This window comes from Sceloporus undulatus, chromosome 6 (assembly GCF_019175285.1).
Source record: "Sceloporus undulatus isolate JIND9_A2432 ecotype Alabama chromosome 6, SceUnd_v1.1, whole genome shotgun sequence".
Lineage (NCBI taxonomy): Eukaryota > Metazoa > Chordata > Lepidosauria > Squamata > Phrynosomatidae > Sceloporus > Sceloporus undulatus.
The window spans coordinates 16,367,173-16,439,261 of NC_056527.1; the positions used below are offsets into that span (position 1 = coordinate 16,367,173).

Below are 72,089 nucleotides of genomic sequence, written 5' to 3' on the forward strand. Positions count from 1 at the left end.
GTTCTGAGCCTTTAAACATCTCTCAGGTGTGATAGAATGGTGTCCCATCACCATTCTACATGGGATTCGATCTCTATATATGAAATAGGGGGAAAGGTTCCATTTTGCTCTTTGCCCCAGATAGCAACATATCTTTAGGATGGCCTTGTGTACTCATTACTATTGAAATGAGAGGTAATGGACATCTATTTCTGCTTGGAAGTGGTGTAGCCTCACTTCTCCTGTAATTTCTGGAAGGCTGGGGGGGGGGGGGGACTAGTGTTGGTGGGTTCCTAGTTTTCTTTCCCACCAGTGATCTAAATGCAATTGTTAGTTCCAACTACAGTAGACCCACTGAATCTAACTTTGTGTTAAGTCTTCTGTTACCATGATCCCATTGATGCACTAGGTCTATTCAAGCTGGGAACAAGAATTGGATTTAAACCGAAGTTCTGACTTGAGATCACCTGCTTTGTATATGCATATACATTTCTTCCTAATTTGTCAAGCACTTGGGAGACACCAGAGCTTGAAAAATTACCGCTTTGTGGCCCACAACATCTAGATTCTTTGATCCAGAGGCCATGCTGATTACATGTTTCTGAGAGAGATATTCCAAAAATGTAACTGTTCTAAGCTCTAGAGACAACCTATTTATCACAAGTATGTTCAACCCAAGCATTTCCCTAAGTAAAGACATTTGCACAACCAAGCACGTTTGAAAAAGAGCTATCATTAACTTTTGTGGAGTACTTACTCAGGAAGAAATTGTGCTTCAGGTGTATTTACTAACTCAAGAATTTACCAGGTTGATGCAAAGAAACTGTGACAGGGTGAACTTTGAAATCTGGCTGCTCCTGCTGTTAAGTCTTGATAATTCGCCAACCTGTAACTGCTGAGCCAGCACTATGGAAAGAAACTTAGATTCAAAACAGTTGGATCTACAGGCAGGCTACATCCATACTTCCTCTGCAGCTTTGGCTGTTCAGCACCTTGGGTTTGAAAGTCTTTGAAGGCCAAAGATGCATATTTATGAAGTGACAGATTCAGAAGACATGGCCTGCCCTTGGAAATCTCTTTGATGACCAGCTAAAAGGAACATCTGATACAACAGCAAGGAGTGACATATGCTTTCCCCTTGGATTAAACGGGATGTACACTAATATGCTTAGACTAGAAGAACAGTGAAGAAGCCAGCATAGTATAGTGGTGTGAGTGTTGGACTAGGAGTCTAGAGATCAGGGTTTGAACTTGGGCAGGTCACACTCTCTCAGCCACAGAGGAAGGCAAAGACAAATGTTGTCTGAACTAACCTTGCCAAGAAAACCCATGATAGGGTCGCCATAAATCAGAAATGACTTGAAGCCACAAAACACACACACACAGAGAGAGAGAGAGAGAGAAAGAGAGAAAAAAAAGAAGAAGAAGAATAGTATAAGCTTAGGGGATATCATTCATATGACATCAGAGTGACAAATATATCCTTTGTGTATTCCTTCATATTCATTTTTTTAAAAAAATCAAGATTTTTTTCTGTCAAATTTATGAAGAAATTTGAATAACTGATTAAGTTCCTATCTAAAACAATCTGAACAAAATTCTCAACCATCTGTAGTGGTTAAAATTCAATAGGTACAACTATTTTGACTATCAAGGGAATCATTGTATACCTATCTGTCATAGAGAGTGTTAATGCAAAGGAGCCTAAAAGAAATAAAAAGAAGTAACAGCCCTAATTCAGCACTAGCAACATGGCTGAAAACTTGGCTGATATTCAAAGAATAAGTCCAACAATAAATGTGTTTATTTATGTAATATATTTTACTCTACTCTTTGTCTATAAAGGCTCCTAACTTACACAAGTCAGAAATGATGGAGACAGCTTATCATCTTAGTCTATTTGGTGGCCATTTTATACCACACAAAACAAATAGGAATACTTCTTCACATGCAAATATGGGTGATGTCTCCCATGGATGTCCCCCCTTTAAAAAAAATTCATCATGCTGTTTCGTACCGTTGTCTAGCTTGGCCCTGTTGCCCTGCAGCAACTAACTGCTGAGACTAACAGCAATATAGCCCACTGGGAATAGATTCTGCTATGCAACAGTAAACACAATGTGATCTGTAGCATTTCCACCTGGAAGGCTAGCAAGTAAATAATAAATAATGCTAGTCATGTAGGCTTTGCTCCCCTCCCTGCAGCTAACTTTTCCCCTATGCGTATATGGGATTTTTCAAGGAACAGAGCAGCCCTGTGGATGTCTTGACCCAGATATCATCTCGAGCTTTTCACTGGGGTATATGGTTCATGGGGTTCTTTTAGTATTGCTGATTTAATTCATCCAAAGTAACCAATAAAATGTCAAAAGCCAGCTGATTAAGAATGTGGTAAACTGCAATTCTGATACTTTAAAAAAAATCTCACTTTATATTATACTGCATAACATATGATATATTACATATTAAGAATTCATATTTTAACCAACCAAGTGTCAACAATGCATTCTTTGTTAAATTAAAGTTAAAAGCTTTCATTTTGTTGTTCTGCGCCTTCATGTTGTTTCTGACTTATGACAACCCTAAGACGAAGATATCATGGAGTTTTCTTGGCAAGATTTGTCAGAGGAGGTTTGGCATTGTCTTCTCCTGAGGCTGAGATGATGTGACTTGTCAAGGTGACCCAGTGGGTTTCTAGGCTGAGCTGAGATTGAAATCCTGGTCTCCAGAGTCATAATCCAACACTCAAACCACTACGGCACACCTGACTCTCATACAAATAAGAATTAAAAAACAATTTAATGTTCATAATGCAAACTAGAGGTGAGAAAATGTGACCCTGAACCTCATTTGTGCAGCCCCTGATACCCATTGCAAGCCCTCCAAAGCTCCCTGAGCTTTAAAAAAATACACCCTTTTTGGCATGATTGTGGACTTAGATGGGTTACAGACCGCCCATTTGGGACGGCCTGCACCCGCCCCTTTCCCCGGAGTATCGGGGCCTCAGCTGCCAGACTGGCAGCCTCCGAGGCCCCGATCCGCCGCTTTGCAGGCTGCAGGGAAGCGGCAAAAGGCTGCTTCCCGGCAGCCTGGAAAGGGGTGTCCTTGGGGCTTCAAGCCCCAAGAACACCCCGTGGTGGCAGGGAGGAGGAGAAAGGGGCTGCTTGGCCCCTTTCTCCCTTGCGTTGCTGGGCGCAGCCGTCTGAAGGCTGTGCCCAGTGACGCAAAGCAGGAAGGAGCTCCGAAACGGAGCTCCTTCCGGGGTTGCGCAAAGAGCGCACTATGAGCCGTGGTGCGGCCTCAATACGTCACAACTACTCCGCCTCGTTTGGAGGCGGCACGGCCGTCACGTATTGATGGCGGCGGCCATGTGGAACGGCCATCACCATTTTGTGCGCACAGAGTGCGTACTAGGGTTAGGGGGTGCAGAAGCACCGCCCTGTCCTAACCCTAGTACGCGCTCTGTGCGTACTTTAATGGTGGTCTGTAACCCACCAAAGTCTCCTCAAAATAAAGCCCAAAGACTTCCTCAGAAGTAAAAAAATTCATAAAAATACCCTAACATGCTCCATGACCTCCAATCCCTCTTTTTTGCATCTATATATTGACTAAAATGGTGACAGAAAGTTGCATCATTTTGGTTACCATTTTGTCCAATGAGTTGTTTTTTGTATGTGGATGGATGGGATTGGTTTGAAGAGGAGTGGGCAAAATTGGGTTCCAGCTGCTGTGCCATTTTCCACTGCTGTAAAGTATCCTTGGACTTATTTAGAACAGGGATAGGCAAGCAGGATCTACTGGACCCATTTCTGAATATTTTAGAGGTGATCGGCAAGTGGAGAATTGAACCCTGGTCTCCAGAGCCATGGTCCAAGATTGAAACTACTATCCCCAAAATGGAAAACCATCACCACAACAAATACTGACTGCAGGATTCTGAGATTTGCAGTCCAAAAAGTATATGTTCCATATTCTGCATTGTACTGTATCTTGCTTTCCTCACCTATACAACCTTTGGAGTTCTAACAGAGCTTGTCTTCCAAATCACAATGTCAGAAAGTAGATGTTCATGAGTCTGAGAAAACAGCTACTCTTGAATCATCCAGCCTTTAATCCATGTTTGGTTTCATTTGTGATTGCTACACCCATTCTGCTTGAATGCATTCACTATAGACAAACTTGATGGCTCACCACATTCAAACTCATGAACTTAGCTAAATTCATTGAATGTTTGGGCATGTAATATGGGTTGCATTGACAATATCAGGTCTGTCACTCCAGGGAGGAGCTCAGGTGTCATCAGTGATGCACAGCTATATGAAAGGAACAGAAAATTTACAAGCATGTTGACATGAAGACAGTGAAAGCTTTGTTGCCAAGTGTAGCATGCAGGGTTCAATGTGGCGATTTAGCCATTTATTTATTGAGATGCACTTCTTGGGGTTGCCATATGTCAGAAATGACTTGAAGGCACACAACAACAACCTTCTTCTAATAAAGACAATCAGTATAGTATAGTGGTTTGAGTGCTAGACTAGGACTCTGGAGAACAGGATTTGAATCCCCACTTGCCCATGGAAATCCAGTGGGTGGCCTTGGATAAGTCACATAATCTCAGCCTCAGGGGAAGGCAATGGCAGTCCTCTGAACAAATCTTGCTAAGAAAATTCCCATGACAGATTCATCCTAGGGATGTTATAAATGAGAAACAATTTGAAGGCACACAACAACAAGAAACTTCTTCTAAGAGTGAACTTAGGTGGTGAGTGCCAACAACAATGGAGCTACAATGGAGCTACTGCAGTTATGCTTGGTACATTATATGCCAGTGGGGGGATTGACTCCTTTCTTGTTTAAATCTGAACATTAAAGAAGCTATCAAAGAGGCTGATTCTTTGTTGTTGTTAGGTGCTTTCAAGCCACCTTTGACGTATGGTGATCCTATCATAGGAGTTTCTTGGCAATATTTATTCAGAGGAGGGTTGTCATTGCCTTCCTCTGAGGTTGGGAGAGTATGACTTGCCCAACCAGTGGGTATCCATGGCAGAGCAGGAGATTGACACTCCTCTGCTTTTCTCCTCTCTTAGAATTTTGTATACGAAGTGGCTGCTTCCTTCTTCTTAGTGGCAGGACTAGCCATGAGAACAGCCATGTGATTTCTTATTTCTTTGAAGTAGCATGATCGAACAGTGACCATTTTCAGACATTTGGAGTCTTGCAACAAGATAATGAATAAGCTTAATCTTTATACAAGAGTGGTCTCAGGTAAACACAGCTCCATGGAGGCTGTACTTTATTGTATTCTCAGCATAACATTCAATCCTGCCTTCCTTCTCATAGTGCCAAACCCAAGCACACAGCTTTTCAGTGGTAACATTTACCTCCCAAGGATTTAAACAACCACAGTGGCCATTTACAATTGTGTCCCCAGGCCCTATGAGCAGTGTGCACGATCGCTTCATTATCACCCAAGCTGGGCAGGCTAAAATTGCATTTGTGACATGATCCTTTTGGCATAGAATGGTTCTAATAATCCGTAATTTTCCACTTCATCTTCCTGTCATACTTACTTACAGCTAAGGATGAGGAGATTTTTTAAAAAGGGGGATAGGAAGTGAAGAGCAGTGGAAAAAAAAGGAGACAGAAGAGAGAGCAAAAGGTCAATTTGTAGCAATGTTTCTACACGTTCTTGGCCGTGAAATAGGTAATGGAGCTTTGAAAGATTAAGTAGAGAATTGTTCCAGGCTGAACCTTTGGAACTGGCTGTTTTAAAGTTTCTGTTTTTTGGGTTTGTTTTTTTAGATGGAGTATTACACCTAAATCAGGTGGCTTAATCCAGATACTATATGTTGGATGCAGGATGCTGCTCAAGGTAAAATATAGGAGTGGCTGACCCTACCATTTTGCAGAATAAGGATGCCTCCTCCAAGGTCAGATGCAGGCGGCACTGGACAGGGAGAAGAAGCAGCTTTCTTTTGGAGAGGAAAGTTGTGTATGTCATGCAGTCTTACTCTAAAGAGGAGCAGTGGAGGATACTATCCCATAGTTGCAGTTGTCATGTGCCTTCCAGTCATTACCAACTTATGATGACTCTAAGAACATCCTATCATGGGGTTTCCTTGGCAAGATTTGGCATGTAGAGAGATCTTGTAGCACATTTGAGACTAACTGAAAGAAAGATGCATCTGAGGAAATAGAATGAAGTCTACGAAAACTCATGCTGCCAATTTCTTTCTTTCAATTAGTTTCAAAGGTGCTGCAAGATCTCTCTACGTACTGATTCCACAGACTAACATGGGTATAGTTTTGAATTCTTGGCAAGATCTGTTCAGAGGAGGTTGACATTGCCATCCTCTGAGCCTGAGAGAGTGTGACTTGCTCAAGATCACCCAGTGGTTTTCATGGCCAAGCTGAGATTCGAACCACTATGCCACGCTGGCTCTGCTGTCACCCGTGTAGAAATACAACTCAGCTGCCACTTCTCTCAGCTGTTCATGTGAAATTGTGGGCAGTGGATGTCACTTCTTCCTTTGGGACAGCCGTGCCCAGTGGGACTTTTTTCCTTTCTGCTGTCACTGCCATCCACAATAAGCCCTTTTTTAAAATTTAAAACAGCTCTCTAACCTTCCCCAGTTGCTCAGCCCTGAACAAAAGGATACTTCTGAACTGAAGTCTAAGTTTGTTGTTGTGTGCCTTCAAGACGTTTTTGACTTATGGCGACTCAAAGGCAAACCTATCATCGAGTTTTCTTGGCAAGTTTCTCCAGAAAGGTTTTTCCATTGCCATCCTCTGAGGCTGAGAGTGTATGACTTGCCCAAGGTCACCTGTGGCTTTACATGGCAGAGCAGGAATTCAAATTCTGGTCTCCAGAGTCCTAGCCCAATGCTCAAACCACTATACCACATTGGCTCTCAGTGTTGCCCTTTAAAACCAACCCAGCTGTTCTGTCTCCCCCCCCCCCCCCTTAATAGATTGTATGTGTGCTTATGTGTGAAGAACAACAGATGGAAGAAGCACTAGGAACATTTCCTTGGAAGTATCTATTTTCTTACAGCACTGGTTTATCACCTCCCAACTCACCATAGGCCCCAAGGCAACGCACAAGTGATAAAAACTTTAAAAACATTAAATACATAACTAAAAACCAATTAAAAACCCTTAGCGGGCTAAAACACACTCCAGAAATAATCCAGTTTGAGACTGCTTGAACTGCCCTGGCTCAGTGCTAGGGAATTCTGGGAACTGTAGTTTACTGTGGCACCAGAGCTGTCTCACAAAAAAGGCTAAATGCCTCTTACAAAGCTACAGTTCCAAGAATTTCCCAACACTGAGCCATGGTGGTTCAAGTGGTCTCAAACTGGATTATCTATGCAGTGTGTTTTGGCCCCAAAGCTCTTCCATAAAAACAGTTCTAAAACCAATTAAAACAGATTAAAAACAACAAGAAAGACCAAAAGCTATGCAAAATAGTATGGCTTTCACTCCACACTGGAAACTCAGAAAGGATGGAGTCAGCCAAGAGAGTTCCACCATGTGGGTGCTGCTACCTTAAATACCCTAAACATGAGAGCATAGGTGGGTGTTATAAATTTTAAGATTCTGATTTCAATTAGTATTATGTTCCCACCCTGAGTCTTCAAAGAGAGCTGATTATTAACCGGATGAAATACGTAGGGGCCAAAGATGAATGTTGTTCCAGTGTAGCTGAACATGTTTGAACCAAATCACCTCTGATCCAATGGCATTCGTCTGCATATTCATAATTGACTCCAGTGACACAATGTAATAGGATAATTTCAAACTTAAGAAACAGAATGGTGAGACACAGAGTTTTGCAGACCTTAGAACATTTAGCAAGCAGTTCAGCACACCATGTACCGACAAAATCTGCAATACATGGACAAAATGGAGAAGTGTCTTCTCAGTGATGACATTTGCCCATCGAAACTGTCAGGAGAGGGTATGGTTGGGTGCTGCAATCACAGAATGTAGCAAAGACTTCTTCCTGCCCCAAATAAAAGGACTGTATTTTGACTCTGGATAAAAAAGCAACTCTTGCTGTTCATTCACTCATGACAGCAAAAGGAAGATGACAAATTGCAATATGGCTCTCTGAAGGAGCAGAACATGGAAAAATATTATTATTTTTTGGACCACTGATTCCAGAATCCCCTGGTCAGTATGACTAGTCATGCTGGCTGGGGGATTCTAGGATCACTAGTCCAAAAAAGTAACATTTCCAAGCTATGCAAGGGAGAGATATTCCAAAATCTCAAGCACTAATGGAGGATTTGCTAGAGTCAAACTTTATATCCTCTACTCTCTAGCTGTTAATTTTCATGTCTGCCAGATCTCTGTTTGCTTTTCCATTCCCATATTCTGCCTACATCACTCGAATTTACAGCCATTTTCTCTTCTCTTCCCCACTTTTCCTCCAGTAGGCCATAATGGACAAAGTAAATACTTTTACATGTTTTACAAAGAAGACGAAGGAGTTTATTGCATGTAATTTTCATACCGGCCTGAGCCTGGGATGGGATCGGTCTGGAACAGGTTAAAACTGATTTTACCGCATGCAAAATTGCTGCTGCTGTGCCGCCCAACCATCACCAGTCCTCCAGAAGTGCTCTGGTGACTGATTTTGGTAAACTCCCAAGCTACCCTTTTTTCTTTTACTAGAATCTGTGGATGGGTAGATGTGGGACAGGCGGTTGTTCAGTTTCTGCCTTGCTAATTGATTACTCTGCTTAGCCACTTTTCCATCCTATATGTCCCATTTTTTTTTTAAAAAAAATACTTTTGTTTTTAAACTATTCAGTAGCCTATGGCAATAAGATACTTCTTCTCTTATTTCTTTTTGAAAATTTATCATTAAAATTACCAAAAGAGAAATTGAGTTCCAAGAGAGACAACCAATCAACCAGTTTAACATACTATGGATTATTCCCCTTAAAAGGAATAATATGATAAAAGGTGAAGGACTGGTCTCATTACACCTGATCCTGAAAATCCATCAGATGGATAGCAAATTAAGGGTGAGGGCACCCTGGTTGGTTCCTTTGTAAAGCTTTTTTGGACTACACTTCCAGAATCCATCAAGCTATATGGCAAGTGTTCATATTGACTCACAGGTATGGGAGTTGCAATGCAAAAATATTTTCTCCAAGTTCTGTGCTTGACATAGTGACCATAGCTGGGTAGAAAAATGGCCTCCATTGGACAAGGGCTAGCATACTCTCTTCCTATTTTAGGGGGAGTTAGGGCCTATACAGATTGGGAGAAAGAGGTGGACAGAGGCCGCCCCTTTCTCCCCCGGATCGTGGCTGCCCAACCAAATGGCACGGCTGAGAAAAAGGAGCCATGAAATGCGGCTCATTTCTCCAATGCTGCCAAGGCACCATAAGCATCCTGGAGCAGTGCTGTGATGTCCCTCTTGCACATGCCATTTGGATGCAGTGCACAAGCTACATCATCATCATGCATACCATGTAAATGGTGGTGTGTCAGGATGGCGCCTGTAGTGCATGGTAGGGCTTGGGAGCATTTGGATGCTCCGCTCTCCTGAGCCCTACTTTCGGCCCCAGGCTGGTGCAAAGTGCTGCTCTGTACTGGGCCTTAGTTTACAAAATGCAACCACATCTTGATTTCGATCCTACAAATATTAATCAAAACTCTGCATCAGAAGATGCACATGCATCACATAGCTATGTCACTGTAGCCTTGCCTCCTAGTGCTAGACCTGCAAAATAACCTTGTGAGAAGCAACCCCACTCTCCAACACAGCCATTTCCATGTTGTGGGCAATCAGAGAAGGAAGAGGGATGCATCCAGTTATTTTCCTGTAGCTGGATCTACTCTAATAGGCATCCAACTTATGGCAACACTAAGGTAAATCAATCATGAGGTTTCTTTGGCAAGATTTGTTCAGAGGGGGTTTGCTTCCTCTGAGACTGAGATTTTGATTTTGCTATGTGGCAACTATTGCCATTACATTCAGAAATATGTAGTAATTGTACAATTTATGAGTAACATTAGTGCAAAAATATTGCTAAGGATTCTGTATGGTGTAGTATGGGAGGAAGTCAATGGAGAGGGGTGACACCATGCGTTACCACATTGGGTGATGCCAACCTTAGTGATGCCAACCTTAGTGGTGCATCCAGCTACAGGATAATAGCTGGATGTATCTCCACTCATTCACTGCTCTCCAATCACATGGCAATGTCCATGTTTGAAGAATGATGATGTACTGTTTACAAGGTAAGTTTGGCAGGATTTGGGTCACTGCATGATCAGAACAGAATTTCGATCTCTGCAACAACCAAAAAAGTGAGTTGTGATAATGTTAAATATGTAACTTTTGCCATCATAATTCAGCTACAAGAGTCCAGCTGTCAACTTTAACAAGAATGAGAAAACAAACACCCATCTGTTTCTTACCAGGACCACAACCTCAAAACGGGCAACACTAGCCCCCTAATTGTAGAAGAGGATTCATTAACACCTTTAAGCCTCTCTGATGTTATGTTCCAAGTGACAAATAAGAAAATTATGCTTCAACAGCACACATCATTAAAAAAAAAGATCTGAACTGCACTCTGACAAGCATTTTCTGTTTGCATAAATAAAGGGTAAATGAACAAAAACAATGTCACTTTTTTGTTTATTTAAAGAAGGCTCTTATTGTAAGGAGAGGCAATTTCTCACATGAGGCCATGGTGAAAACACATCAGCCAGAACACCAAATTAAATTTGAATGTTATCATTTCTGAGGCCAATAGCATTTGCATATGATTTACACTACAGGGCAGTTGCCAAGTCTCAGTTGGTGGGCGCATTGCCCTGCTTTATTCTTTGATATTCTTATTGTGTCATTGTCCACAGAAATTGAGGTTGTCCCTCTGGAATCAAGAAATCATGAGCTGAAACAAAACCCACAGTGGTGCATATCCAAAGATGTTAGTCACACTGAAGTCCAAATGACATTAATGCAGAATGAATTAATTGCAACAATCATGTCCCATTGAATTCAGCAGCAGTTGAGCACACCTAACGTTCTCTGGATTTGAGCCAATAGAATTAAATAACTCCCGCCAAGGTTTTGGTTGTTACTTCCCAATTTTTATATGAACCCACTGAGACTTGAGAGCTTCCAGCTTTTGCCTCTTTGGCTCAGCAGTAGCTCAGATCTCCTCCTGATACCTTGCCTTCCTTCCTACCTTCTTATGAATACTGCACAGTCCCTTCTATATCAAAGCCCTTGGACACAGATCAGCAAAGTGTCAAGTGTGGGTCACATGTGGCCCTTTAAGCCTGGTTATGACCCATGAAGCCCTACATGGTTTAGGTACAGACTCTCTGGAAGACTGTGGCAGGTTACAGACCGCTGAGAAGTGGCGGTCTGGCTCCGCCTCCTCTTGCAGCGTCCAGGAGCCGCAGCCTTTAAACTGAGCGGCTCCCGGACGCTGCAGACAAGGAGCGTGGAAATCGCGCTCCTTCTCAGGCCCTGGAAGGGACGCCATGAGGCGCTAGTTGTGCACTTGCGGCGTCATTTCTGGGGTGCGATGTGTGGACGCGGTGCGTCCGCTACGTCAAGATGGCGGCGGCCGTGTGGAACGTCCGTCGCCATTTTGTGCGCACGGAGCGTGTACTAGTGTTAGGGGGGTGCAGAAGCACCACCCCTTCCTAACCCTAGTATGCGCTCGTCACGTACTATATGGCGGTTTGTAACCCACCTGTATCTCTATATGAGCCTACCCAAGCTTTGGGAACTTGGAGGGAGGTTTTTCTCTTGGTTCTACCACTATCAAAACTACATATGGAAAAAACTTGGGGAGAAAACTTTCTTGGTGGCTGCTCTGCCTGGATCATTCATGGAATCTGGATTGCTCAGGGTATATTTGGGTAATACTAAATATTACAAAAATACTCTCTTTTCATCAATGAAAAGCCAGAGGGTTAGAGGGTAGGCCTTCCATGCTTGAAAAGTTCCCCCCTCCTTTTCTTATGATTGCCAGAATTATTTCATAAGGTTGGGAAAAATGGCCCGGTACAGACTGCCCAAGAGCGGTGCTCTGGGGCCAATTTTAGGGCTCGTGAGTGCATAGCGTCTGCACGCTCTCAAGCCCTACTGCACACCGCTGGTGCCATCATGATGTGGCCCCGTCCACATGGGGGCTGGTATGATGGCGTGAGCATGCCACAGTGCCCAAACAGTACTGGCCGGAAGTGAAACAGTTGGGGTGCACAAGTGCACCAAACCCACCCCTTCCAGGAAGCTGCATTGTTGCCACGCATTTTGATTGCTGCGGCAATGATGCGGGGCAAAAACAGGCTGCATGGAACCGCTCTTCTGTCAAGCCCCATAATTTGAAAAACATATTCTAATCATGGTAAACAAACAAACAAACCCACCACTATGTTTCTCAAGTGACAGGAAACCTTGAGGAGGAGAAACCTGGACTGATGGGAATTTTTGCAGTTCAGGGCTTATTAAAATCACACAGGGAGTTTTTTTTGGGGGGGGGGGCACAGAAAAAAAATTTGTGCAGGAAACAGCATTTTCTGCCAACCCCCAAAGGTGTGAATTTTGCATAAAAGTTCTGCAGTATTTTCTATGCTGGAAAGAGATTTTCTACACAGCAAAAGCTAATCACAGTAATAGTGGTTTTGTGCAAATCATCACTGAAAGCTGCAATTTTTAAAACCTTTTTTGTAGTGATAAGACAATACTAACATTGTGCATTGCTTCTTTAAGAATAATAATAGTGAAGATGTACATCCCTACTCTATAGCCAGCAAGCCCGATGAAATTTAAAAAAACCCCAAACATATCCAAGCTTTGAGTGATTCAGAAGGTCAAATACTGCACCCTTCACCCCTGGCCATCTCTTCTTTTGGGAACCTGGCAGGTTTTCCAACTGCCTTTCATTCTTGACTTTTGCCACAAGACCTCCCTGTCTTGTTTCAGTTAATTTTAAACATCACACCCTTCCCAGAGATGAATAACCCTGGGTCAACCACACACAGATGGATGTACACACACTGGCCCAACCCAGCCCATACAGTATAAATTACAGAACATAACTGGTCATAAAAAGCCATTCCACTCTTCCCCATTTCTATCTCACTGAATGACTCCAATGGCCTACAAATAAGAACAATAAAGAACATAATAAGTTCCTCGTTCTAACTTGGACAGCCTTGTTTGTGAGATTTATAGAGAGATCTTAAGTTACTGTGCTTTCCTTTCAAGTCTGTCTGTCATGCAATTTCCAGCAATACACCAGTCCAGAAAATACATGTCCAGGTAAAAGGAAAGATAAGGCAGTGGTAGTATTAATCAGCTGGGATATCAAAGATGGTTTGCTTTCAACAAGCTTTGACAGGCATCGCATAAGTAACTACAGTACATGTCTCATAAAATCACTCTCATGAAACCGAGACTGTGAAGTTGGGAAGACCAGTTAGAGGAGACAGTAAATAACAGCTATCCTTGTTTACAAGACAGATTTTCAAAGAGTTTTCTGTGTGTTCAGGATTGTTGTATGTAAGGATTTGGAAAGTTACTTTTGAAAACTTATTCCATCATCTGGTTGGAGAGGCCTGGAGAACCCAAAACTCTGCTTTTAAGCAGAATTGTTTTTTCTGCCCATGTTGGTGGAATTGCACAGAGAAGAAGATAATTGTAATCCTTCCATATAACTCCAGATACAGCATTTGGCTTGCCATAAAAGCAATGGACACAGCTGCTTTTGTCTCAGCCCTCAGCCAACATAGGTGATAACAGTGTTTGTTCTACCTTCCCTCCTTTGATCCTACAGAAGATAAGACAGGCCAAGGTGAAGTGCTGGAAACCTCTTGCTGTAGCTCTAACACGGACTGCATTTACATTGCAGAATTAATAGTTTGATACCATTTTAACTGCTAATGTTCAATGCTGGGGAATTCTGGGATTTGAAATTTTGTGAGATATTTAGCCTTCTCTATCAGTGGGTTCTGGTGCCACAAGAAACTACAGAGCTGGTCCATAGGATGGAGCCATGGCAGGATTCCATAGGATGGAGCCATGACAGTGTCAAACTGCATTAATTCTGCAGAGTGGCAGCAGCTAAGGCCTTTATAATCCATAAAGCCTGATCTCCTACCTTCTGAAGAAAGCCTTCTGACTGTCACTCAAAGATCTGATTACAGTTTAGAATAAAGTTTAAACTATCAAATATTGTATGACATAAAGGTTTTCCTGTGCATTTATTTCATAATTATAATTTGCACTACTTGCTGTGGAACTTTATACTTCTTAGTCTAACGTGGGCCGGCCTGGACACCCCCCCCCCCCCCCCCGCCTCAAAATGTGAAATGACCGCTCTGGTATCTAGATTTACTAGTTTCAATTGTTGTTTGCTGTTGTCTATTATAACAGGATCTTTACGCCAGCTTGCTTTTTGTAATGGCTTTTTTTAAAAAAAACACTCTAAAATTGTTTTGGTTTTTTTGTGATTTAAATGCTTTACAAATTTCAAATTTTGCCTTACTTATAATTGTCTTGAATTAAAAATATAATGAACTTTTCCATAAAGAGGCAAAGGGGGAGAATGATGGGAAAAGTCAGAGGCCTAAAGGGAAGAGCATGTAAGGAAAAGAGTTTCGTGGGTCATAGAAAATGATGACTTCCTAGGATTTCAAGTTAATTTCATGTACCATCATTTGAGTCATTTTGCAAAAACATCTGACATACTTGCTGATATGGTAACCTGCTAGACCTGGAATAACATAACAAGATAAAAAGGACAAGTGTGGGACCCTCCACATCTCCACACTAAGAGACTTACTTAAAAAGGCAAGTTTATACACTAAATATTATTGCACAGCCACCCCATAGTTCCAGGACTCTCCGATAAAAATTGCCCCTCTGTTTTTGCAGATTCAGATCCGCGACCTTAGCTTACTCAGCGGAGCAAATGGGGAGTTAAAATGGGGCATACAACCCCATTCAAGACTATGGGGCTGAATATCTGCAAGTTTCCATTTTCGCAGGGTGTTTTGTGTCGGGACGGATCCCCGTGAAAACCGAGGGCTGATTGTATCTGGAAAATCATTAATGCAACACAAATAGGCATCTTTTATCTAAGCAAAGTAAAAAGATGGCAGCAGCAGACTGACATTTGGTATAGTGATTTTGAAAATGAAGAATATTTTGCATGTATTCTTTCTGTATCCTAAAACAACCACTTTCACCACCATCAGCCTATAAATAGGTCAGTATGAGAGCTATCCTTACTGTTGGAAGAAAGAAAGAAGCACCAAAGGGGCAGATGCGGAGAACAGCAACAACAGCCTTCCCAGCTATTCCTCCTGAGTTAGTGTTGTCATCCTCTAGCCCCCCAATCCAGGTGGCCTCATTCCCTATTATGCAAATGCTTTGCTAACTATGCAAAACTCTATGGTGGACCAAGTGTTATGCACTATATCCCATTCCAAACCCCTTTCAAACTGGCATTATAGACATGAAACAGAGTTGGGTTTTTCTAAATTCTCTACATGTGCTGTAGAGTTTGGCACCTGTAACCACAAGTGTTTTGTGGTCTCCAGCTCTGAATACCTTTTCTTTACCCACTTTTTATTGTCCTTTGTTCCCATGGGGAAGAGCGGCTTTAAAAGCCGTAATAAAATGGCAGATTTCAGCAAAGAATGAGGATTCCACTAAGTGCGGATCCTATTGAGGTGAACAGAATCAACATTGTTTAAATTTGCAAGAGAAAATTTGGATAGGGAAAGCTGTCAAGATTGAAACACATGCAGTAGGTCCAAGGAAACAATACAAATGTGAACAAATATTAAGTAGCATATGTTTAGAAGTTGTAAGTACACATTCAGAGCTGAAAAAGGTTTTCGGAGCTAGAGAACTTCAGCAATACCCAGGGGGGATATAGACTTCTCAATCAATATATGGTTTCAAATATCCATTTCAAGCAGGGGAAGTTTCAAGACACAGATGTTTTGGCATACCCAGGCACAGCGTAGGCGAGGAGTTCAGTTTAGGAAGAGTTGCAAACACATTTTGAAATGAGTGAAGTCAAACTATTCAATAACTACGGAACTCCCCCCTTCAGGGTTGATTTATGACATCTAAAATCCTACTACAAATGCTCAGCCTTATACCTCATACTGCAAAATGGTGGGATTAAACACACTGACTTGAATGAGCTGCACACCACTGCAAAAATAACTTAGTTTGATAGTTTTTTGGGGGTTTCGGGCTATGTGGCATGTTCTAGAAGGTTTATTCTGACATTTCGCCAGCATCTGTGGCTGGCCTCTCAGAGAATGCTTGCCTGGAAAGGAGGTGGGTGTGTGTGTGTGTGTGGTGTGTGTGTGTGGTGTGATATATATAAATATATATATCTTTAGTGCGGCGCACACACCACACACACACGCACACACCCACACTCCTTTCCAGGCAAGCATTCTCTGAAGATGCCAGCCTCAGATGCTGGTGAAAAGTCAGGAATAAACTCTTCTAGAACATGGCCACCATGCTGAAAAACCCACAAAAAACTAGGATGACGGCCATTGAAAAAACCTTCGACTTCACAAACCCAGTTTGACATGCTCATTGCCATGGCACGATGCTTGGAATTGTGGACATTCAGCTTCTCTGTCCCCACCAAAATACAAATCCCGAATTCCACAGAATAGCAGTGTCAAACTAGATTATTTTGGTAATGCAGATGTAGCCTCAGGTATAGGGTTGCTGTTTGGATGACTTCACCCATACAGGTGAAGTACTTTGTAGGCTCAAAAGCACTTTGAAAATGGCAAGTGTAATTCAGAACTGGTCTATTCATCAGTTGCAAAGAAGCAACTGTCTCAGGCAGGAGCATGTCAGGAACAGCAAATAGCATTGCGTCTCCCTTCTAGAGGACCTCTGCTCATCTCACTTTTCTTTCTTTCTCATGGTGCTGCCAACCACCTTCCCTCTCTCCCTTCCTTGTCTTCCCTTACATCAGTGGACTTCATCACCTTGCCTCTTGCCTACTCTTCCCTGTTGCCTCACCTTATGATGCTGCATTTTCCTCCCTTTCTCCTATCACTGCATCTGCCTCCTGTTCTTTCTTCTCACCTGCCTGACATCTGTGGCCACACCTTCCTTCCTTGTAATCATACCACAGTCCTGTCTGCCCTCTTATTGTAATTGTGCTCCCTCCCTTGCAATGTACCACATGCACTTCCCTTCCCAGACAATGTGCTTTCCATCCTGTTTTGCCCTGTGCTTCACCTACCATCACTGTGGGACATTGCTGTACTCCTTTCCTCTCCTCCACCTTTTATCATCTTACATTGTTGTTTCCTTTCCCTTGCATTTTGCAGCATGCCACCATGCGTCTTGCCCCTTCTACCTTGTTGCTTCACCTCATATTGTATCCTCTGAATTTCAAACTCTTACTCTCTTTCCCCTGTTTTTCAGATTTCACACACTTCTTCTCTTTTCCCTTGCCTCACTTTGCACTGCCACATCTGTCTCTGATACCTTGCCTCCACCACACCACTTGTCCTCAATTCTCCCCCTTGCCTTCCCTTACACCTTGCATCTCAACTATGCACATCCCATCCTCATTCCCTTTGTCACACCTTGCCTCATGTCACCCAGTCTTCCTTCCTTGCGTCTGGTGGCCTGCTGTTACTTGAACTACAACCTCCAAAGTATCCTGAAGACACCTTGAGAACTGTAGTTCAGAGACGAGGGCTAGAGCACTCTAGTAGAGAATTCCAAATAACTTTGTTGTTGTTGTGTACCTTCAAGTCATTTCCAGCTTACAGAGATCCTAAAGCAAACCTATCATGGGGTTTTCTTGGCAAAATTTATTCAGAGGAGGTTGGCCTTCCCCTGAGGCTGAGAACATTTGACTAGCCCAAGGTCATTCAGTGGCTTTCATGGCTGAGCGGGAATTTGAATCTTAAGTCTTAAGTCCTAGTCTAACACTCAAACCACTATGCCACACTGGCTCTATAACTTACAAAATTATAAAACTCTTTAGGATGGAGTCATGATGATTAAAACAGCATGAAACTGGTAAGAGAGTAGTGCACATAGACCTTGAGAGAACATGTCTCAGCCACGGTCCCTTTAAGAGATGATGGCAAAGACAAGATGGAAACTAAGGTGTATTGATACACTGTTCAGTCTCTTAGTGGTATACTGCAGCAGCCAAATGAGTGAGTGAGTGAGTGGTTCTTTTAGGCTCAACAGTGGGAAATTGTGTATGTGTGACAGAGACAAACACAGTCTTGCAGTGACTTCACAAAAATTGTCAGTTTTCACATACAGTGTTCCCTTCCTGTCTATGGGGATTCACTTCCATCTGCCCCCACTCCCACACAGATGGTAAAACATGCACATATTATTCAATAGTTGTGATGTGCACACAGACACATCAGTTCATCAATGTGCACATACCACCAGACTGATCTGAGTGAGGTCAAATCTACAGATTGCCAGCCTGCCAATACCAAGAGTTCAATGCACACCTTTGTGAAAACAAGAAATTCCTTGCCTACTCACTTGCTGACATTTTTATTTGCCGTAGGTGAACTGGCAAGAGGCTATTTACAAGTCTTTGCTAACACTTCAATATTCACTATGTCTTACAGTTGCACATTTGAGTTCCCATGGCAGCAAGAAATTACAGGTTGGTTCTGTGTTTAGATTGCAGGTTCCTAATGGCTCTGAGCCTTTAAAGATCAGATGAATCTAATTAAATTTAGGAACAAAGTATGTTATTGCTTCCCCCTCCCCTCCAGCTATGTAATCTCCCATCACCTAACTTAAATGACACAGTTTTTCTGTAAAACCCAAGGTCAGAATTGTTAAAAAATGCACTATATCCATGGTCTTTGGTCCAGGCCCCCTGCGCATTTAAAATCCACAGTATTTCAAAATAAAGAGTGAAGCAAGTCAGCAGAATGAACGGCATGTTGAAATGCATGATGGCCATGGTGGTGAATATTTGTTGCTCTGTTGCTGTGCAGTGGCTTCTTGCAACACAATTTGCTTTGAGTGCAACCTTATTCTCCACTGGTGAAAACTGAAGGAGGTGGGAGGAGTACTTAGAACAGCTCATCTGGGCATTTTTGTAAGCCTTTTTTTTGGGACTTGTGGTTGAAGCAATTCCACCATTAGTCATAGGAAGCTCAAACATGCAGTACGCCCAAGGAAAATTGGCCAGTGTCTTCAAACTGTAGCTTGTTGGGTGCATTTTTTAAAATGAAGAATAAAAACTTCTAGTTTTTGTAAATGTGATATTACATAAAGGGTGGGTGGAGCAGGGTAGATATTTTCTTGTTTCAAGCAGAGATGTCCAGTACCCTGCTTGCTATGTCTGTCCATTTGGGAACAATCCAATGAAAACCAATTCATTTGGAGGACATCTGCTGGCTGTATGAAACTAATCTGGTGGTAAATTGGTTCCATTCTGAATCAGCGAGGGCTCTAGCCCATGAATTTTTCCTCTTTATTGACTATCTGTAGTTATTTATTTATTGGTTACAGGCATATTGTAGGAGAGGCTGCGTTTTGCTTTTGCATGAGTCTACAGGGGTAGGCAAGATTCTGCCTCTACTCTTTCCTTCCCGCTGGAGGGTTAACTGAGTGCAAACTTTGCAGTTTGCAGTAACTGAAGTAAGCCGAGGAAAATGGGAGGAAAAGTGAAAAACCAAGACAATTTAAAAGTACTTGAAAAATTGGGGCAATAGAGGTATTATTGGGACCATCACTGCCAAACTGGGACAGTTGGGGGTTATATCATGAGACGCACAATTAGAATATTCAATTTTTGCCTTGATGGCAGGGAAAATCAGGAGTTACAAATAGGGGGTACGTCAGGCCATTTCACACAACACAATTACAGCACCATAATTCATGATTCCTCTTTAACTGCCATGACTGCATCCTATGGAATCCTGGGACTGGTAGCTTGGTGTGGCTGTACAGTCTTCTGTCTCAGAATTTTAAATGCCCCTGTCTAAACTACAGCCCCCAGGATTCCATAGGATGAAATCACAGCAGTAAAAGTGGCAACATAATGCTATCATTGTGCAGTGCAATAGGTCCCTGCATGATCCTACAGATAATTCTGTTGTTTGAGGCAGCCCGATTGAAGGTTTAAAAACCTGATCTGGAAGCACTCTCAGTCCTTTACTTCATTGTCAGATTCCATGTCATGACTCAATGGGTGCAGATATGCTCAGATAATTGGCTCCTTATTGTTTCACATACTGGAGGAGGAGTGGCGTCTGGTGTGTCCAGGGAGCAGTGAATCCACTTTGGCTTCTAATATGGATGCAAATGGGACTATCTCATATACTGGACACTATCTCAAAAAATATTGAACAGTTGAGATAGTTTCCTTAAAGTCCAAATGACAGTCAGGAGCAGATATACCACCGCAGTGATGTGACGAACACCATTAGCCCGTAACATATATGAGCTTATTAAAACAGGGCTTCTCAGGAGATGACTGGGCTACTATTCCATGTCAGATCAGTTTTGGTAAGAATTTACTTCATCATATTACAGGTGGAAAGCATTTTAATTTTTAATGTATCTGAGCGGGGGAAACTGATAAATTTATCCATTGTTTCAGTGCTTTGTTCACTCAACTCTTCAAATTCTAGTTGCGACAACACCTGGTCAATCTTGTTTAAGGTCACCAGTTATGGTTATCACCTCCTTCAAAAAATACATAAAGGAGCTCTTTTAGCATCTGTTCAACATAAACAGCTATACTGGAAAAAGCTGGATTTTCTGAACTTTCCCTGTGTGGACGGGCAAGAATTTTTTTCCAGTTCATTTTTGTAGAATTTCTGGTACAGAAAGCTTGTGATTTTAACAAGCTGAATGTAGGAGAAAGCCAAATGGATATACAGTCACCCCTCCTTTCTTGCGGACTTGAGGTCTGTGGTCTTGAATACTCATGGGGGGCATGAATATTTTCAACAGGGAGCGCCCCCACAATGTGCATGTGTTCATAGGCATGCATCCCATTCAAGTCTGTGGGGCTTGAATATAGGCGAGTCTGTTTTCGCAGGGGGTGTGTCAAATGGACTCCCCATGAAAACAGAGGACCAACTGTACTTTGATATTAATATCTCATCCATAACCACCTGTTCGCTTTTCCACAAATATTGTTAATTCAGTGGTAGGCCACAGCTTAGGGAGTAAGGACCATCCCCTCTGCATCTGTCCAGCATCACAATGGCATGTTTCGGTACACTGGAAGCAATGTCATATCACATCTGGCTGCTATTTTGACCAATTTTGTTTTTTGGGGGTTGGTGGAAACAAACCAATGTCTTTGTAGGTAGTTTGGGGCATAAATAGTCAAAAATGTGCATCTAGGTGCTTCTAAAGAGCTTTTGGGGCAACAGTCAGGGGTCCCAAGGGCCATAGATGGCACACTGTCCTCCTTATGAGAATTGACCATCATGAAAAACTGTGGAGCTAATGTGGCATGTGTAGGATGGTTTTCCTATTTGGATAAAGTGTGAGTAGTTGTTTCTTCCATAGCATGGAGATAGTTATGAGCAATTGTAATTATCTCCTTGTTCCAGTAACAAAAGTACAATCACATTATATTATAACACAGCTACATCTTATGGAAACTTTTTTTGTGGTGCTAGTTTACTTAGGGTTTATCCCTAGTTGATGGTGTATGAGTAACATTACAAGTTCCAAGTTCTGCGTTAGGCAATGTTTCATACTTCATCCTGGGTGTTGAGAGTGTGTTTTGTATCAAAAGCCAGTGTCTTAAGAGCATTCAGATTTAAAAAACAAAAAACAAAAACGTAACTAAAAGTGGCAATTCAATAAGGATTCTGGATTCCAAATCCAGACACCAGAAGTTCCGTGATTGATTAATTACCCAGAAAGAAAAACAAAGAAACAGACTGAAGATGCTGATAAGAACTTTTTTTATGTTATTCCAATAAAAAATACATTCATACAGAAATATAACAATCTTGCAAAAAACAATTTCAAATAAAATCTTGTAAAACAATTTTTTTTACAAAAATCTTACAAAGAGATTCTTTAGATAACAGGGTGCTTTCAAAAAACAAACGAACAAAGAGAAAAAAAAAAGAAATTGTTACGAATAGAAATTTTCTTCTGAAATTTCAAGCAATTTTTTTTCCTTTCAGCTTGATTGAGGCTCAGTTATCACCTGAACAAAATGTACTTGTTTATAAACAGAAAACGGACAGCCATTTATTCATTTTGGACATTTGGCAAATAGCCCTGTTGAAAATTTTTGATATTTCACAACTTTGGGGGGGGGGGGTTAGGGAATGTGAATGCAAGGAACTTAAAAAAAATCCTGTTTTCCTTTTGTTGCTATTGTGGCTAAGCAGAAAATCTTACAAATGCATTTTTAAAAGACCTCAAAGGCAAATCCTACTCATGCTCAAGCCAACTCCTCTATAATTGCCTTGATCCATACATGAAGATTCTGATCAAAGTGATTCCTGATCTGTACTATAAATTGGAAAATTCCTCAGGTGTGAAATGGTGTTTTCCCTTTCATCTAAATAAATTAGTGGGTTTATTTCCCCAACCATGAAGGAAGCTCCATTCCCCTGCATGAAGGAAGCTCCATATTTACATTAGAGCAGAGCTCTATAAGACGGTAGATTATACTCCTGGAGTATTTTTTACATCAACAAAGTGCACATTCAAAGCATATAAAAAAATCAAAATGCCATACAAAAAATAAAATAAAAACTGTGTAAGGCTGTGCATTGCTTAGAATTTGACAACCAGTTGTCAACTAGCATGGTTTTGAGATCTAGTAATCTCTGTCATCATTTCCAGGAAAAGCTGACCAAAATAGCAAGAACTGAGCTACTGATGCGGTCTCTAAGTATGCCAACTGTCATCAGTAAAACTTGCTGGGTTTAATTTGTGAGGAAGGACTCTTTCTAAACTTGCAGAAAACCACCTTGCATTGTCAAACTAAAAAGGTCAGCACCAAAGGAAACAAAAGCATAAGCACTATGCTTGTTTCTAGATCTCCTGAAAGAGCTTGGAGGACAAAAGCAAGGGGCTAGATATTATTTCTTTACTGAACTACCTGTGGCTGTGGAAATGGTACTTTTAGATGATCTGAAGAAATCCAGGCCTAAATCTATTTGTTAATGTCCAGCTAGAGAAAACTTGTTAAATTTATGGGAATTTGGTAAACTACATGTTCCACTGATTCAATGGGGGGTCTACTCTAGTTGGGATTAACAAAGGGATGTAGGCTTGACATAGGCAAGCTTGGCTCTCTAGGTGTGATTCCAGTCCAATATCCTACACAATGCATCATAATTTAGCCTAACACTAGGAACAAGAGAAAAGACCAGGAGCAAGGGAAATGTTTAAAAAAAAGTGGTAAGAGTACTGAGATTTTTTTTGGGGGGGGGGGGGAAGGAAACATCACACTGAAATTAGAAGCCAACTACTGTATTTATTTATTTTATTTCAATGATTTACATCCCACCTTTCTCCCACAATGGGATTCAAGGCGGGTTAAAGGATGAAGGGCTCACATGCCTAGGGTTGCTAGAGTGAAAACTAGAGATGCCTCCTCACTCTTCAATGACTGTGTAGAAACTGGAATTTCAGCAGGGTAACCAGATAACAAGCAACACCTTCTACAATTTCTTCTTCTACACAGGCTTTAAAAAGCCAGGAGATATCTCTGGTTTTCACACTGGCAACCCTACATGTACCACCATCTAAAGATAAAATACCACTCCCATTGCTCTGATGTCAGAAAGACGGATTGTAAAAACTTGTCTTTTTGGTTTCCATTACAAACTTGCCCCAAAATTGCAGCTGCAGTCACACACATTGCACCACACAAGGAGGACCCACACTGCTTGATTTTGCTTGAGCATAGAGATTTTTTGTTTAGCATGCTTTCCCTGACCCCAAAATGAAATGCAACAGCTTTGTAGTGATGCAGCTTCACAGAGACAAGGGAAAAGCACGTGGTTGCTCCCTTCCTTTGATCTATGCACAATACTTTTTAGAAAGCTACAAGTTAAAACAGATGAAATGTTAAGTATTGATAACTGGCTTTTCTTTATATAAAATGGAGGGAAACAGAGGGCTCCTTAAAACCTTGGCTATTTCCAAGCAGAGTTCAACTCAACCCTTAAAAATAATAATATATTATTATCTATCTATATATTTATATATTTATACACACACCCGCAAACACGCACACACACTCGCGCACACACACACAGAGCTACTGATATATATATTTATATATATTTATATACACACACAAATATACATACACTACAAACTTTCTACCCACTTGGTAACGTTTTGTTGCTGTTGTTGCTTTTTTCATTTTTCAAACCATATATTTTCTTTCTGTTTTCGCCAAGAGAAAGCTAGCTATATAGATGTGGAACTTGTGCCTTTTAAGCAAACACTTCTTAAATGTGTCTCATATTCCCACACTTTTAAATATGCATGAAAAAATCATATCCTCTGAAGTAGTTATATTTTCAGGGTGGGGAAGGAAGGTGGTGGGTTGTGCAAAGTCAAATGTAAAATAACGAAACCCAAACCAGGCATTTTCAAATGGGTAGATCTGGTCAAATTATTCCATGGAACTTTGGGAACGGAAAAAATATATAAAGAGAGATATTGTACTGGCAAGTTTAAGAATGTTTTATAAGCACACCTTGAACATCAGTCTATGTTCTTCCCACCTCTTCCTAAATATTATTTGATACAGTACAAGTGTCAGGTGACAAGAGAGCCTTAATGAAGCATACATCACCTATACCCCTGTATAAGACCTCCGACAAGAGATCGCATTGCATAAGGCACCATTATTAAGGTCAACAGTGCATTGACAGCTAAAAAACAGAAATTAGACCTCAAGGCATAAATAAAAGAAAAATAATAGCTGCATGAGAATTTTTTTCTTTTAAAAATCAGTTTCTAACCTACAGTGGTTTTATCCACCCAACAGGACCAAAATAATAATAATAATAAAAATTAAAAAAAAATCTGGATCTGGTTGTATGTAACATTAAACCAATTGCATTGTAGCAGCTTTGAACTGGAATTGAGGGGCCGGGGTGGGGAACAGAACAAAACACCTGCAGTCCTGATTAAAAGAATGGAAAAGCATATAGTTCCCCAGAACCATGCAATAACCTTTGTATTATAATGAAAAAAGTTATAGGTTGTGTTATATTGTAAATACACAGCTTATACAATGGATTACAAATGAGCTCTGTAGCAAGTAAAACAAGCTACTTGACACATTGCACATTTAATAGCTGGACCAGACACCAAAAGTTCCTCTCACACAGGATAAAGGGTTCCCTCCCTCCATTCTGGCATCCTGACTTGACTTCCCCTCCCTTCCATTCCCACCCCCCACGCACTTTCTTTTTAAAAAGGTGCAACACCCCATTTGCCCCTGCCCCTTGGGAATGATTGGTGATCACCCCATCTTGTGGTATATACTCCTCACATACATTTTTCCCCCCCCCCCCCCCCCCCCAACTTAGCTGACCTTCTCTCTTTCTCTCCTTTGGTTAAAAAAACAACCACAAGGGTTTTTTTTTAAAAAAACCCAATCAAACAACAAAAAAATAATGTGCCTCAGCATACAGTCGCCCAGTAGATCCTCAATAACATACAGTCGTCCAATCATTAACATTCTCAGTGCACGTGCTCACGGCAGAAGGCGTAGAAGCCACTCAGAAGGTTGGGTACCAGCGCAGGAGACCCACACCGTGCGGTCACTATGCCATTTCTTACATGACTTGTTTAGCCCTCTGAAGACCTTCCAAGGAAGAGAGGCCCTGGAGGCAACTGGGTTAGGGTGCAAAGTGGCATGCTTTGGCTGGAACACGCATCCCTTCTTTCAAGGCCAGTTGACCTTGAAGCCTCTTAGCCTGCAGGATTTGCCCTCTCCACCCATTCAGAGATGCCTCTTCATGTGAAGGGCCAGGTGATCAGACCTAGAGAAGCACCTAAATCAAAGAAGCAGAAGAGAATGTTCCGTTAGTTTGAGCACTGGAATTGGGGATTATCAAATTAAACTTCACATTAGCATTGGGAATAGCAGGTGGCATGGCGATCGACCACCAGACTCCTATGCTTGGGTGCAGGTTTTAAGAGACAAACATGGAATTTGATTTGCCCGAAACAGAGGCCTGCATATTATTCTCAGACTCAGTTATTGCTGTTGTGCCTTCACCTCATTTCTGACTTATGGTGACCCTAACACAAACCCATCATAGGGGTTTTTTGGCAGTATTTATTCAGAGGAGGTTTGCCATTGCCTTCCCCTGAGGCTGAGAGAATATGATGTGCCCAAGGACACCCATGGGTTTCATGGTCAAGGGAAACAGTTCAGCATTCAAACATTATACCACTTTGCTGTAAAATATTGCTATCAGTCACCTTCCTCATACATAGCTGCTAGAAAAGAAAATACTACAGAGATTGAGCCTCCTTTATCTGGAATTCCAAAATCTAAAATATTCCAAAATCCAAAACTGTCCACGAGTGGCTGAGACAGAGACCTTCACTTTTTGATGGTTCAGCATATACCAACTACATTTCCTGCACAAAATTACTAAAAAGATTATAAAATTATCTTTGGTCCGTGTGTATAAGGTGAATACAAAACATAAATGAATTGCATGTTTAGATCTGGGTCCCATTTCCAAGATATCTCATTATGTATACACAAATATTCCAAAATCTAAAATCCAAAACACTTCTGGTCCCAAGCATTTTGGATAAGAGAGACTCAATCTGTACATTTAAACATTTTGCAACTCTGTAGCAAACTTAATTTGCAAGCAAAGGCAATACCTGGAATTTGACTCCCATTACAATCCAAATTAGCTGACCTTTGAATGCAGCAAGTTATTGTCAACTAGATGACCACTGAATAAAGCTGTGGAGTGGTTGCTCTGCAATGTGATTGTTGCATCACAGTCACATGTTTGAACATGATCTGAGTGATACTACAATGGCTGTAATCTGGTTGTTTACCAGCTATGTTTACATTTTGCTCTAAACTCTAAGGAACTCAGAATGGCATGTTAGCATTGGAGCAGGCCCATGAAAAAGACCATGAAGAAGAAGAAAATATGTTGCACCTCAAAGGCCATCTATGCAGCTTCATATCTGAACTGTAATTTGAACCTGTTGGTGGAACACACTAGCTCAGTGGTGGAGAATCTTTTAGTGACCGAGTGCCCAAACTGCAACCCAAACCCCACTTATTTATTGCAAAGTGCCACATCCCTCTGGATTTCTAATGACAAACTCTAGTGAAGTCTGTGTTGGGAAGATGGTGCGAGTGCCCAAAGAGAGGGCTCTGAGTGCCATCTCTGGCACACGTGCCACAGGTTCGCCACCACTGCACTAGCTGATTCTTCTCCCTGGGGTGCTATCAACATTTCACCATGATAGAAAGCTGTTGAGAGTTAATCTAGATTCCAACTAAATGTACAAGGGAAGAGACCAAGGATAACAAAGTAGAAGAATGATTAGTTTGAAAAACACTTAAAATTTGATTGAAGGTGGGGGCAGAGCTGGAAAACACTTTCAAGGTATCCAGTGTTTCACACTTTCCCTGCAACTTTCACTAGATTTTAAAAACTACAATATTGACAGCTAACCCAAACTGCAGAATGAGAGTTTACTAATTTCTCCTAGCAACTTGTTCCACTATCATTATGATCTTGGGAGTTATGAACTTGCACTGCTAATCAACCAAAATTCATGTGAGAGCCATCAAAATGCATTAGCAGCAAACTTCAGTTGATCTAACTCTGGGACTGTTCCCACCAATTTCAAACCAGGAATGTGCAAATGGAATATGCAAATAGAGAACTGAAGGAACTGGCTTTCCCCAATTAGAGGCATAAATTATTCACTCAAATCAAAGGATTTATTTACCTATACACAACTGATGATAAAGCCACATGCTTGCTGCTCAATGAAGTTGGATGGTTTACATCTGACGTATGTCTGAATAGGTTGGACATGGATGCTTCCACGGAAGCATCAGAGAGGAAAAAAGTATGCAGATTAGAAAAAGGGAGTTGCTCTTCACGCACCTGTCACAGTGATTACATTTAAAAGGCTTGGCACCCGTGTGCTTTCTGAAGTGTCTGGTTAACTCATCACTTCTCGCAAAACGCCACTCGCACCCTTCCCATGAGCATCTGTAAGGCTTTTCTCCTGCAAAACAAAACATACCAGAGGTTATTAATCAACTGTATCTATCTCCAAATGAAGAAGAGTATTGATTCACTTGGGTTTCTTCCACAGGAAACAAGGCTCCCCTCTTCCATTCATAACAGAATGCTAAGTACTTCCGAGAACACTGATGGAGAATTTAGATGTTTCTAAACTGACAGCTTTGCTGCAGCAGCAAAACACTAAAGCCTGACTGGAAGATGCCAGTAATATAAGCCTTGCATGCTAGGAATTCCATAAGTGTATAGGATACAGGCTTATAAAACTTTTAGTTACTTGTTCATCTGGGGCAAGAAAAAATTGCCTCCAGATGATCATGTTATGGAAGCCTTATGAAAGGTAATCATCATTTTTTTTTTTGAGGTTCCAGTAAATGACATTGGTATGTGTCAGTGAAATGGGGGATGTAATAAATATTCATAAAATGTTGGCCTAACACAAAATATCAGCAATAAATAGACCCATTTATTATAACAGCAGTAAGTAATATGTGATTACGTGGGCAAGGAGCAGACCAAACTGCAAACTACTTGGTTTCAAGTCAATTTAGCCCTATTCAACAGTTAGAGAACTATATTACGCAGGAATAAACCAAGATGCTAGGTTTGTTTGGGAGATGACAGCCTTACTACCAACCACCAAATGGGGAAAACAAGTTTCATCCAAATGTTAGCTCTCCCCAAGGTTTCATTTCATTCCTCTCTATTTAAAGCTCTAGTAAATTTGAAAGAATAAGCCCCTGAACTGATAACTGAACTGGTAGTAAAATCTTTACACTGCATTAAGAAAACACTCTTGTAAAATATAAAGATGTTACATGGCACCTTTAAGGCTCATTTATTTTAGTGAAGTGGTGTTCTCTAAAAAGCAAAGTTAATAGTAAAGGAGTAAAGTACACATGGTTCAAACATCTTGGTGTAAGGGGGAGAAAAGTTGGGAAAATAAGGAATAAGAGACTAATATAACCTTCAGCAGCCATATTTGGGTTTAGCCTTAAAAGTGGAAAGCCAACAATTTAGAAAAGTAGATTTCTAGCCAGAGATTCCAGATCCTATTTTGCGGCTTTAACTGTTGAAAAGGGGACTTCTTATTTTCTTGGAAACTACTAAAAAAAGTTTTAAAAGAAGTTTCATTTCCATAGATGATGGGTCACAGAATGGTGTCATTTTGCCTTCTTCCTCATTGTGTCCAAAAGCTGAGCTGGGGAGTCATAGCACAAGTCCTCCTTTTTGCATTCTCTTCTCTTTGAAACAGCGCCTTGGAGGACCAGGCCTTTGGCTACTTTTCACATTTAACCAACTCTCAGGAACTGTAGAATATTCATGCTCAAAAACAAAAAACAAAAGGAGAGCTACTTTCACCATAAAAAATTTAAACAAGCCCTGGAGTGCCCATTCAACACCTTGTATCCTTTCCAACAAAGCTAAGGAATTGGGCTTTGATTTGAAATCCAATCGTCATGGTAGTAAAATTTGATCCGCATAGTGTGAACAAAATCATAAAATAATAAACTCCTGCAAAGTTCAAACCTCATCTGATTTAGGAAGCTATGTGGAGTCAGCCCTGGTTAGTACTTGGATGGGAGATCATCAACAAATACTGTAGGCTATGTTTCAGGGGAAGGAACTGGCAAAACCTTTTGAGTATTCCTTGCCTACGAAAACCTCATGGAATTCATGGGGTCGCTATAAGTTGACAGGTGACTTGAAGATATGTGTGTGTGTGTGCATACACACACACAAAGTCCAAGCATAGCTCTCAAACAGTTATTTTGCTTCTAGCTTAAGCATATGGGGTGAGTTTGCAGCAAAATCACAAGTCTTGGTGGTAGTGGTTTCAAGGGGCCAGGGTTGAGTCACTTCAGAATCAGTCCCTTGAAGATAAAAAAATTCCACATTTCTGAGAAATTTCTCAGTTTCTGATTGGTCACCAAGTTTCAGATCCCTTCTCTAGTTTTTACCTAAAGAAAAGATAAAAACTACCATGCACCTCCACAAGCCTATGTTAAAAAGAAAGAAACAGGAACCATTAATGCACAAAGCATGGGGGTGGAGAATGAACTCATTTCTTCAAATCTTTGTATACAGAAGTTTGCAACAGGCTTATGGAAAAGAATGAGGAAGTGATGCCTTGCATTCTGGGAAACCTCAGCAAATATTGCATCATCTCATGGCCTTGGGTTCTTGCTCCAGAAGCTGTGCAACATTATGACACTACCAGCATGAAGTGTTTTCCTTAGAGTTTTAGAGAATATGCAATTGCCCAGCCAGCAAAAACTAGATGTTAACATGGGATAAGGTCTAAAGCTGCAGATGAAAGGGAATTTTCATTTTTAATGCCCTTTTGGTGCATGAAGTTCTGTTGACTATGAGAATGATATTAGTAAGGGTGATTACAGTGACAACCAACTAATAGCTGGAGTCAGAAGTCCATAAGGAACCTAGGTGGAATGGCAGCCATCAGTATGTGTGTGTGTTGTGTGGCTTCAAGTCATTTCTGACTTATGGCAACCCTAAGTCCCTTAACCTACCATGGTTTTCTTGCCATGTTTTGGTAAGAGGAGGTATGCCATTGGCTTCCCCTGAGGCTGAGAGCATGTGACTTGTCCAAGGTCAACTAGTAGATTTCATGGCCGAGTGGGAATCGAACCCAAGGTCTCCAAAGTCACACTCAAACCACTACCCCCCACTGACTCCATATGTAGCATTTTAGGGCCCAAGCCTCAAAGAGTAAAAGTTAACTGGCTGTCACAAGACAACAGGAATATGTAGCTGGTTTCCTTATTACATTTAAATCCTATCTTTGTTTCATGAATGAAGCCAGTGAACTTTGGCAGAACCACATATAAGGTGCTCAGATCATCTCCTAGCCATCGACTGTCTAGATCAAGGGTCGGAATAATGCAACCCTGCATATGATGTTGAACTGCTACTCCCCACATTCCTCACCACTGGCTATACTGGTTAGGGCTGTAGGGACTTGTAGCTCAACATCTGGGTGGCCATGATTACCAGCTTCTACAGCCAAACATGCATAGTAGTACCTCATTTCTGTGTCATATGCCTTCAGATCATGAACCAGTATAAAAGAAAGGAATTCCAGAATTGACACAGGGACAAGGAAGAGGCACTCTTAATTTCAACCTAAATCCAACTGTAAATCCCAACCAATCATTGAATCAATGGGATATTCGTTGTTGTAGTTCCTTCACATTGTTTCCAACTTATAATGACCCTAAGGCAGATCTATCACACCAAGTTCCTCTTGATTCAATGAATTTAATCTAGTTAGGACTAGCAATTCTGTTTAATATTTCATATTTATTCCCTGCTTTGCTTTTTGGAGGGTAATGACACCAAAAGGTGTCCCAGACACAACACCAGGTGTCCCAGACATGTTCAGTTCCAGAAGGCCACAAGGATACTCACCTGTATGGGTACGCTGATGTGCTTTCAGATGTGAACTTTTGGTGTAAACCTTTCTGCACCCATTGAACTGACACCTGTGAACCCGCCTCCTCCCATCTGGAGACGCATCGCCATTGGCCGAGGATCCTTTTTCTGCAGTCTTTCCACCAGCGCTAGTACGAATTTTGCCTGGTGAATGCAAGTCACTGGGTGCACTATTCCATGGTTGAGAAGATGGCTCTTTGCCCAATTCAGGGGAAGAAGGAGGAGTCGATGTGACAGACGAGCTCAAGTTTCCCGTATTGGCCATACCCAAGACATCACTTATGGGATCAGAGGTAAACTTAGTCGTAGGTGAAAGTTCCTCAGAGCTGTCTGAAGATTCACTGCTGATATCAGAATTCAAACTGTTAGTCTCTAAACTCTGGCTACTCGTACTGTCCTCCTTTGGAACAGATGCAGTTTTCTGTTCTGATTCTTCCTTTTTCTCACGTGCCAGAATAATTTTGGTCCACAGATCCTCTTGGCTGTCAAATTTAATCTCAGAGGCCGACACGTAGCAGGGCTCGCTCTGAAGATATCGTTCCAGCTCTAAGCATGTCTACAAAATAAAAGCATCATTGTTGTTGGTGTTTTTAAAAAAGAACCTATAGCAATAAAACACACACTATGGAAATCCAACCAAGCCACAAACCTGCAAAGAGTGTTTATTTCTGGTTGCTAGGCTCCTTTACCATTATAGGCCACTCAACCTTCCTGTGATGACTTTTACAGTAAACAATGCAATTCCCAAGAAATGGGCAGCAGCTCAAACCCACCTACGTCTTCCAGCCATTTCTCATCGCACGTTGACTCAGTTGTCATCTCCTAGAAAGGAGATGTTCAAGGAGCTAGCGCTAAAGTCACACTCTTCTGACTCCCCCCATCATTTTAATTGTGTCTCTTTGTGCTAGTCAACATTTCATTAAACAAAGTAATTTTATTATGTTTGCAGAGAATGGCCAAATGGAGCTTTCACCAGCCAGGGGGAACATATATGTGTGCGTGTGTTTGTGCTTTTTTCGGGGGGAAATTAACACTACTTGGGACTTAAACTCAAGAGACGTGTGCGGCTGCAGTGGCCAACTATCCATATTCAGGGGGTTGTCCACAAAGCCAAGCCATTTCCTGCGCATGAGAATGCGGCCTAGAGGAGACATGCAAAGAATGCCATTCCCAAGCACGCTGGCATGTGCCTCACGTAACATGAGGCTCTTCTGGTGGAGGTTGAAGTGACCTTAAGCATTCCACCAGCTAAACCTTCAAAATTATATTGTGTGTAGCTGAGGTGAAAAGGAAAAAGGAGAAGCAAAACAGAGAGGAGAAATGGCAAAGAAGGGAGGAAAGGGAAAAATACAACTTTTCAAGTCCTGCTGGGAGCGCCACAACGAACCCAAGAACTTTTTATCTACTGGCCGAGAGCACAACTGTATGAGTCATCCTCCTATTTCTTTCACTGAATGCCAAAGGAGACTTCCTTTTTAAAATCCTGACTCTCTGCCAAGAAAATGTACGGTTCAAATATATACGCGAGAGGACATATAATAGTAAGGAGGAGGGGGGAAAAACCCTACTCTTTCTCCGAAATGAGACAAACAAGGCTTTGAGTGACACAAAAATCACCCTTCCACGCATACGCACAAAACAACAAGGAGCTTTGGAAGCAAAAAAAGGAGGAAGCGACGCAACGGTTATTTTTGAACAGGAGGGGAACAGAAGTTTCTGTACTTCGGTTCCCTCTACTATCAACATCATAAAGCTTGAGCAGGGCAACAAGGATAAGAGCTAAGGCCTAGGTGTTTGTGAACACAATTCCTGCCCCGCTCCAAAAAGCAGTTGCTGTTGTTGTTGTTGCTGCTGCTGCGTGCCTTCATGTTATTGACAACGTACCTTACATCTTACCCTTGTTACCCTGATGAAGCTTTATGACATCGACAGTCAAGGGAATCGAAGTACAGAAACTTCCTATCGTGGAGTTTTCTTGGCGAGATTTGTTCAGAAGAGGTTTGCCCTGGCCTTCCCCTGAGGCTGAGAGAGTGTGACTTGCCCCAAGTCACCCAGTGGGTTTCATGGCCAAGCTGGGTATCAAACCCTGGTCTCCAGAATTGTTCTCCAACACTCCTTTTAACCAAGAGTCCTTCCCTCATGTCAAAATTAGCAAAGCTGACCCCCCCAAATAAAATGCCACAAGTCCCAATAACTCCGCCAAAGGGTCATCTTAAGGAGTGTGTCACTGTGATTCAGCCTTTTCCCCCCATGCACCATGGTGGACACAACTTATGCACCCCTGCTAGCCTCCGATCCTATGAACAGGATCAGACTGTCACTTTCGACTCCTGTGGGAAGCAAAGCTGGGATAAACAGAAGTGGTAAAAGTGTGGAAAAAAAGCAGCATGCCTTAATCAATATTGATAGGTTTCCCTATAATCTGGCACCAGATCTGCACAGCCACTTTAAAATAAAAATAACCCTAAGAAGGTCAGGCGATGTGTATCAGTAAGGAAAGAGTAAGGGACTTTACAGTAAGGGCTGGTTAAACTTTCATATTCTGGGCTGCTTTTAAAATGCCTCCATTATGCAAAGCAGCTCTGAGAATGAGCTTGAAAGCTGGAGCAAAGGGGGGGGGGAGCAGTTAAAATGCTTTTGAAAGGTACCAGGATCTAGATCTTTTTGGGGAGGGAGGAAGAGGAGAGAAAGGGAGGGGGAAATTCCAAGATGCCTGGAGGAAACTACTTAGATCCATTTCAATCACGTACTATCAGGGCTGCCTCAGAAAGAAAGGGGGTGGAGAAAAATACAGTGTATATTTTCCCAATTTGGGGGGGGGGATAGAATTGCAAAACACGTAACACTTTGGATTGCAACCTTCTTGGCAGGATTGCAATAAAGAAACATCTCCATTGATTCGATTTAGACAATCTTTTTTCTTCTTCTAGGTAAATGATAAATTGGAGTGTACTGGAGAACCCAATGGAGAATAATAATAATAATAATAATAATAATAATAAAAACAGTAATTGCAAAACATGGACAGGGTTGTGACACTTTGGGTCGCAACCTTCTGGACAGGATTGCCACAGCTTTGCAAAGAAACATCTTCACTGACTTGATCTGGACAAGTCAATATCCCCCTTTAAATAAATAAATTTGAGTGTACTGGGGGGGGGGGGTAATAGTAATTGCAAAACATGGCCAAGGTTGTAACACTTTGGACTGCAACCTTCTTCTTGACAGCTTGGCAAACCAACACATCCATTGACTTGATCTGGACAAGTCAACCCCCCCCACCAAATATAAATAAATAAATAAATAAATAAATGATTTTTAAAAAATAACAAAAACAAGCCACCCAGACAATGCAACAACAACAACTCTAATCTTGTTTACTAAGCAATCCAATTAACTGGGACACCCCCCCCCCCCCCCCCAAATCCATGTCCATTAAAGGCTGCAAATCTCAATCTTTCCTCCATAGACTCAAAGCAATGGAGGGAAGAAATGAAAACAGGATCATTGTCATATGACTGACAACTGAAAGGGGGGGGGGAAGAAGAGAGTAGTTAAACAGCAAGTCGTTAAAACCTGGGTCCTCCTTAACCTCAGGCATGCAAACCATTCACACTTAGTGCAAAAAATAACCAATCCTCAACTCTTTGCAAAATGAAGGAGAGGAATAATAATAATAATAATAATAATAATAATCCAATGACAAGATTCCTTTGGATTGGCATCAATGCAAAGGAAAGACTTTATGTTAAAAAAATTAGATTCAAGGCAGAATGATCTATTGAGAGATTTATTTATTTATTTGGAGATGGGTATTTTGCAGATTTGTTTGGATGCAAGAGAGAAAAAAGAAAGGAAGACAGAGAGAGTGAAGCTTACAGAAAAAAGACACACAAGAAGAGCTGACAGCGCTGTTCTGAATAGCAATGCAGTGAGAGACTTCTTTCCCCCAGAAATCCCATCTAAAATAATAATAATAATAATAATAATAATAATAACAACCATGCTACACAATGCAATCTTAAGGCATGCTTGCAATCTTAAGGAAAATGCAAGGGTTCCTGAAGTCTTCCTAAAAAGCAAATGGTGTCTCTCTCTCTATCTCAGTCTCTCTCTTTCTAAGCCTGCATTTCATTTTGCACTGAATGAAAGACAACTCCAAAAGCCATAGACATCAACATAGGCATATTTATACATACATAGGTTTTTAATCCCCCCCAAAATTTACCTGTTGCCAATATTCCTCCAGAGATGGCAAAGCAGAGAAGTAACCAGTGTCGTGCACAATTTGCAGTTCCTGAAAGATGCTACACATTGGGAGCACATCCATGTCTCTGGATAATAATAATGATAATAATAACAATTGCTCTTGTGGTTATTATTATTATTGTCTTGTCAAGGGAGGGGTGAGGAAAGTTGACCTTCCACAACAACAACAAAAACAAAAAAGTCAGTGTCCACTCTGGAAGTCTTTTGGAAAAATCACCAGCAGCAGGAGAAAAGTCATAGAAACCAAGAGAGAGAGATGCCTTTTAATATATATAGGATGCTATTGCTGAGGTTGCTGCTTCTTCAATCTGGCTGACAGCTATTTACAAAGTCCCACTTCCTCCTCTGCTAGAGGGAAGGAAAAAGAAAATATAAAAACACAAAGAACACCACCAGAAAAATAATAATGATAATAAAAATAATATTAAAAAAATTCCAAGGAGAGAGGGAAAAATATTAAAAAATTATTATTCCCCCCCTGTTGCTGTTAAATCCTCTTGGGGTGCTTGCTTTCCAACAAAACCAGCCAGGAGAAAGACCAAAAAGCCCAGTGGCATGCAAAGTTGAATTGCACAGCATTAATATATATAGATTTATATATATATATATATATTTGCAGAGTCCTTTTGCAAAGGTGGCTCCTTCTTTGTAATATTTAATTTTTTAATTTTAAAAAATTAATTATTATTATTATTATTATTACTATTTCCCCCCTTCGACTCTTCCTGGGGCATCTGGAGCAGATCCCTTGCTCAGGAGCCTACTCAATATTTGCAAACACCAGGCTGACTGCGAATGGAGCCCTCTGCAAAACTTCCCTATTCAAAGCATCTCCTCCTCCTCTTTCCACTCCTCCCTCCTCCCCCTCCCCTTTCCCCCCTCCCTTCTCCTCCTTTTGGCCACGCCCCCTTCTCCTCCCTCCTCCCCGACCACCTCGTGATCCCATGACGCCGGCCTCGCCAACGCCGTCCAATCCCCGGCCCCGCAAACCCGTTCCACCGCGTTCCAATGATGTCAGCCTCGCCCAATGGGCGCCCGCGACGCATCCCGGCTCCTCCTGGCGTGACCGAACCCCTCCGTGACGCCTCCGACGATTGGGCCGATTCGAAATTCGAACGCGCCTGATTGGACGGCAGGGAAGAGGGCTATTTTTAGCAGGGTATATAAAGCCGGGGAGCCTGTTTGAGCGAGAAGGGACTCGGGGAGGCTTGGGTTGTTGTTTTGCGCGTTGCGAGCGGGGGGAAGGGAGGGCCGGGGTTGCAATGACAGAGGCGGCCGCCTGGGGCGCTGCTGAGCCGCTCAAGCAGCAAAGGCTCAGAATAAAACTTGCAATGAATTTTTTTTGCAATTGAATTTTTATTTTTGTTTCTTTAGTGGAAGAGGGAAACATGATTTTTTCCCTATTACCTGCATTTCCCCCCTTTGTATTTTTGCAGCATGCATGGGCACAGAGATACTCAAAGCAAACCATTTATTATATTTTAATTTAATTGTTCTTTCCTTATTCTGCTCTCAATTTAGTTCTTCCTGATCCACTTTGTTGCACCTGCTGCTTGCTTGAAGCCTTAAGAGTTTTCTTTTTTACACACACACACACACACAGAGTTGTGTCCCCTTTTGCTGGAAGACTGGCTCAGTTTTATTCCAAAATTGAACCTCTGGGTTTAAAAACATTTAATTTTTTTGTATCAACTTGGAGGGGCAGCTTCCTTCTGAGCATCCTTTGCTCCGTCCTCAACATGGCATCCCTTCAGATACTTAAAACAGGGCTATCAAATCGCCTCTTAAGTGTCTGTCCTAGTTGCTCATCATAGAGCATGGTTTCTTGACCTTCCACCATTTTGGTTGCCCTCTTTTGGACACGCTCCAGTTTCCAAACATCCTTTTTGAATTTTATGGTACCCAGGACTTGAAAAATTGTTCCTGCTCTTCCCCCCATCCTGCTTTTATAATAGCCTCCTCCTATGGTTTTGGAGAACCGCCTGGAAAAGCAAGCAATGTACTTGCAAGTATATGTATAAAGCAATTAGTTTCAATGCCTTTTTGTTGTTATCTCTCAGCCCTAGCGGTCTTTAAATTACCCAGTTTGGTTTCGGACGGCGTAATGAAAATCTTTTCCATCCATCCATGTTTCCAGACTGCTACAGGTTACAACTGGAGTCCTCAAATTAGCTGGGAGTGGGGAATAAAATGATGAATTGGTGGTTGTTTGGAAAAGTCACGATCAATAGACTTTTGGTAATAGTTGCACAGCCCCAGAGTCTGGAGGTTTTTAAGCAGGCTGGATGGCCATCTGTGGGGAGTGCGTTGATTGTGTATTCTTACACAATATGGGGTTGGACTGCATGGCCTTTGTGTTCTCTTCCAGCTTGATGACTCTAGATCCCATTGCATTTTAAGATAAGACGTGGATGCCTGGCTTGCATTAGGAGTAAGGACCTTGATCTGCATCCTGCAACTCCTGTTGATTGTAATGGTAAGGCTACTGTTAGCCAGTGGCATGATTAAGACAGTTGTCAAGGGTCCGCTAACACTGGTGTCCTCTTTTCTCACATGCACCAAGTTGCTGCTGTTACAGTTGTCCACATCACTCTCTAGAAACTTGCATTCTCAAACCTTAGCAAGGTACTCTTTTGGGCTGCAGCTGCAGGAGTTGTTTTGCATTACACAATTGTAGCACTTTAACTGTCATGGATATATCCATGGAAAGTATCCCATGGGTGCATCCATGGGATCCAGTATGGTGTAGTGGTTAGAGGATTGGACTATGACTCCAGAAACTAGGGTTTGAATCCCATCTCTGCCATGTAAACCCACTGAGTGACCTCTCCTCCACAGAGGATGGCATGGATAAACCCTCTGATTACTCTTAAGGGGAAGGCAGTGGCAGACCTCCGCTGAATAAATCTTACCAAGAAAGCCCCTTGATAGGTTTGCCATAGGGTCTCCATAAGTTGGAAATGTCTTGAAGGCGTACACAGTAACAGCAATAGCATCCTATGGAATCCTGGGGTTTGTAGTTTGCTCAAGATTGTTGGTTGGGGGGCTGGATACATCATTGTTCAGCATCTTGTTTGCCAATGCCACAGTACTCTGTCTTCAGTGCAGCTGAATGGCAAGACATTAGGATGGGTTTTAAGGCAGTCATATTGGGACACATATTATAAACATGACAAGTTCTTTCCTAAAGATCTTGATCATTTCTTTCCTGCCAAACCTGCAACTGCTTTTGTGATACTGAAATGAGAACAGAAATTACCAGAGGAAGCATCTACCAAAATCAATAATCAGCCACCTGAGCCTAGTCTTCCATCAAAAGACCTGATCTGCCTATTCCTGTTTTCATCATAGATTTAGATGGTGTCGATTATTAGATAATATTTAATTGGTAAATAATGGAACATCTTCGCAAAGACAGGAACTGAACTGTATTTACTAATTAAATATTATCTAATAAGTGACACCATCTAAACTGTGCAACTTGAAGATGAAAACAGGAATGAGAAGATCAGGTCTCTTGAAGGAAGAGTAGTTCAGATGAATAATTATCAGTTTTGGTAAATGCTCCCTCTGGTCATTTCTGGTCTCATTTCAGTATCAACTGAAGAGAAGATCTCTTGTGTTTATTCAGATGAAGGATAATTAAAGGCAGCTGAGTGTACGAAAGAATTTCCAAAGAACTGAAGGAAAATAGTTTTAACACTCATATTATTAGGAGATTAATTGATCAGGAAGTCTTGTACTTATATTAATTACATTAACGTCCCACTTTTCCTCCAGTAAGCTTTACCTTCACAACAACCCTGTTAGGGATGTCTGGCGGAGAGATACAGAAAGTATGGCCGCTAAAGGTTAAACAGTCAATTTTCATGGCTCAATGGGGACTTACAGCTGGATTTCCCAAGTCCCTGTTCACTATTATAACCATACTTCATCAAGGCTTCATTGTAGAGTTTATGCAGGATATATATATATATATATATATATATAGATAGAGAGAGAGAGAGAGAGAGAGTTGTGCAGGAGCTGAGGATCTCTAGCAAGGCATATACCTGTAAGCTTTGCACAAGAAAAATTGTGAGCCTGATGGTTGCTTGTTAGTTATCTTGCTTTCCCTTTTCTATTTAAATGTGACCTATATGGAGTAGGAGTCTTCTTCAAGTCTGATCTCAAAATAAAAGGTTCTCAGTTGTCATTGGTGTGCGCCTGTGAGGAAAGACATGGAGACAAGGAATTTCCTACTTTAATGTCAACACCGTATTAAAAGTGATCTGAGAATCATCCTTCAAGAAACACTGGCTTTTAAATGCTATTTTAATTGCCCTTGAAATAAAAGTTAAATATCTTTGAAATGGCCTTGTTTGTCATTGTTTACACATACATACTTGTATCTTTCTGTGAAGAGCAATTGCTGTTTGAACTGGAATTCTCGGAAAGCCTAATGGAAAAGCGTTTGGGCCACAAATCAAAGTAATGTGTTCAAATGGATATTAAGAAGGAGCCATACTTCTAATCAAAACACCAGATTAAATGCTCAGCCCTGTCATGTGGAGCAGTCCTTTTGAGACTGTCCCACTTGAGAGAAAAAAATGGAGAGCAGGATCAGATCTTCGGAAGCTCTTTATTCTAAAATCTCCCTTCACAATACTGTAGATAGCTAACATGTCAAGGAGAAGGCTAGAATCAAATCAGCCATGCAGGATTCCTCCAAGGCCCTGAGCAGATGGGCTAGGAAAGCATGGGCTGAGTCTGTGCTATTCTGGCCTGGGTCCTCACCTGGGTTGGCAGGGGTTTATATTGCTGTCACCCATGCCGGCCTGAGAACCTGCTTCCGGCATGCGCACCATACCTTTCTGTGCCATTGCTGTGACTGAGAAGCTCCCCATTGCTGTGTCTGATGCAAAAATTGCACCTCACTGCACCCATGTGGCTAGGCACTCCCTTTACATGTCAGATATGACAATGGGGGGCTTCCTAGTAGGAGCAATAGTGCAGAAGGGTCAGGAGCAAGCAGGAGCTCCTGGGGTCTGCAGTGGAGTTTCTGGGAAACTCCACGGCAAAGTTGGGGGTCATTTGGACTCATGTTAAGGGCTGTTCATTCCAGAATAAGTCTAGATTCGTGTCCAGTTGAGCAGGATCTAGCCTGCTCTAAATTCTCAATTTAGAATGAAAATATGAAAACATAAGTGTCACTGGGAAAAAAAAATACAAATAAAGTAAAAATAGAGTCAACATTTAATCCACTGTGTGGGGCTAAAATTGACTCACCAACAGCTCGTGGAAAAAGCTTTGCAAGCCATAAATCCTGGAAAGATATTTAATGCTATTTAACAACTGGTGTGAAAGGCTGAAGAATTTTGCTGCATATTGATTTTCACCACATACACAGTTGTAATCTCATGCCTCAGCTCTATGACATGGAAAGATTGTACATTTCCTTCTACTGCAACTATTGTAAAAACCCAAACACTGTTTTTCCCCCCTGGATTCTGTTTTGGTTTTGTTGTTAACTGTTGTCAAGGTGACTTCGACTGATGGCGACCCTATGAATGAGTCACCTCCAAGTCACCATATCAAGTCTTGCAGACATAGGATTGTGACTTCCTTGATTGAGTTTATCCATCTGGATTGTGGTCCTCCCCTTTTCCTACTACCTTCTATCATACCAGATAACTCTTTTTTAATGGGTTGTGTCTTATAATATGACTAAAGTACAACAGTCTGAGTTTAGTCATCTTTGCTTCTAGGGAGAATTCAGGCTTGATTTGCTTTAGCACCCATTTATTTGTCATCTTAGCAGTCCATGATATCTGTGGAACTCTTCTTCAGCACTATATTTCAACTGAGATGATTTTCTTCACAGCTTTCTTCACTGTCTAACTTTCACAACTGTATGCAGAAAGTGGAAACATGATGACATGAACAGTCCTAACTAAAGCATACAATGGTACTGTCTATCTTTACACTTAAGGATCTTGGTTTGTTCCTTTCTAGTTGACCTTCCAGGTTTTAGTCACCTTATGATTTCTTGACTGCAGTTTCCATTCTGCTACATGACTGAGCCAAGGAATGGAAAATCTTGAGCAATTTCAATGTCTTTGGCTGCATCGGCAGTGCAGAAACAGTGCAGTTTGACACCACTTTAACTGTCATGGCTCAGTGCTATGGAATCCCAGGATTTGTAGTTTGTTGTGGCACCAGAGTGACAGAGAAGGCTAAATATCACACACAAGTACAGATCCCAGAATTCCACAGCACTGAGCTACGTCAGTTAAAGCATCTAGTTTAAAGTTATTTAAATCATCAGTGGTCATTATTTTTATTTTCGTTGGCGTGTTATAGACTGCCCCTTTGGGGCGGCCTGTAACCGGCCCTTTCCCTGCTGTATCGGGGCCTCAGCTGCCACAACTGCAGCCTCCGAGGCCCCGATCCGCCGCTTTCCAGGCCGTTTCCCCACAGCCTGGAAAGGGGTGTCCTTGGGGCTTCATGCCCCAAGGACATCCGATGGCGGCGGGGAGGAGGAGAAAGGGGCCATCTAAAGGCTGCGCCAGGGACGCAAACCGCAGAAGGAGCTCCATTTCGGAGCTCCTTCTCCTGCCGCGGAAAGGGCGCTCTAGGCGCCCTCGCGTGGCGTGACGACATCATAACCGCGCTGCCTCGTTTGGAGGCGGCATGGTGGTGACATAGTCATGACGGCCCCCGTGTGGAACAGGCGCCGCCATTTTGTATGGACTGGGTCCGTACTAGGGTTAGGGGCATCAAGAAGTGACGCCCCTTTCTAACCCTAGTACGGACCTAGTCCGTACTATTACACCCGTTTGTAACGGGCCTTAATGTCCAACTGTAAACCTGCCTTTGCACTTTTTAAAAACTCAGTTCAGTTAATGTTCAGGTCTTTGCTATTTTCTGCTAGTAGTATTGTGTCATCTGCATATCTTAAATTGTTGATGTTACTTCCTCTAACCATCATGCCTCCTTCCTCCTAACCCTGCTTTACATGTGATATGTGCAGCATACAAGTTAAACAGATGGGGTGATAAAATTCTGTGCCTGAGGACAAACAACTGTTGTGGCACACTCATTTCTTTAAAAGAAATCCACAGTTTTTCATGATCTACACAATCAAAGACTTTGCTATAATCTATGAAGTACTGCCTGACTTTCTTTTGAAATTCTTTGTTGCATCCACTAGGCCAAATGTAAGTTTGCAATATGATCGCTAGTGTTTTGTTTTGTTAATGCAGAGAACAATATGATGCACGCAAATTGGCAAATCTTGTGTATGGGTCTGGTTAAATCTGCAATTACATCATTCCTATCCCTGTAAGATATTCCTTGCCACACAAAATATAAAACTTGATTATCTGGCATGGGGTTATTCCATGTATCAATACCTTGCCTACAGGATTAAACTGTTGTGGGTGAAACTGCAGAACAAACTTCCCTGATCTAATTTTACATCTCTCCACTCACCCTTAAAAACATTTAAGTACTGTGAGACCAGGAAAATTTTCTTGTGTTCTGATGTTGAGTGGTTCTTGCAACAGCTGTATGTTTGGATTTCATAACTGCCAGAAAATGGTATGTTCACTGATTCATAGAGTTGGGAAAAAAATCCTTTACATCATCCTGTGCTATGCATGGACAAATATTTTGGAGAAGGAACTTTGGTACATTTTTACACTGCAGTCCAAATGGAAGTTTCCCTCAATATGCTGAAGCCATATATAGACACCTGATGAAGTCCAAGGATATATTTCAAACCACAAGTCCACATACCTATAGCCACACCATTTACAGTGTTTGTTTGAACTGCATAAAACAGAGGTCTCAGTAAAAAAAAAAAAAAAAAAAAACCAATCAAAACAAACCTTAACATTTTATTGATAAATGGAGGTGAAGGGGGCTACACACCTGAATGCATTCGGACAAATGTGAAATTTTTCTGCCTTTCTATAGAGGGCCAAAACACATTGCAGAAATAATTCAGTTTGACACCACTTTAATAGCCCTGGCTCAATGCTAGGGAATTCTCAAAACTAGTTTTGTAGGAGAACTGTGTCAGAGAACTCTGGTGCCACCACAAACTACAATTCCCAGGATTCCCTAGCACTGAGCCAGGGCAATTAAAGTGGTGTCAAAGTGGCTTAATTTTGCAGTGTGTTTTGGTCCAGAGTTAGTAGACTTGTAATATATACTAGTTCTGTTTTTTCCCCTCATTTTTTTTAGCAATCTGTGTGGCACCCAAAGAATTTTGTAAGCAGAAGACTGGCCCACCAAAGCTGCCCACCCTGCCTTGAGTAATGCATATAGGACAATCTTCTGAAAAGGTTTGATGGTAACTGCTATGACTTCCTGAGTAGAATTCATTTTTTGCAATACTGCAAGGCAGAGGGAAGGTTGAAGAAATTGGTATGGCATGTCGGTCGATAACAGTGATGTGCTGTACATGTCTGAGAGTTACAGGGAAAAGTCCATTGAAATGAGATGGTGACCTGGTTCACTCTGTGAAGAATGCAGGTGTACCAATGAGTCATCCTTCCTAATGACGCCAATGAGACAATGGAATGATGACTTGCTCCCAGCAAGTTATGAAATCACCATTACTGGAAAGGAATCAAGGCAAGACTCGACAGGGATGTCAAGGACAGTCTGTGGAAATCGGTGGCTATTAATATACAAAAAGCTCTGTTGTAAAGCTGTTAGGTGGTGGCCCAGGTAATCTCTCCGATCATAAACTCCGGCTTGCCCTTGCATTCCATATTGGTCAGACTCTGCAACTTGCTGAGGCATTGATAAATGTTAAATATTTGGAACATACATAGAATGTGTGGAATGTTCTGGTTTATTTCAAGGGGGACATTTCTTTTTGTCGGAACCAAGAAGTGATGGACTTGCTTCAACAATAAAAAGACATAATGCGAACAGGATGCAAGATGGCTTGCTAACCTTTCAGTTCATTTTGCCTCTTTTTTTAAAACAATTTAAAGTGGATTGGGTACCTCCAGATGCTGTGTGACTACATCTCTTACAATTTCTGGCATGTAAGTGGAAGGAGTTGTGGTTGAACACTATGTAGATATGTTCCTTACCTTAACATGGGCATGACGCCACTGCTGAGAGAATGCTTATCTTCCTTATCCTCCAACTTTGGGATGGGAATAGAGTACCCATATTGTCTGTCCATAGGATGATGTGATGTGCTGTTCATCAGATTTTATGAAGACATGAATCTGTGTCTGGGAAGAATTAGTCTTTAGACCCAAATATGAGCACAGTTTTGTTGGGTCACCGGCATCTGAGGGGGAAATGAATAGAGAAGCTCCTCCTTCAAGGACTGTCTCACGTCTCCTTCTATTGTTGCATCCCTGGGGCTATGTGAAGGCAAGACATTTTAGACATGCAGGCTAGAAATGAACCATGGAATGTAATTTAAAAAAAAAACACTGCAGTTTTCATCTTATTTGAAAATTAACTCCAGCAAAATGAATATGGCTTCCTTCAGAGGAAAGACACAATGGAAGCATAAAATTTGAGAACCACTATTAGGGGTTTTTTTTTTGGGGGGGGGGAGGGAAACTCTAACTGGTAGACACAATCTTTGCCTCTCCAGAAACAAACTTTGTCCCTTTGGTGATCCCACCTATATTTTTCTGCCATCAATGATCATACTGCTGGTCACATGGTTTTCTTAGGCAAGGGATGCTCTGAGGTGGTTTTGCCAGTTCTTTCCTCTGAAACATAGCCCAAGGTCACCCAATGGGTCTCCATGGCTGAGCTGGGATTTGAACCTTGGTCTCCAGAGCCATAGACCAACATTCAAACCACTACACCACACTTTCTGCTTTACCCAGCATTGTCCTTTTCATTTGGTCATGCCAAGTCATGGTACATCCAAAGATGGTGAGAGGAAATAGCTTCATTCTGTTGCTGCCAATTAAAGTGGATCCTCTCATGATTTTGCAGTACAGTTGGCCCTCCTTTTCCACAGCTTGAAAATATTTTTTAAAGAAGTATAAATTTCAAGTATCAAACCTTGATTTTCCCATTTTACGTAAGGGACACCATTTTGCTATGCCATTGTATTTAATGGGACTTAAGCATACACAGATTTTATTATTCACGGGGGTTCCTGGAACCAAACCCCAGCTGGATAACAAGGGTCCACTGTAGTTCATTCAGCATATTTCCAGCATTGCACAAGGAGGTAGCCAGTAGCTCTTGGTGCAATGCTTTTGCTATGGCTGCCAGATGGTTGGTGTTTGGGTGAAAGTACACATCCCCAAATAGTCTCTGCCAAGAAGGCTATCTCACATCACTGTCTTGAATTTCTGCCCCAGTATTTAATACATGTATTTCAGTTAGATTCTTTTTTTTAATCTGGCAGAACTTTACATTCCACAAATTTCAAACCTGCCTACATTTGTGCTGTGCTACAGACAAATGAATATGCAGGGCCTCAAAAGAAATAAAAGAAAAATGGAATTAAAACTGCATAATACAGGGAGCATGGGGAGGAATTTGATGTTTTAGGAAATAATAGTTTTATTGATGTAAAAGTTTAAAATAAGTGGGCAACTTTGGAAAATTAAGAGGGCACATTAGTTCTCCAGGAGACCTTGGAGTACTGCCCCCCGTGTGTGTGTGTGTGTGTGTGAGTGTGTGAATTTAAACCCCTAACATCCTCTATAGGAGATAGGGGCATGTTTTGGGGGGGCCTTGGACTCCTAGAGGACCTTTGGGGACATTTCATGGCAAAAATTAAAATATTTTAGAAAAAAATTACAAAATTTCATTTTGACCCCTGGGGCTCCAAATATGTGGAAGTGCCCCCTACAATTCTTTAGGCATTTGGGGGGAAACATTGGGGGGAAATGCCAAACAGTATTTTTCCCCTTAGAGGCCCTGGGGGCCACACACTGTCCACTGCTGATTTAAAAAATCCTGCTGGGATATGAATGTAATAGTTGCATGTATTAAATGCTGAAAGACTGGAGCTGGAGCAGTTCTTTCATTTTCTCAGCAACTGAAACAAATATTAAGAACAGTAGTTCTTTGTCTGGAGGGGAATTATTTGATTTTATTGCAGATTTACATGCAATTGCTTCAAGGCAGTTTTTTCCACTCCTACGAAAAGTGTGATCTCTACCTGCTGGTGAAAACCTTCTCTCAGCAAAGAGTAACTTTGGATGTCAGTATGCCTACCCAAAGCTATCACCTGTCTTCACTAGATGTGGGTTCCTTTCCCCCTCCCTGTCTCTTTCTCTCTTTGAAGAAAATGTAAGACAGCTTGGTTGTGACAGGCAGAAATTCACAGTCGGCATTTGTCGAGTGCCCACACAAGAACAAAATCCTGCAGGATTTCTTTCAATTTTTCTTCCAAGAGCCAAACAATGCACTTAGTATTGGCACAGGAAAACATGTAGCCCTCCAAATGTTGTTGGATTGCAGATTCCATTGTCTCTCACCTTGCTTAAGTCAGCTAGGACATTACACTAGGAGCCAATGAGGCACAGTGGTTTAACTGACTAGGACTCTGAGAGAGCAGGGCCCGAATGTCTGGTCACCCATGGAAACACTAGGTAATCTTGTGCAAGTTGTACTATCTCAGTGTAGTGATTCCCAAACTTTAGTCCTCCAGGTGTTTTGGACTTCGGCTCCCAGAAGCCCAGGAAACTTAGCCGAGAGTCAAGAATTCTGGGGGCTGAAGTCTGAAATACCTGGAGGACTACAGTTTGGGAATCACTGCACTAAGAGTGTGTGTCTTACCCAAGACCACCCAGATTTTTCCATGGCTGAGCCAGGGATGTAGCCAGGGGGGGGGGGATCTGGGGGTCCGGGCCCCCCCTTCCATTAGAAAAATGAATGGTGTGTGCTGCTGCGCCGCCGCACTCAAGCCCCATTATAATGGTGGCACTTAGTCTGGACCCCCCCCCCCCTTCCTAAAATCCTAGCTACGTCCCTGGCTGAGCAGAGATCACTTCAGTTCCCAGAAGGCCCAGACAACATGGCCAACAGTCAAGAAATCTGGGAGCTAAAGTGGAAAACATCTGAAGGACGAAAGTTTGGAAACCACTACTTTAGTGGAAGGCATTGGAAAAACCCCTCTAAATAAATTTTGCCAAGAATACCCTACTATAGAGTTGCTACAAGTTGGAGGCTGCAGCCACACTGCAGAAATAAAGCAGTTTGACACCACTTTAACTTCCATGGCTCAGGGGTATAGAATTCTGGGATTTGTAGTTTGGTGGGAGCACTTCAACAGGGAAGGCTAAATATCTTGTAAAACTACAAATTCCCATATTCCACAGCATTGAGTCATGGCAGTTAAAGTGGTGTCAAACTGATTTATTTCTGCAGTGTAACAGCGGCCAGAGTCAATCCATGAAGGTCCACAGCAGCAGTAACAACAACAACAAAACAAGCTAGGGCAGATGGAAATTGCCATCCAACAACACCTGAAGGGTCAATTCTATATATAAATGGCCCATTATCTCTTTCCCTTCCCCTTGTCTTCTCTTTCCAGAGGTTGACCTCTTCCCTCCTTGGATATTTATTTTCACTCTTTGGCATAGTGGTTTGAGAGCTGGACACTGGAGACCAAGGCTTGATTCCTAGCTGGGCAATGAATCTCACTGGGTCACCTTAGGCAAGTCACATGCTCTCAGCCTCAGGGGAAGGCAATGACAAACCTCCTCTGAACGAATCTTGCCAAGAAAACCCCATGATAGATTTGCCTTAGGGTCACCATAAGTTGGAAAGGACTTGGCACACAACAACAACAACAACAAACAAACAACAGCAAGGAGAGCGAGAGGAAAAAAGGGTTTGAATCCTGTTCCTTCTTTCATTTCTTTTTCAACATGAAGGTGACATGAAAGAAAGAAACATAAAGAGGAGAGCCTCTCCTTAAGGCATAGAGGCTTTCCCCATGATTCAGAAAACCGATTTTCCTCTTTACATGTGGAGAATAGTAATGTAGAGACACATCCTCTTTACATGTTTATTTTCACTATTTTTATAAAGCCTAAACAGGGCTTTTATTTATCTAATGGCTTGATCTTAATTTGGAGAGCTATGGTATTAAATAAATACACTTGATTCTTTTAAGGATAAACACTGTATCTTGTCACTTAAGGAGTCAGAAGGAGGGTGAAGCATGCTATTAACCAGATGATGTTTTCTTGCTATCATCTGATTGAATATATAGTCGCTTAATTACACTTCGTTCTTAAAGATTGCTGAAAGCTTTGTGAGGGGGAACACATATGCACATACACAGCCCTACAGATACAAGATCATTCCATTTGTGTAGATTTTCAGTACATTTAAAAGAAGGGTAAGGAACATTTTCAGGCAAACAGATCTTTGTTTTTAAGGATGTCCCTACCCTCCACTTGCACATTTTGTGCCTGTGAACACAATCCATCAATGTTAACGGTGCAATTATCTGATCCAAAACATTTCACATAGGAAAGAAAGGCTGGTTGCCAAGTCAGCAGACAAGTCTCCCACGCAGGAGTAACTTTACACCTGTGAGGTGTGTCAATTCATCAATGCAAATGGGTAAATGATTCCATTGTCCAGACGGGAACAGAATGTTTTTAGCATGGTTATTAATTACTTATAACTTGGAAAAAAGTGCTTGTCACTCAACTCTGATCTCACCGCTTGGATGTGAACAACAAATCTGTGAGAAGGGGTTGATGGCTGTTCCCTAGAGAGGGTGTCCTGTATATTGCAGGGATTTCCTGGAGGGTGTGTAACATCTTCCTTGATGTACCACAATGTACTGCTTTTTAGTATACTTCAGTTTCATTTCCAAACATAGCAGAGTGTGCTTCTCTTCCTAAGGATAGTCCTGCCTGTCTTGCTCAACTTTCTTTTCTTTTCTTTGCTGGGGAATGTATAAGAGAGTAGTGTTATCTCCTAAGTTAGTATTTATATGCAGAAAGTGAGCAACAACCAGCACCATGCTACCAACATCCACTCATGTGATCTAGCAAAAGTATAAAACATACTGAGGCGCGTTACAGACCGCCTCTTTGGGGCGGCCTGTAGGCGCTCCTTTCCCCGGTGTATCGGGGCCTCAGCTGCAAAGCTGGAAGGAGTTCCGAAATGGAGCTCCTTCTGGGCCGTGGAAAGGGCGCACTAGGCGCCCTCGTGCGGCCCCACTACGTCACAACCGCACCACCTTGTTTGGAGGCGGAGCGGTCGTGACATAGTCATGGCGGCGGCCGTGTGGAACGGCCGCCGCCATTTTGTACGTGTTGAGCACGTACTAGGGTTGGGGGTGTGTGGAAGCGCCGCTGCTTCCTAACCCTAGTATGTGCTCAGCACATAATTAGAGGCCCGTCTGTAATGGGCCTCAGTCTTCTTTGTGAAAACATTTAATTCAAAATATATAAAGGCATGTGTATTAGCTGGGCTTCAACTGTGCTTCATACCAATTCATCTGAGGTCAGATTCTAACTGTACAAACCACAAATATGTCACCTCCTTAAAATAACAGCATGAGAGAAGTTTAGAAATGTACGTTTTTAAAAATAACAGTTTGCAGGATACAAAGCCTTGCTGAAATTATGGCCTGTGTTTGTTTATTACCTAGACACACATTTAGAAAAGCTAGGTTTTAGGATAACTCCCCAAATTGATGGTTCAGGTAACTGTAGTCCACAAAATTAACTTTTCCCAGCTCTTCCTATATGAGAGAATGGCTATGGTACCAGTGAAATGAGCTCTTGAGATGAAACGAGAAAGCAAAAGCAATCAATGAAATACTGTTATGTCTGTACTTTGGTACACCACACATTCATGTTTTCATGCTTATAATTTTGTTTAATCTCATTATGGCATTTTATAATAGTATTTCATCTTTTAAAATATGAATTGTTTAAAATATGAATTCTAACCCAACACCTTCCAAGTAAGTTCCTCTGAAATTCTCATTATGCCCTGCCATCGCAGCCAATTGCAATGGGGATGATGGGGGTTGTAGTCTAGCACATCTGGAAGGTGGTAGCTTGTGGGATAGGCAAGTTTAGAGCCATGCAAACTCATGCTCTCCTACCCCAAATTTTGTAAATGGTTGAAAAAGTAGCCACAAAACTGCCCTTGTCCCAAGAGGGGGTCAAAGTGCAAATTTTCTCTAGCTGTTGGGAAACATTTTAGAAAAGCAAATTTTCAAGCTAACAAGACAATAATTAGTATTTAGCATTTTTCTAGGCCCAGTGGAGTAATGTGGGAGAAAAAAAATTGCAGTCCCTCAGCAGTTGTCTCAGTCAGCAGTTGCTTCAGTTCTAAGATAAGACCGAAGGAGTCAACATAATTGCAGTAGTATCACATGAAAATGAGGTAGTTTCTTTAGCACTTAGAACCTAAGCTATTTATAATAAGAGTTATAAATATTCGGTGTGCTCTCTGGGTTCTCTGCGCGAGTGCAAAATCTCATGTTCTGAAAATATTAGCCTCCTGAATTTTCTTTTTTAAAAGACAAGCATTTTAGCCTTGTGGTTCCATATCTATGTCTTTCCCACTCATGTGCCCACCCTTCTGCAAATTATTTGAAAATCTGTATTGAGCAAAATACAGGCAGTCTACTTTGTGATAAGACTTTAAAATGCTTGTGACAGAATTTGGATTTGGGGGTGCATGTAGACTTAGTTGTCAACAGGTGCCATCAGGACCACAATGTTCTTGGACTGGTATTACTATGCCAACCTAGGTGGTGATAGTGGTTTTGCTGGAAGTCCAGCAGCAGAGGTAAAATAGTCATGAGTCTGCTGCCTCCTCCTGCCACCAGAATATGTCCTACACTGGCTTAATGGAGCATTACATCAGCATGGAGCAATGGAGAGCCAGTGTGGTATAGTGGTTTGAGTGTTGGACTATGACTCTGGAGATCAGGATTCGAATCCTGACTCAGCCATGTAAACCCACTCGGTGATTTTGTGCACATCACACACTCTTTCAGCCTCAGTGGGAGGCAATGGCAACCCCCCCCCCCAAAAAAAAAAACTTGGTAGGAAAACCCCAGGGTAGGCACACCTTAGCGTTGCTGTAAGTAGGAAATGACTTGTACTCATGCAACAACATGCCAGCATATGTTACCATGAAGATACCGATACGTGGGGCTGCCTTTTGAAAGTGCTCAGATACTTCAGTTGACCCAAAGAGCTGCAGCCAAGGTGATAACTGGAACTGGCTGTAGGGAGCACACAGGTTCCTTGTTGCAACAGTTCCATTGGCTCCTGGTCTATTTCTGGATACAATTCAAAGTGCTGGCTTTGACTTATAAAGTCCTATACAGCTAGGGTCCAGGTTATTGAAAGACCTTATCCCCCTTTATGAGCATTGTAGAGCTCTACGATTGCCCAGAGAGACCCTTCTCTCTGTCCCAACACCCTCTCAGGCTTGTTTGATAGGAAATGGGGAGAGGTCTTCTTGGTAGCTGCTCCCAGGCTCTGGAACTCAGGGGCTATCCAGACCAGTCTGAGAGGCTGGCCTGTGGGTGGAGTCAGGGTGCAGCGTCCAGATGACACAGGCCCTAACTGTGCCTCCAGGGTGCCATGATGGAGTGTGCCACTCCAGATGGCATGCACCATCATGACGCACCTCCGGCGCTGCATCCAGTTGATGCAGTCCCGAGGGGGAACCATACAGCCGTGCCGCCTTTGTATTGTTTAAAATTTATTGTGAACTGCTTTGAGGCTCTGTATCAGGAGAAAGGTGGGATGATTATGGTGGGCCGACGATATTCACATGTTCTGTTCCCAAAGTGGAGATGAAACCAAAAGCCTTTCATTAACATAGAAACAACTTCTCAATTTGGTCATATTGATCCTGCCATGATTCCTGATAATTCTTGGTCCATTGCTTATCTTTCGGACTTTTATCCTTGTAAATTTCTTTTTAACCCTGAACCTCAAGCAAGCCCCCTCAACGGTGTTCTCTTTGCCATTGACAATGACCCTTTCATTCTCCCCATTCTAATTTAGGTCAAATGTGACATAGGTTTAGTTTTTTATCACCATGAATACACCACACACCACAATGTTCCCTTTGCTTTTACTGTTGTCTCAGTGGATATGTGCTGATCTTTGTGTATCTGTTATACGTCAAGAGCTTTTTGTACCAAAAAGCTGTAACATAGTTGTTTTATTAAAGTAACAGTTTTACTGAAGTTTCAGGGAGAATAGTAGCAGCCACCTATTAAGTGGTTATTTTGTTTGAATTGCCATCAACCATTACAAGCTGTCTATGTGCAAAGGGATCTTGTAGCACTTTTGAGAACTAAATGAAAGAAAGAACTTGGTAGCATGAGCTTTCCTAGGCTTCATCCTACTTCCTCAGTTGCATGTTTAGGAAGTAGGCTCAAGTTTACAAAAGCTCATGCTACCAACTTATTTGTTTTGATTAGTTTCAAAGGATCTACAAGATCCCTTTGCATGCTGATTTTCCAGTCTAACATGGCTATGTGTTTGAAAGCTATCTATATATTTGTAATCATTTGGTAACACTAATATGTTTTGAATCCTTCAAGATGGCATGTTTGTCTGAAAAAGGTGGGTTTCAGTCCCAAAATACTATTTGTCCAAGATGACAAGACAGCCATTTAGGGGAAGTTCCTTGCTAGAGGAAGGTTGGGCTATAAATGTAATAAAATGGTTCAGTTAGCACAGTGGTTCTTGATCTTTAGGGGACGTGGTGGTCATGTACCTCTGATGAAAGCTATTGACTAGTTCTCCAGAAAATTTAAACAGAATTTAATTGATATTTTTGCATGTGGTTCATTGATGCTCTGAAGGACATGGACCACAGGTTAAGAATGAACCCCTCATGACCATGGGGCACATGTTAAGAATCCCTGAGTTAGCGCATGAAATCAAGTAATCATAGCTTCAGAACTAATAATTTCTTCCTACAATCTGAAAAAAAAAATCAGTTATTTGTGCCTTCTTTAAAGGAACAGAGAATGCTGAATGTGTCAAGAAGAAGGATGACCAACATGATCAAAAAGGTTTGGAAATGCTTTGATTGTGAGTTCCTGCATGGCAGGGGGTTGAACTGGATGGCCATTGTAGTCTCTTCCAACTCTGTGATTCTATGATTCTATGAAACCAAACCTTATGAGGAACAACTTAATGAGTTGGGCAAGTTTCGGTTGGAAAAGAAAACTGAGAGGTGACAAGACAGTTATCTTTAAAAATCCTCTAAGATGTCATGTAGAAGATGGAACAAGCTTGTTTTCTGCTGCTGCTGAGACTAGAACACAAATAAATGGATTCATATAACAAGAGAAGAGACTCGACATAAGGAAAACTACTTTACTGTAAGAGCTGTCTGACAGAGGAATGGACTGCCTTGGAAGACAGTGGACTTTCAGTCTTTGAATATATTTGAATAGAAGCTGGTTGAGCATGAGTGGTTTATTTGTATATATCAGGGAGTTGAACTAGATAGCCCTTGCTGCCCCTTCAGACTTTAAGGTTCTATGATTCTATGAGAGTTAACATCTTAGAGTCTACAGTCAGGTCTGCACAGGTCAGAATACTTTGGGAGCAGCCCAGAGTATCCTGGCTCTGGAGTTTTCCCAGCCTGACCTCCCTAGAATTGTTAAGTGGATAATGTGGGGAAGAGAAGAGCTATGTATGTTCCTTGATCTTTTTCAGGAAAAAAAGTGGAATGTACATGTAACTAAATCAAGAAATAATAAAATAAGATTAAATAAAATAATAAAGTAAGAGAGCCAGCAAACAATGGTTTGACTACTGGACTATGACTCTGGAAACCAGGATTCGATTCCCAGGTTGGCTATGAAACCCATTGGGTGACCTTGGGTGAGTCACACTCTCTCAGCCTCAGGGGAAGGCCATGGCAAACCTCATCTGAACAAATCTGGCCAAGAAAACCCCTTGATAGGTTCACCTTAGGGTTGCCGTAAATTGGAAATGACTTAAAGGCACACACCACCACCACAACCAAATCAAAATAGGCATTGATTCCCCCCCCCCCCCCCATTATATATCCTCTGAATGACAGACATATGTGTGACTGTTTAAAATAAGAAAGGATCCAGTGATAGCTGAGAGAGAGCCAATGTTTTGAAAGGGCTGTATGATGTAAGTAGTTTAATTTCTCAAATGAGAACATCATCCTCATTTTATCAGGGAGAGTTAAACAGTGGATGTGCGCACAGACACATCCTAATAGTTCAGCTTTCCCATCATGGTGATGAAGATGACGAAGAGAAAAGGAATCTGGATGATAACACTTTCCCCATGCGGAGTAGGAAGAAGGGAGGGTTATTTTTTTCCTGTTTGTGGCCTTGGAATTTTCATAATTCTTGGAGATGAGAAATTCCCTCATGCCCCGAAAAAGTGGTTAATGCGGAAGGAGAAATCAGTCAGTAACCCCCAACCCTTTCCAGAATGGAATTGGATTTAAAAATAGGTTTTTATTTTCCACAATGAAACCTGTTGCCTTGTCAAACAGTGCTGTGTACTGGTATGTGTCTGTGTGTGTTTTCCCTGAAAGGCGGGGAGGAGGAAAAAATGACCACCTAATGTTGCTGAATAAAGGATCTGATCTCTTGGTTGCCAGGGCTGAGTCATTTCCTGTCAAAATAACAAAACAGTCATCAGCTAAAATCTCTCCAACTCAGCCTATAGTTTATCTAATATAGCCTGAAACAGCTTAGTTTGTGCATATGGTCAGAGGGGATATTTCTGAGACTGGAGGTGGGACCACACTGTCCTCTTTTGGCCTTTGTGGTGAATGCTGAGACAAGGAAAGTCCATGCACCCTAGTTTCCACAGTGTTCGACCTCCAGAACATTAGGGCTTAATTGGCCCCAGACTGTAGTAAGCACTTATATTTTTATTCTTTTAGTCTATCTCTTGCTCTCCAGCAGAGACAGTCCTGATCAATCCTCTGTTTTCCTACTTTTTCAGCTCCTTTTAAAATGACCCATTTTCTCTTTCATCCTCCCACACTTCTTCATCCTCGGTTACTTCGATGGCTACAAAGTGAGTACAGCATGCAAAACTAGTTTGCACTCAACTCGGGCTGCATCTGTACTGCAGCAATAATGCTGTTTTACATTGACTTAACTGCCATGGATCAATGCTATGGAATCCTGGGATCTGTAGTTTTGAGAGCCTTCTCTTTCAGAGCACTTTGTTGCCACAACAAACTGCACATCCCAGGATTCCATAGCATTAAGCCATGGCAGTTAAAGTGATGACAAACTGCATTATTTCTGCAGTGCAGATGCAGCCTCAGTGGGGAAAAGGAGAGGAGAATAATCTTGCCCTTCCCAGTAGGTTCAGGCAAAAGCAAACTGTTTCAACCTTTCCTAGCTTGTGTGTTTCTCCTTATGCATAACTCTTGCCATCTGGATCACACTCTGATGTTGTATGGCCCGTTTTCACCAGTGAAATGTTAGAGGGTATGATATACAATTTATATTTAATATTACAACAGAATGCCAACAGAACCAGGAGTTTCTTGTTCCACAGTTTCATTTGCAGTTCTTTACAGCAATGAAAACCCTGCTCCAGAAGCTGTACAGCTCTAAATTAAAAATAATTTGAAACATATACTTTTAAAAAATCATGAAATCGAGTTAAGCAAAGCACATGTCACTAAAAGACTCTTCTGCAACAACCAGTTAATGTCCAGATGCCTGTCTTTGCCTGCTGATAGTAGCATAGCTGAAAGGAAGCTAGCTAGCCTAAATTCTCCTGGAAAGGAAGTCCATAGCTGGAGAGGAGGAGCAGCCACCAAGAAGGCCCACTCTCATATCCTCACCAAGGGAGGATGATTGAATCAGAGAAAGCCTTCCTCTGAAGATCTCAAAACTCAGACAGATTCATATGGAGACATAGGTGAGATACAAACCGCTGCTTTGCGGCGGTCTGCCGCCGCCGCCGGTTAGTCTGCAGGGGAGCCGGAGCCTCCACACGGCGCGGCTCCTGTGCAGACAGAAAAAGAAGCTCCAAAATGGAGCTTCTTTTTGAGTCGCATTTGTGACGTAGCGAGGCGCCAGGGGTGCACTCGCTACGTCACAAAGAACGCGACACGTACGGACGCTCAGCGTCCGATACGCAAAGATGGCGCCGGCCATGTAGAAGGGCCGGCGCCATCTTGTACGGACGGAGTCCGTATTAGGCCCAGGGGCGTCTAGAAGAGACGCCCCTTTTTTAAAATGGGACGTCCTCCGGACGTCCCAAATGCCGGTCTAGAAAGCCTCATAGAGACTTTCAGGATGTCCAGACTATTGTACACCTTTGGATCCTGGCTGTAGGTTCTGGAATAATTTAGCCAGCAAGGAGGATGGATGCAATAGCATGAGCCTCACCATGCTGATGGACTTCCAGCATCCAGTACATGCAGAGGGTGATTTTCTGTGTCTGTGTAGGTTCTCCATGTAGTTTGCAATACTGGAAAACTAATGTTCTAAAACATGTGGAGTGAGCTGCTCCTGAGAGAGGATGTTCTCGTATTTAAAATGTTGCACTCAGTGTTTTGAGGGCAACAGACATGGCAATGATAAAGGAGGCAGGACTAGTTAGCATGAAAGCAGAATGTCTGAACAGAGCTAGAGATCTAGCTATGAAGACTGTCTATAAAACTGGTGAAGAAGTTCTAAAGGCGACAACTCTATGTTGTTAGGGGGGCTTGGAATCTTAAGTGGGTCTACATTGTTTATATAATTTTGTTTGGGTTTGATTGGTTTTTATTTTTTTTAAAGTTGTATGACTTTTCTAAGATTATATAACCCCTTTTGTTTCTTATACATTTAATTTGCAATGGATCAAATAAACATCTGAATCTCTCCTGAGTTTAACATTTATTCACAAGCAGGTTTTAACGCCCCTCCCTTTTTTTAAAGAAAAGAACCTGAGGCAGTGCCTTATTAAATAAAACTACTGTATTTTCTGGTGTATAAGACTACTTTTTAAGCCAGGAAAATTTTCTCAAAAGTCAGGGGTCGTCTTATACGCTGGGTGTCGTCTTATAGGGCTGAAACTTCCAAGCTGGACTGGAGAATCTGCAGTCGCATATGGGGGGGGGCTCAAAATTGGCCACGGCCGCATACCCTCCCTATGTGGTGACCATATGAAAGCAGCAAGGGCAGCGCTGTACAAGTACAGTAGAAGAAAATCTTGGAGACAGGGAGGGCTAGGCAGGCAGGGAGAGCTGACCAATCCAAGCAGGCTTTGCACACAACAAGTTTTCCTGCTAAGTACCTGCATGTCATAAGCATTTGAATTAAAATTACCATATTGAAATCAAATTTGATTTTAAATTTTTTTTATTTGGTGTGCGTTGGAAGAGGGGTAGTCTTATACGGTGAGTATATCCCAAACTCTATATTTTAACTGGAAAAGTTGGGGGTCGTCTTATGCGCCCAGTCGTCTTATACGCCGGAAAATACGGGGTAATAATAATAATGATGATGATAATGATAATAATAATAATAATAAATGAGGTTTCAGAGATTAGGCCTATAAGACCTGTCACCATCTTTGGAAGTAAACAGGACAAAAGCTGTCTTCATTCAATGGTGAGGGAAAGACACTATACATTCCCAGGAGTACTTTTAAATACAAATGTTAATTAATTAAAGATGTCAGAGACAAAAAAAGGGGGGGTTACTTCTTCATCCAAAACTACTTAATATGGAATTTAGTAATAGTAGTTAGCCATTATCTGGAATCATTTGATAATGCTTTTAATAAGGGATGAGATACATTTATAGAAGTTAGCTCTTTCAACTGCTCTTAGTCATGATGGCTAAAGGGAAACTGCGATGTCCTAGTGTGCATTTACACTGTAGTAATAATGCATTTTTACACCATTTTAATTACTGCAGCTCCATCCTACAGAATCCTGGGATCTGTAGTTTTAATATAGATTTACAAGGTCTTTAGCCTTCTCTGCCAAAGAATACTGGTTCTCACAAAACCAGAAATCCCAGGATTCTCTAGGATGGAGTCATGGCAGTTAAAGTGGGTAGAGTTTACTGACAGCAGTTGATGTAAAAGTTCTGCCCTCCCAACCTTGTTTGTTTAAACCACTAGTAAAGAATTGAAATGAAAGCCCCAAGTCATCCTTCCTTTCCTTCTCATGGACTCTTCTTGATGATTAATAAAATTCCAAGGCATCAGTTGTTTCCTTCTTTAAAAGCAAACATAGCAACTGCATTGCTCCATCCCTTTAATTCTAATCTGAAATCTCTATATGGAAGAATCATCCCCACCCAGTGTAATGTGTCACAATGCTGCAGTCATTGTACTGCAACTTCATCAGGGAACTATTACCAATATACTGTAATATTAGAAATGACAATGGCTCCAGACTGGGCCTCTTACATAGTTCAGTGACTCATTTCAGGAGAAAGCTCACATACAGGGTCATAGGTGGCCAGCACACTGCTCCAGATCAGAACTTGGAAAATTACTCTTAAGAGGAAAATATATAATGAGCTTCTGAAGCTATGTTAAAATGACAGTCTGGGAACCTATTATATTCATTTTTCTTAAAAGTATCTTTTTAGCTTCTGCTTTCCAGGGATGTTTGAGTGGCACACAGGTTCTTAGGAATGCATGGTCCTTTTAAGCTAAAATGCAAATATCTCAAAGTGCCCTTGACTGAACTTTGATGGATCAGGAAACCCCAGCTTGTAAATACCACCTCAGGCTTGTAAATATCACCTCCAACTTAGGTTTCCTCTGCCTTAGGTACTCTCCTGTGAAATGGAAATCAGAGTCACACAACTCATAGGATATAAAAATTAAGTAAGTAAAAAATGCATAACACAGAAGAAGTGTTTGGATCTCTAAACCAGAGGTGGGAACTATACATCTTCTCAGAAGCTGTTCAACTACATGTCCTAGCTGGAAGAACCAAAGGTGAAGGAATGCTCAGAGTTACAGTCCAACAACATATTGAAGGCTACATTATTCCCACTCCTGCTCTGCTTAGGACTAGAGTGTTTGTCTTCTCCCACACACACTGTCTGTCTTCTGCATGTCTTACTATCTATAGAAATATTATTGGCTGGAAAATAATAATAATAATAATAATAATAATAATAAGTTTTATTTATGTTTTCCCTCCTCTCCCGATGGATCGAAGCGGGATTACAGTCAAATTATACTGTTCAACAACAATAATTCTAGTAACAGTATTTAAAATCACAGTATAAAAACCATATACTATCTAAAAAAAATTAATACAATATAAAATTTCATTAACATCCTGAGGTATTCGAGAGAATTTTTCATCAGATCTTTAAAGGATCAGGAAGGCATGCTTGCCGAAAGAGGTAAGTTTTCAGTGCCTTCTTAAAGGCATCCAAGGTAGAAGTGAGTTGGAGCTCTTCCGTAATGTTATTCCAAAGAATAGGGGTCATTGCCTACTCCGTCCTCCATAACTGCCATCCACTGGCCTGAGAGGGAGTTCACCAGGCAGGTCCAGCTCCATCAGGGCTAGCCTGAAGAAGGAGACTCTGCCCTCCATAACTGCCATCCGCCGGCCTGAGAGGGAGTTCACCAGGCAGGTCCAGCTCCATCAGGGCTAGCCTGGGAGAAGGAAGAGCCCTCCCTCCAATCCATCTGCCTTGGTTCTGGCCTCAGAGGGAGAGAAGAACCACTGGACCTCATCCCCTTTCCCTCCACCATTCCCTTCTCCTTTGGTTTCATGTCTTTTAGATTGTAAGCCTGAGGGCAGAGAACTGTCTGATTAAAATAATAATTGTAAGCCGCTCTGAGAGCCATTAGGGCTGAAGGGCAGAGTATAAATACCTAAGTAAATAAATAAATAATATGCTCTTTGGTGAGTAGTTGTTAATCTCACTTTAGGATGATCAAGTAAGTTCTTCCCACTTGTTCTGAGAGTGCAGGACGGATTATGTCGGGAGAGGCGTTCCCTCAAGTAACTCGGTTCCAAGCCATGTAGGGCTTTAAAGGTAATGACCAACACTTTGTATTGGGCCCGGAAGCTGTTTGGCAGCCAGTGTATAGATTTTAGTACAGGTGTTATGTGGTCTGACCTTGAGGTCCCAGTGACCACTCTGGCTGCTGCGTTTTGGACTAATTGAAGCCTCCAAACTTGGTACAAAGGTAGTCCCATGTAGAGCGCGTTACAGAAATCTAAGCGAGAGATTACCAGTGCGTGTACTTCACTTTCAAGGTCCTTTTGGTCCAGACAGGGATGCAGTTGGCGTATCAGCTGAAGCTGGTACCAAGCACTCCTGGCCATCGCATCTACTTGAGATGATAACTGTAGAGATGAGTGCAGGAGTACTCCCAAACTGCGAACTTTGTCCTTTAGGGGAAGTGTGACCGCTTCCAGGACAGAATGACAAATCTCCCTGCCTGGACTTGGGGTACCTATCACAAGTACCTCTGTTTTCTCTGGATTCAGCCTGAGTTTGTTTTCCCTCATCCAGCCCATTACTGACCTCAGGCAGGCATCTAGAAGAGAGGTGCCTTCCTTAGTCACTGTATCAGTCGGAGACATGGAGAGGTAGATCTGGGTGTCATCAGCATACTGATAACACTGTGCTCCATGTTTCTGGATTATCTGTCCCAGCGGCTTCATGTAAATGTTAAATAGCATGGGGGACAGGATGGTGCCCTGAGGGACGCCAGATGTCAGCTCTCTTTTACAAGAGCAGCTGTCCCCCAGCCTCACCATCTGGAACCTTCTCGAGAGGTAGGATTGGAGCCACTGGAACATAGTGCCCCCGATAACCTAACTCTCTCAGGCATTCCAGAATGATACCATGGTCGATGGTATCGAAGGCCACTGAGATGTCCAAGAGCACCAATAGGGTCACACTTCCCCTGTCGATGCCCAGACGGAGATCATCGACTAAGGCGACCATGGCCGTCTCAACTCCGTATCCTGTCCTAAAGCCAGTTTGAAATGGGTCTAGATAATCAGCTTCGTCCAAGACAGCTTGGAGTTGGGAGGCGACCACCCTGGTTTTTATTGATGGGACCTTCTCCTAAGTGGTACCCAGGTTATAGAATCTTCTCTCCTATGAAGCCTGATTGATCCCCTCCTGACTTGCCATTTCAGTATTACAACCTCATCATTCTGCTATGGCTTGAGTTAGTTTCCTTCCACCTCCAAAAACCTCCTGCATGCAACAGCCTCAAGCTTCAAGTGGGTGGTGGGGCAGTAACAGCAAGCTTTAGGTGCCAGGCACACACCACTTCCACCTCACATATCCACACCCTGTGATTGATTTCCATGTGCACAAATGCTTTTTTGGATGGAGAATCTGTGAAATAGCAGCAAGCATGGATTTGCACCAGGTATTGATCTTGGCCACAAAGCTATGATTTATCCATGCTGATCTCTTGTTTGAGAGGATCCACTATATATATCTTTTCCCCATTTGGACAAGGGTGGAGAATTTTTGGCCCTCAGATATTTTGAGCTATAGCTCTCACAATCCTTTACTATTAGTCATGCTAAGTGGGACTAATAGGACTTATATACTAAAAACATCTGGAGGGTCAAACATTCCTAACACCTGTGCTAGGATGAACTCCTTTGGCTTTTATCTCTCATGCAAGTTAGCCCACAAGGCAAAAGAGAGACTGGCTTATGATGACTTCATCCCACATATGTCTTGCCAGACCGTCATCTGAGGTTCATGGGGATATTTTAGGCAGACAACTGGGCTGCCCAATTAGCTCAGCTGATTATATTTTAGGGCCCACAAGATGACAATATGGTGTTCTTTGCATGTCGGCATAGCTGCAGTTTTAAGCTCTGGTGAATGGTAATGGTCTTTTCCAGTTCTGAATTAAAGCCGCTGATTATACTGCTTAGGCCATGAAAGCCAACCGTATGGGGAGTATTTGGGTTTCTGTCATTAAAAAGTTGTAAATACTGCGGCTGCTATATAAGCAGCTGTGGAGAGCGCTGTCTGAAAGCCATTGCTGCATGGAATCCTTCGTGTATTCTTCCATTATTTCTGGATGAGAATGGAAAAATACTGTCAATTGTGAGCTCGCCTCATGCTAAACCAAAACAAATGTTGGCCATCAATGTGCATAGGTAGTTTTCCAGGCTGTTTAAATGCAAAGGTCTTGTATTTGATACAGACCTCTTCCATCCAAAGCATTATTTCACAGGAGGGGAGAAACAGGGCCAGTCTGGCTGTAAAAAGTACATTTATTTGCTTGTGAAGTTACAGTGCCTGCCACATACCTTTAACATTTTGCTTTGGTTAAGAGTATTCATTTTATATATAGCAATGTTTTTTCTTTCCTTTTCCCTATGGCACTTCCATTGCCATCAATATATCTTGGAATGTAATTGTGTCTAAAATTTCAGTACAACATTGCGAGCAAACAGTTTTTGAAAGAGTTTTTGAAAAGCTATCATTTGAGAAGTTCTTTCAGTATGCCAGCTTTCTGAAACATCTTCAAGCTGGGCTAGACAATATGAGGCCCTTCAGATGTTTTGGATGACAACTTCCAGGGCTTATGGCTATTAGCCATACTGTCTGGGCTGGTGGACACTTTATTCCAAAGCAGTTAAAGGGAACCAGGTTGTGTGCTTCAGTCCTCAAAATAAATTTGTTGATTCTGATGCAAGGAAAGCCTTTGCTACCAGAAACCCATGATCATAGTGCAAATTATGCACAGAAAGATGTCATGTAGTGTAGAATAGGCCGAAACTAATGGACAGTGAAGACATCAGTCTTGTGTGTCAGAAATCCAGAAGTACCAGGTTCTTCTGGAAGATAGTTTTGGAAAAATAATTCCCCACTCTTGGAACAACAAGAGGCAGAAACAGGTGTGAATTTTTCCCAATTCCAGACCCAAATAAAAACCAGAAAAACAATGAACTATAATTTATAGATCATAAGAAAAGAACATGCCTCCTTCCTTGCCTGCCAGGCTCTGATTTCCTCCTTGATGTACTCTTTCATGGCAATCTATAATTTGTCCTGACATTTCAGTCAGGCAAACTGGTTTGAATAAATGATAGTTTGCCAGCAAACGAGAATGGGATCTGACCATGTAGCTTTCCATTTTGCTCTACATTCAAGATGTGGATCTTACAAACCCTAGTTTTATTGGTTTCGTTATAATGGGAAATTCTAGCTTTCAGCAGAAATGGGGGCCTTTACAACAGAAAGAAGGAGAGGAATAAGCCATTGTGGAAGCCTGGGTCACTATTTTAACACCAAATGATGATTGGATATTACATCCAATTGGATATAGATTATTATGACCCAGCCTATGTACACCCTTTTTTCATTCTCTCTCCTCCTTCTCTAAATCATATGAGTCAGGAGGAGAGAAACTGCACTGTAAGACCTTTGGCACTCAAACCTTCTGACTTTAGTTCAGGGAACGGTGAGTACTTAGTTACAGGGAGTGGGAAGATGATGTCAGGACGAAGATATTGCTATTGCTTTTGAAAGGAGTCAATGTGTTTCAAAGTTCTCCAGGGTATTTTCAGACCCGGAAAAAAGGAAGGTAGGCAGTCAGGTGGGGGAGTTCCTTTCCACAGTTTATGGAACAGAGTAAATTTCATTCTCTTTTTCTCCCCTCCCCTTCCCCCCTTCCATCTTCCTTCCTCTTTATTTGCATTGCAATAGTCTAAGACTATTTTACCAAATAAAAAAGCAGATGTGGGGGAGGTGAGAACAACAGTGCACATTCAGCTGTTCCCAGTAGGCAAGGGGTACATTAAGTAAACTTCAGTACTTTGCCATGATCTGACTCATGCTTGGTCACAATAGCTGAGATAAGAAATCACGTGTGAAAATTGACAAGCAATAGTGAAGGTGCCCCAAGAGGAAATAAATTAAGGTCTCTCTCTCTCTCTCTCTCTCTCTCTCTCTCTCTCTGTGTATTTCAAAACTTGCAGATTTCCACCTGGAAATAAAATGAATTCCAGATTTTTCATTATTACTTCCTTTAAAATTTTCACAGGCTGATTCAGACTTTGTTTTCTGAATGCAGCCATGTAACTAAGGGAAGGCTCTGGACATTAGCCCTAAATGCAATCAGTTAGTGTCATATAAGTGTAGTTCATAAAATCACTTTCAGTAATCACTTTTTTATTTTTATTTTTTTGGTGTAGAATAATTCAGCACTTTCCCCAAGATAGCACATAGTACAAAGACTGAGTAAAAGCAGTGAGCCAGGCAGAGGTCAGCACTGAAGGTTGTCATTGGCCAGGGGTCTGCAGTCTAACACAACCAAGCACATTTCATCATTGAACATTGCCATTGGTGGACAGGAAAAGTAGAAATATATCACCAGGTAGCAGCAGTGATGACTTAGTGGTTAAGATGCCAGTTCTGATGAGCAGAAGATCGGAAGGTTGGCAATTCGAGGCCTGAGTGTGGCATGATGGGGTGAGCTCCTATCACTAGTCCCAGCTTCTGCCAACCTGGCACTTCGAAAGGATACAAATACAAGTAGATAGATAGGTGCCACTTCTCAGGGAGAAGGTAACAGCGTTCGGTGCAATCATGCTGGCCACATGACCACCAGAGCAGTCCTCGGACAATGCTGGCTCTTTGGCTTGGAAACAGAGATGGGCACCACCCCCTACAGTTGGTTATGACTAGACATTCATGTCAAGGGACTACCTTTACATTTACCTATCACCAGCCAACCTGAAGGAATTATAATACATAGCCAGACGGGCTGGTTCTCAAAATTTTATACATCAGTGCAGTCTGGCAAATGGCTCAGGAAGACAGATCATTTAACAGAGGGAGGATTATGTTAGGTGCCTTTGAACAACCACAACCAATGCCTGTGGACTCTCTGCCTATATAATCCTATTCCACAGCATATGTGTCTGTCATGTACTGAGAGAGCCTAGTTGGGAGAGTTTCCAAATGGCAACAGACATCTTGTAATAAAATTCCACATGGAACTTCTTATTTTTAAAGTTTTAGAATGGTTCATTTACTTGGGGAATAATCCTCTTTTTCTGTCTGACTTTTTTTTATCTGTGTCTCTGTGTTCCATCATGTCAGACTGTGCCTTGCTGAAGCTGAAGCTTCCACATGCAAAAAAATCTCTTTAAAATACATGTCTCTAGCCATGTTCTAGATTGTTTCATAATTTATATTATAATCTCTGAGTCTTTTGGAGCTGTAAGGGTCTCCTTTTGGATGTTACATGGAGACCTGTGTCCCTTTGTGAAGCTTTATTTTCTCTCTCTCTTTCTTTAATTTAAAAATAAAAAAAATGATCTGGGAAGTTTCAGTCTAGAGTGGAAGAGCAGCAGGGAGGACAAAAGTGCCAAAGCCTTTCCTTTCCTGTTGTCTTAAAATGACACACTGTTCCCTCATGCCATTTTTCTGCCTACCAGGAAAACTATATGGAGATGCAACACTGCCACCCTATCCTTGTGTCCCAGAGTTAGGGAAAATTAATTTTTGGACTAAATTAATCAGAATTCTCCATCATCATGATGACTGAGAATTCTGGGAGCTGTAGTCCAAAAAGAAAAAAAACAGTTCATTGTGCCTTCTCAATGCAGAAAGATGATCCTTGATAAATCTGAGGAGTGACATAGCACATTGCCCAAAGGATCTACTCCTGATGCTTTTGCAACTTGCTAGAATATTTGCAGTAACTCTTGAATTAGAATGGATCATCGCAGAATTAGAAAGGGTCATCCCACACCAGACAACCTGCCCCTTGCCTGCTCTTATACTGTCTCCTATTGGCCTGAAGGCTTCATGGGTTAATATATATCTGTCTTGTAGAAGCAGCTTCACTGGATACTGGTTTGTTTCTGGGTGCAATTCAAAGTGCTAGTTATGATATACTAAGCCCTATATGGCCTAGGTCAAGACTGTATGAAAAACTGTATCTCATTATATAAATCTGATGGTGTAGTGATCTGAATGTTGAACTATGACCCATAGAAACCCACTGGGGAACCTTGGGTGAGTCACACACTCTCAGCCTCAGAAAATCCCAAGGAGCCTTAGGGTTGCCATAAGTCAGAAACAACTTGAATGGACACAACAACAACAACAACAACATGAACCTATCTGAGATGTAAGATCTTTGGTGTAAGTCCCCCCCCCCCAGTCCCACTGCGTTCATAGTCCTGTTAGGTGAGGACACAAGAGAAGATCGTCTTGGTGGCTGCTCCCAGTTTGTGGAACTCCCTCCCAGAGGAAGCTAGTCTGGTTCCTCCTCTGTTCTTCTTTCAATGATAGGTGAAGGTCTTTCTATTTAAACAGGTGTACAACGGTTAATTGGCTACAGGGAGCCTCTTTTATGATGGTGGTGGTGTGAGGTGCTGAATTTTTATTTCCATTATGTTTTTGCAAGATTTTATGCTTTCAAAAATCAATGGTGCTTTAATATGATAGCATATTTAGTTGCGTTTTAACTTTTTATCATCATGTTTTTATCTTTTTTTAAGCTAGTTGTAAGCCACATTAGGTTCCATGCTGGCACAAAGTCAGAATATCAATAACTATGAAGTAATTAAATAAATAAATGAAATAATATGTTCTATTCAGAAGGTCTTAGGTGGAAGAATCAGCAGCTCCAGTTCACAGGATCTCAGCATTCAGAGCCAAAGTTTGGAATACTTTGTTCTTTGTGTCTGCGCATGTGTGTGTCTGTAGCGGGGGAGGTGACCCTCTCATATTTTGCAACTTTCATGTTAATTAAGGAAATTATTTACCTGAGTCCTAGAGCAGCTCCTGTGAGTTACAGGAGAAAACAAATTTCTGAGACAGGCAAGGCAGATGAATCATGAGGCTGGTTCGTTGTCTTAGAGGACCTAACCAATGTGCTCTCTGGTGGCAAACCCCCTAGCTGTCCCTATTTATCAGGAAGAATCCTGATTAATCCTCTGCTGTTATACTTTTTCAAGCCGCTTTTAAAGTGTCCCAGTTTTTCTAGTGTAGATTCATTATCTTTTTGCTAATGTATATGTTTATTTTGACTTTTTCATTAAAAGAAAAAAATCAGTCCCAATGCAGAGTTTCTGGGTCTTGTGATTCTTCCACCCGCCCCGTCTCATGATATTGATGCTTTATCTCATAGCTCAAAAATAAATCACAAGACGCATGATAACATCAGAAGAAATCTGGAGCTGGTTGCCTCCGCCTTCCATTCCATCTCATGTCTGTGGCAAAGTGCTTGAAAAGAACCAAAAATATCAAATAGTACAGAATGCCCAAGAAAGAAAGAAAGAAAGAAAGAAAGAAAGAAAGAAAGAAAGAGAAAAGAAACCTGAGCAGTATCAAAAGTTTGGTAAGAGTGAAAGCATCTTTTCCATACAAAACCAAAAAGTGATACTGGGCCTTTCAAGGGGTCTTTTTGAGAGATCAATGCAGTCTTTCTTTTTTGTTCTTTCATAATTGTAAAATTGTAGGCATTTATGTGACCTGTCCAAAGCCCTAGGAACAGAGTGGGCAGTACATCAAAAGAAAGTATATTTAATCCAGATTTAGGTTTTATGAGCCCTCACTGAATTTTAATAGTTAAGAGTTTGCAATGTTATAGAAAGCCTTTTCTGAGTCAGAATGACTTGTTAACACAACCTGTCATCTTAACATCATTTATTCCAGTCCAGCCATGATCTCATTGTCATCCGTGAGATTGCTCTGAGGTAAGAAACTTAAAACTTGCACTAGTCCTCAGAGGCTATAGCTAACTGCATCCCATTTCCTTGAGTAGTGAGAAAATTGGGGTAAGAGTAAATGGTTTATAGTTTCCATTGCTGAAGAGGTTACTTCCTAGTGGATAAGGGAACAAGCATTAGGAAAAACGTATCAGCCAGAACTCATGACTCCTTGAGCAGGTCAAGGCAAAGGTTAGGTTACTAATATTTGTTCTGTTTAATGAAATATTTTTGTCTGGCTTTATATCACAAGATCTCAGGGTGGCACACATGTAAAATCAAAGAAATTCAGAAGGGCAGAGGCTTCATCACAAATGCATAAAATACAAAACGCCATCATAAAAACATTTTGTTGATGTGTCATGAAGTCGTTTTTAATTTATGGAGATCCTAAGGCAGGTTTTTCTTGGCAAGAATCCACAAAATCCACAAAAGTCAAAGCCACAAATGTGGAGGGCTGACTGTAATGCAGTTTGACTGCCATGGCTCCATTCTAAAGAATCCTGGAATTTGTAGTTTTTCAGACCCCAGGATTCCATAGGATGGAATTACAGCACTTAAAGTGGTGTCAAACTGCATTATTTCTTCAATGCAGATGCACCCTGCGTGAATTCCAAACAGTATCACAACCATTCAGTGTTAGTAAGTCTGTCCATCCCTTTGAGTCTATGTGGAAAGAAGAGGACGAGGGAGAGGGGAGGATTTTCTTTTGATAGGGGGCACTGGAATGTCTAATGGGAGCCCCTGCTCTCCATGGAGAGCTGGCCCAAATTACAAGGAAGCACCAAAAGCCAAGTTACGTAGGCAGTTTGCTTTCATTTTCCTGTAGAATAAAATGGTTGCCTACAGTCCTGCAGTGCAGGTTGCAAGATGTTGCCCTCCCCCATCATCCATCCCACCTGTAATTTCCTGTAAGATATTACCCAGTGACGTGTCATTGTTGTTTCCCCCCTACACACAACAAAACAGTCTCTTTGTCCCACTGGATGAGGTCATCTGAATCAGAGGCATTTAGTCAATTAACATAATGTGAGCAATAATGGCAATGAATGTGAACAGACACCGGTGATGTCATTCCCGGATGTGTTCCAGAGTGCTCACCTGTTTGTCAGGTTTAGTCAGTGCTGAAGTTAAACTGTAAGCTCCATATCCAGCAAAGAACCCACAAAGCTTTGAGTCAAAGGTGAAAATGCCAGACACCAAGCATGATAAAGGGTTTGATGATTTGGAAGGCCAGTCATAATGACATATTTATTATATTTAAGCAGAGGGCAGGCAATTCTGATACAACAGGATACATTGCTAATGACATTAATAAGAGAAGGAGGTGGAAATACCTACAAGATTTATAGGGAAAGTCTGCATTGGAAAAGGAATGTGGTTGCATTTGGAATTTATGGACACCAACTAATGCATGTAGATGTAACCTTCCAACTGTCTCAGTTTGACAAGGACAGTTCCAATTAATCTGCTAGCCCACTTTTCCAGCTGCTTTTAAAATGTCCCAGTTTTTTCCCTACTCCTCCCACTTTCCTCCTTTGTTATCAGCTTAGTTCACTGCTGCAAAGTGAGTTCAAAGTGCAAATGTAGTTTTCACTCAATTAACTCAACAGAAGGAAGAGGAGAGGAAAGGATGGAATTTTACCCTTCTCAGTAGACTCTGGCAAAGCAAACTGCTACTGCTCCTAGCTTGTGTCTGCCATCTTGACCACAGTCTGATGTTGCTTGGGCACATGTATCCTGGTTTTCATTTGGGGAATGATGAAAGTTATTTGTAGAATGCTTAATCCCTGGTATTTTGAACTGGAGCAAGGTAGTAGGTGATAGAATAAGGCTAGACTCTGAAAAGCCCTTGTCAATGGAAGTGTCAACTACTGAGATAGATGGGCAGGTAATCAGTGCAGCATTTGGGCAGTTTTCTGCCTTCTTAGAACAATTTTTTTTTGGGGGGGGGTCAAGGTAATAACAAAACCAGAATCTACTTTCCTTTGTAAATGCAAGATACTCTGCACATGCATAGGAGTCCATACTTCAAGTTTCTAGAAAGGGTGAGCACCAGTGTTGGCTTGTCGATGGTGTGAACTGCTGTTCTACATAAGGAATTGTTTATGGGAAACACACTAAATGTTCCAGTGTGCAATCCCACTTTCAGAGAAGTATGTTTGTGGATGATTCCTTTATGGGTGGTTCCCCTAAATGTCCAATCACAACATTAATTGTAGTCTGAATTCTGTTTATCACCAAAGAGAAGGAGATGGTGGTGAACCACAACAGTATTTGTGCAATACTTTCAAGGCTGAAAAAGGCTTCATGCATCTTATTTAGTTGTAGAAAACAGAAAGGCAGATCAGTATTATTATCCCCTATATTCCATCTGGGAAGATTGAGGCTAAGAAACAGTATGGGTTATTTGAGATCACTTAGGGAGTTTTTAGCAGCTGAGGTGAGATTCAAACCTCCTTAATCCTTATGCTGCACCAGCTCTTGGATGCAGACTAGCCTTTAAAGTTGTTCTTTTGCAACTGAAGGCCTCTGGGTATATAGACTCAGATGCTGATGAGATAGCTGTCCTCTTGTTCTGACTGGTGGTCGGAGATGCTTTGTTTGTGGCCTGATTAGATCATGATAATATGAGATATAACTGGGTGTCAGTTACTTAAATACTAACTGAAAATGGAATATAATGGATCTCTACGTTTTGAGATTTTAACTCTGGGAAAACTTGCAAATAAGGCACAAAGGTAATGGTCTTTTCCAGTTGCTTGTTCACAACAAATGATATTGTCCTCTAGATCAAATGACTGTGTCACTTGAAAAACTGTGGTTATCACCAGTGCCTAGATTTTCAAAAAGTATACAGTGGGTCCACCATGCTGGCAGGCTAGCAATCTGTCACCATGCCCTTTATTGTCCAATGGCAGCATGTGCCCATGGGTGCACTGTCACAGGCACAGACACATTAATAATATGAATCTTGAGCTTTTGTGTTTTTCTCCATCTGTGGATGCGGGGGCTTCAGTTTTCCAGGCAGAAATTGAAAAAAAATACTTTTTGGACTATAACTTCTATAGTCACCAAACCAGTCTGGTCTACAAGGAGTTGTAGTGCTTAAAAATTCCTCCGCCTCAACCTCAAGCTTTTGTTTATAGGAGATAAATATGGTTCCCTGCTCAAATCTGGAGATGTAATTGATAGTTAATAGTTAGAGGAGGTTGGGGGAGGGAAGAGGGGAGAAGGAGCAGCAGTTTGTGGCCCTGCATTAAGATTAACCACAGCTTCATAGTTGTGCTGTCAATATCCAGTGAAAACAAGAGGTCTTTTGATATGAGAACTTGCTCATTGTTTTAGCTCTACCATCTGCAGCCTATGGATGAGGGCTTTAGCTTCACGTAGTCCTTGTTTGATAAGACCTTGCACAACAGATGAGCAAACAC

General features: G+C 41.7%; 1 protein-coding gene across 1 annotated transcript; it reads right to left on the reverse strand.

The window, feature by feature from the left end:
• Positions 1 to 23,433: 23,433 nt before the first annotated feature.
• On the reverse strand, positions 23,434 to 36,799 carry KLF6 (Kruppel like factor 6). Its single transcript, XM_042474649.1, has 4 exons — positions 35,957 to 36,799; positions 31,705 to 32,284; positions 28,135 to 28,258; positions 23,434 to 26,028 (listed from the first exon to the last, which is right to left on the reverse strand). Exons 1-4 carry the CDS (start codon positions 36,056 to 36,058, stop codon positions 25,977 to 25,979), a joined length of 858 nt encoding a protein of 285 aa, XP_042330583.1. The 5' UTR covers positions 36,059 to 36,799; the 3' UTR covers positions 23,434 to 25,976.
• Between the last annotated feature and the right edge of the window lie 35,290 nt (positions 36,800 to 72,089).

Coding starts and splice junctions, on each gene's coding strand:
- KLF6 (XM_042474649.1), bottom strand. CDS start 36,058: ATGGATGTGCTCCCAATGTGTAGCATCTTTCAGGAACTGCAAATTGTG. Junction 32,285..35,956: donor TGGAGGAATATTGGCAACAG/GTAAATTTTGGG, acceptor TTTATTTTGTAG/ACATGCTTAGAGCTGGAACG. Junction 26,029..28,134: donor AAATGTAATCACTGTGACAG/GTGCGTGAAGAG, acceptor TCTTTGATTTAG/GTGCTTCTCTAGGTCTGATC.